General features: G+C 37.5%; 4 protein-coding genes and 1 long non-coding RNA gene across 6 annotated transcripts in view; 4 read left to right on the forward strand and 1 right to left on the reverse strand.

Moving 5' to 3' along the window:
• Positions 1–12,454: 12,454 nt before the first annotated feature.
• LOC149587293 (multidrug resistance-associated protein 1-like) lies at positions 12,455–30,798 on the forward strand. Of its 2 annotated transcripts, XM_089863744.1 has the most exons (21): positions 12,455–13,422; positions 13,798–13,974; positions 14,088–14,201; positions 14,256–14,393; positions 14,453–14,590; positions 15,032–15,090; positions 15,176–15,478; positions 15,820–15,994; positions 16,056–16,310; positions 16,825–17,028; positions 20,479–20,625; positions 20,718–20,808; positions 21,443–21,813; positions 23,313–23,480; positions 25,262–25,446; positions 26,658–26,763; positions 26,865–27,389; positions 27,780–27,979; positions 28,519–28,645; positions 29,749–30,518; positions 30,588–30,798. In XM_089863744.1, the coding sequence occupies exons 1-21, from the start codon at positions 13,378–13,380 to the stop codon at positions 30,697–30,699; spliced, it is 4,410 nt and encodes a 1,469-aa protein (XP_089719870.1). In that variant the 5' UTR covers positions 12,455–13,377; the 3' UTR covers positions 30,700–30,798. The 2 variants fall into 2 exon arrangements, with proteins under 2 accessions (XP_089719870.1, XP_089719871.1); XM_089863745.1 differs by lacking the exons at positions 29,749–30,518; positions 30,588–30,798 and adding an exon at positions 28,733–28,743.
• LOC149587294 (uncharacterized) lies at positions 13,869–16,223 on the reverse strand. Its single transcript, XR_016380388.1, has 3 exons — positions 16,134–16,223; positions 14,073–15,982; positions 13,869–14,008 (listed from the first exon to the last, which is right to left on the reverse strand). It is a non-coding gene; the product is annotated as an uncharacterized LOC149587294 (long non-coding RNA).
• Positions 30,799–44,213: 13,415 nt separating the features above from the next.
• On the forward strand, positions 44,214–55,202 carry LOC149587295 (uncharacterized). Its single transcript, XM_089863691.1, has 2 exons — positions 44,214–45,026; positions 55,127–55,202. The coding sequence occupies exons 1-2, from the start codon at positions 44,403–44,405 to the stop codon at positions 55,154–55,156; spliced, it is 654 nt and encodes a 217-aa protein (XP_089719817.1). The 5' UTR covers positions 44,214–44,402; the 3' UTR covers positions 55,157–55,202.
• A 3-nt stretch (positions 55,203–55,205) lies between these two features.
• LOC149587296 (sodium-dependent nutrient amino acid transporter 1-like) lies at positions 55,206–62,975 on the forward strand. The gene is made up of 13 exons (XM_089863551.1): positions 55,206–55,371; positions 56,779–56,910; positions 56,993–57,270; positions 57,904–58,059; positions 58,127–58,261; positions 58,422–58,525; positions 58,595–58,722; positions 58,791–58,909; positions 61,247–61,375; positions 61,439–61,538; positions 61,668–61,768; positions 61,984–62,148; positions 62,746–62,975. The coding sequence occupies exons 1-13, from the start codon at positions 55,206–55,208 to the stop codon at positions 62,920–62,922; spliced, it is 1,890 nt and encodes a 629-aa protein (XP_089719677.1). The 3' UTR covers positions 62,923–62,975.
• Positions 62,976–64,283: 1,308 nt separating this feature from the next.
• LOC149587297 (DNA damage-regulated autophagy modulator protein 1-like) overlaps positions 64,284–65,330 on the forward strand; it is a 2,285-nt gene continuing 1,238 nt past the window's right edge. The window contains exons 1-2 of the mRNA XM_089863658.1: positions 64,284–64,660; positions 65,161–65,228. Coding sequence (XP_089719784.1) covers positions 64,527–64,660; positions 65,161–65,228 — 202 coding nt within the window. The 5' untranslated portion in view covers positions 64,284–64,526. The remainder of the gene's footprint in view (positions 64,661–65,160; positions 65,229–65,330) is intronic.

The following is a 65,330-nucleotide window of genomic DNA, read 5'->3' on the forward strand; positions in this document are numbered from 1 at the left end:
GATAGCTACCGAACGAGAACGAAACACATGAGGAGCGCGGTAGGAAACGGGGGAAATCGTTATCTATTTAATTAGCACATACATAAAAAGAAAATAAATATAAAACCCCCAAACATACAAATTCATAAGTATCCGACCCCACAGATAAAAATTCCAAAGTATCCGACCCCACAGATTAAGAGGGACCCCACCCCACATCACCCCGACATTTTAGAAATAAAACTAAACGATAAAACCTCACGGTTTCTATCAAGTCTCTATAGCTCAGTGCTAGAATGTCTGTTTATTGCGCCAGCGACCAGGGTTCGATTCCCGGCTGGGTTCTGAAAAAATTTTAATTAAAATTAAATCTCTAACCGAGCCCAGTTACCCGTATGGGTGGGTTGTGGTAATACAAAGTTCCTTTTAAGCTAAAATCTGACGATAACGAAAGCGAAAACTCCGGCCACGACTACTACTACTACTACTACGGCTCGGGTCAAAATAAGAGCCTATCGTATACTACGATATGGCTAAAAAGTAAGTATATTCGTAGTAGTATAACATTTGAAGTTGGGAGAATATTCCATAAGTTGTGTAATTTCGAAATATCCAGTAATATTTAGAATTATCCCATAATATTTGGAAATATCGCGTAATATTTAGAAGTATACAGCATAGTAAAGTGGAAAGAAACCGAACCTCCAGGTTTTAAACGTCTTCAAAACAGTCTCTGTTTTGACGTCGTGTGGTTAACCTGAAAGCCCGACGAAGAATAATTAATATTTTATTCGGGTGAATCGGTTTTAACCCCTTCTCAAGCCGATAGGTTCAGGTTCAGAAATTTGGGAGCCGGGTCCATTCACGCTGGTGCTTGAAGCGTCGAAAGGCAGATTTTCTCACACAAAGCCAGATTTGGACTTCGCCCATATTTAGTAAGTAAATTAAATTTTATTATTATATTAGTAAGGCTTATAATATAACTAGGCTTAAATTTGGGTTCAAACTATAACTACAGACTATATTTCCATATGTTTTGAATTCTAAATTTAGAACAGTGTTGCTCGTTAAACGGTTTGGCTCACGCTAAAATAGCCTTCAAAAGCTGTTTCAGTGTTCTTTTTGGTGTGAACTGTAAGTTTAGAACAGTGGTTGTGTAATTACAACCTATGAAAATATATCATTTGGTATCTTGGTGTACCACCCTAAAACTTCAAAAACGGTTTTTCTATTAAAACTCAATATGATTCCAAACTTGCAAATGAGTGTTTAAAATAGGTTTACACTTTTTATTAAGCCTTTGTAGGCGCTTATAAAATTTAAATGGGACCGGTCAGTTCCCTGTTTTTGCTGAGGGACGACCACGTTGACTGTTTTACCATTACCATTATTTGTATATTGATACACTGTAAAAAATAACTGTTGAAATTACGGTAATTTTACTGGCAGAAAATTACCAGGAAAGTTACCGTTAAATTACAGGGTTTTTTTACCGTTAACATCAACATTAATTTTAACGTGAAACTTACAATTAAAAACGTGATATATGTGCAAGTATAGTATAGTTAGTTTAACAGAAACGTTACTGTGGTGTCAACAGTAAATTGTACCTGATTGCTACTATTATTTTCAAATAAAATGACGGTAAAAAACAACGACGTTATTTTTCACGTAAAGCTTGCAATTAAAAACGTGATATATGTGCAAGTATAGTATAGTTACTTTAACAGAAACGTTACTGTGGTGTCAACAGTAAATTGTACCTGATTTCTACTATTATTTTCAAATAAAATGACGGTAAAAAACATCGACGTTATTTTTCACGTAAAGCTTACAATTAAAAACGTGATATATGTGCAAGTATAGTATAGTTAGTTTAACAGAAACGTTACTGTGGTGTCAACAGTAAATTGTACCTGATTTCTACTATTATTTTCAAATAAAATGACGGTAAAAAACAACGACGTTATTTTTCACGTAAAGCTTGCAATTAAAAACCTGATATATGTGCAAGTATAGTATAGTTAGTTTAACAGAAACGTTACTGTTGTACCCATATTAAACAATCAACATTAGAAATTTAGCTTCAAAACTGATTTATTTTTGCAATGAAATTTTGAAACAAAAAAAGCAGTATTTTGCTATATATCTTCAAAAATTTGAACTATTTCAAATTAAAGTAAAATAATAAGACCAAAAAAAAATAACAACAATAAGTTTGAAGCTGACCAACTAGCCTGAAACATCAGATGTTTGCATAGCTATTTTGTTAACAAGACCCAGAACTCTTCTATTCATGCCACGCCTCTTTCCCTTACTGCCAGTTGACGGATTTATTTTCATTAGACATCTTTGAACATTTAAAGGTAATTTAATTTAAATACTAAATAGCAAATAAATAAACGCACAGCAGTCGCTATACCTTTGAATGTATTCCAGCGTCAGCATACAATTATCTGGGTATTGTATGTTCAAAACATAAAAAGAAGCAAACCAAATTGTAACCGCTGACACGAAGTTACTGATATCTTTGATGACCACCTTTCCATCAATTGCGATCACGAATTCAGCTTCAAGAAATCTCGAAGTCCCTATTAATAATTCAAATAAAATAGCATTAAAAGTTCAAGACCATAGAGATAAAACGACCATAAATAGATAATACAAACCAAAAGCTATGATAACTGGGGTTGAAGGAAGTGTTTTAGATTCTTCTAGACTAGAAATCGTGTCTGTCATCTTTATCGATAAATATAATTTAGTTTTCTCTCAAACCTCCAAAAACAATTGTAACAACTTACAGGTTTTAATTGAAAAAAATACTCTAGCTTCTCGTGGAAATAGTCGGCGAGCATGAAAAATAAGGCTTGAACCTCGGCAGGTTTTGAATCTTCTATAGAAGAAATCTCATCCAACGCTTCTTCCAAAAAACGAGATTTCTTGGCTTGGTTTTTGAAGAAACAGTAGATTCTTGGGGATTCATCTTCCAAACTTGAAACCATTTTTTCTTTCATATTAAAACCCATTAATTCTTCAGCATGAGCCAAGAAGCCTTTCTCATTAAACAACAGGGGAAATTCCACTTGAATTTCCAACACGGTCATTTTCCCTTCATTTATCAAGAGTCTTTGTAAATTGTATGTTTCAAGAAATAAATTCATGGTTTCTGTGTCAAAACGGTCTTCCCTAAAAAGTCTCTTTAGTTGGATTGCTTTGCCTTGCATTTCTAAATGCTGCCTTGGAGTCACTGACGGTGAAAATTTAACACAACCATAGCTATCCTGAATCAGAACTCTAGCTGCTTTTGGTTTCTGGTTATTAGCTGCGTCTAGATTATCGACATTTTCTGAGGTTGAGTTATCAGTATTTTCCGGGCCAGTAATGTTTTTGGGCTTCTTGGGTTTACGCACTCTGATGGGCTGGTTTCTTACTACATTATCAACTTTGGCCACCAACTGGTTCAAAAGAGACGAGTAGCCGTTTCCAACTATCTCACTTCCAATCTTGTCTTGTAAGCTATTTGGATACTGAAGAACAATTTTCCTGGCCAGAATATCCATATCCGCTTTTCGTGGCCTTGTGCTTAATTTGAAAGAATCTGCAACCACTCGTCGAACAAGTTCAATCCTCTGTGGTGGTGTTAGTCTTTTATTTTCTAGCAAGGCATCTTCCACCTCAGCTGGAAGGGTGGAAGTATCAAGGTGATAGGCCATAAAATTGGTCGGTGAAAAGCCAAAATTAGTAGCTGATGTCATGTTCATTAGAGGTTCATTATCGCCAGACGAGTTGGTATTGTGTCTCGGAGTACAGCCAGTAGGTTTATCAGGCACAGCTGGAGCATCAAGTGTTTCAGTTTGAGCTATAATAAATGATATTAATGTTAAAGATAGAAAATAGATTTAAACTTGAGAGTACAAAAGATAAGCGGTGTTGTCTTTCTACCTTTACAAACAATTAGGAATTTGCGTGTCTCAATTGGCTTCATAATATCTTTGACATCATCTTCCAGAATATACTGCAAGTCTGACTGTTGTTTTACACCCAGTGTTTCAAATCGTTCCAAAATCTTAATTTTGGTCTCTTCTCCAAGACCTGGAAATATGGCATCTAGAACTTCGTCCATCTCAGTATTTCTGAGAAAAATTAATTATAGTTTAGCCAATGTAACAAAAACGAAACATTTCCGTAAAACAATTGTCATTAAAAAAAGCATTTCAGAAATAAACATTTATTGAGTTTAATGAAGTGGCTGAATATTTAATACAAGGAAGCTTCATTAATATACGTCCTCAGTTCACAAAAATGTTTATGTAAAATAATAAATAAACCTAAGGAAACGCAATGGAATGTTTTAAATTTAAAACTTTCATGTTTTTCACATTGTAAACGTTTAGAGGGTAGTAGTCTAGTAATGCCGAGTAAGGTACACACTCGGCTATTTTCATATCTTCTGTTATTTCATATACACCTATCTCATTGAAATAAATGCACTTGAAGAGACTAAACAAAAAAAAAACTTGTTCCCTCAAAACGAAAATAAATACTATCTGCCCTATAACCGAGGAATGTTCTTCCTCCCGTAAGAACAGGAACTGATTTTTTTCATATGTGGTTCCCCGCATACATAGCTTTGTAGTACATGTAGTACCAGAAACATGTACAGATAAATCTATTCCAGCACCTGAGATACTCTTTTTAACCTGATCATTAAAAAGTGATAAATCTAACTCAAATGCATTTGTGTGGGGTACATTTGTTTCATCAGAGAGAAGATTACCAGCAGTATAGTAAGCTTGAAGCATCTGATGGTTAATAGCAAGACTTTTCGTGATGTGAATATAGTTCTGTATTTTACGAGCCACTTTTTTGAAATAAAAGTGAAAACTCTCAAATCTGATCGTCCACAGCCAAATTAGAGGTCCAAACTTCAGGATAAGCTCAGGATAATGAGCCATATAATGGTGTTTTGGCCTTAAAGGGGTTTCAGGAAATAACGAGCTTCTGAAGTACAAATATTCTTCAATTTTTTGGTTGAGAATTGCGACTTGATTTTTAGATATTTTTGGCGCAAAAATCAACTCGCAAATTTCCTTCAGAAGTATAATTAAATTCCAGATGTCAGTATCTTTGTCCACAATTAGTTCATGAATCAGAATGGGGAAAAACCTCACGAAACACCAGTTCTGGCTAGCATTTCCAGATAGGGTTTTGGAACTCTCTTTAAGCAAAGCTGGACCACTCGAGAAATCATTGCCAAAAAGCTTAAGACTTTTAATTTCAATGTTAAGTTGCTTAATCGTAAAGAAACCGTCATTTACGAACTTGTCTATATACAGTCTCATATCATAAGAAGCAACTCCTTCCAGTATATCGTGACCGATACAACTGGGTAGGCCCGGATTGCAAACATGAAAAAACTTGAGACTATTAAATACTGACTCTCTCTTAATTCCAAATACATTTTCCGTTTCATTACCCTTCGCTTTATCTAGCCTCAGTTTACCCACTATTTCATCATAAGCTTCAGGTGTGCGGTTTTCAGAAATAGCCCTCAAGTCAGTATTACTTTCCTTTTTTATACAACAGAAGCGACAAATATACCCAGAGCGGAAACTTTCTACAAAGCCACCTATACCATGAGATCCCAAATTGTCACCAGTAATACAAAAGACATAACCTTTCAGAGTATCTGAAAATCCTGGAATAGGTAAATCTTGACCATTTTCTAGTTTTTTTAGATCTTCAATTAATGGTCCATAAACATTTTCATAGCCAAAATATTTTAAGTCTGCTTCTAAAAACAAACAAGCAAGTTGCATATGATCTACAGATGACCGACAATAGTTTTTAAGGTTTCCAATTGTGTAATAAACGCCTACTTGCTTATGCAGAGCCTTTCTAGAACCTAGTGGATTAACTATTTCGAATGCATCTTGAAATAGAATGAGGTGCACAATTTTTTGGGGATTATTAGTTCGGTTTAACTCATGAGACTTGAATAGAGAGCCATCAGAAAAGTCACAAAGTATAGACTCATCTTTCCCATTGTTATTGTACTCGTTTAAATTTTTGATTATCGATGGATGCAAAAGTAATGATTTCAGAGATTCCAAAATAGGAACATACTGCATGTAGCGAGGTTTCCTGTTTTCATCGTGTCCAAGGTTTATAGTTATTGGGCTAACATATCTAAGATTGGTTTTGTAATATTGTTTCCTTAAATAATCAGTTTTTAACTCTGCATCTAAATGTTTCTTTGTAAAAAAACTATTTGTCAGAACGTTTTTTAAATTCTCTTTTTCCACCTCAGAAACATTTAACTCCAAAACTTTAGCTAGAACGACTTTTGACACTGTTTCTCTTTCCAACTCGGAAATATTTATCATTTCTTCAACTATTTCCTGAATAGTGGAAGCTGGAATTAAGTTTTTGGCTTCAAGTTTTAGCAAAAAGAGGGCCATAACTTGAAGACAGTTATCCGATGCTTGTAAAACTTCGGTAGTGTCTGAAAAAACGTCCATATCTACAAATTCATGACTTGTGCAGGCTTCGGCAACACGTGGTTTAGCTAAAATGTCAGAATTTAAAAGCTGTTCCCCACGATAACGATGTTTTCTTGAAACATGTGCAGTAAACGTAGTCTTTTTCGAAAAAGATAATTCACAATCGTGAAAAGGGCATGTAACCTTTTCATTGTTCTTTAAATGGTGGTTATTAGTATGTCTGACCAGTTCCTTGGGACTTTCAAATTGTTTTTGACAGAGATTCACTAAACACTTTAAATCGGTACTATATTTTGAAACTGCACCAACTTCAGGACTAAATTTTGTGGAATGATCCCTTGAAATATGTACTCTTAAAGAGTTTAATGTTTTAAATCTTCTATCACAGGTTAACAAAACGCACTTAAAACAAACATTTGGTACATTTTGGTGAACTGAGTAATGACGCAATGGTTCCCTTTGTGAGGAAAAGTCTTCTGAGCATACACTACAAGTGTATGAAGCACCACTGGCACTCATTTTCCCTAGGAAATATTATATAAAACAAATAATTGTGAATGTTAATTGTAGCTCTAGATCGTCGTTACACATGCTGGTTGCTACAGGTCTGGGAATAGGTGAGAAATGACCAAAAAAATGTCCAGGGAAAAGAATTTTAGAAGTTAGGCGTAGCTCGGGATTCATGGGGGTGAGTAACGGGAAGAAATTTGTCTGTCGTCCGCTACAGTACATATTATTGGCTTTTGTAGCAGACGACAGACGAATTTCGTCCCGTTACTCACCCCCATGAATCCCGAGCTAAGCCTAACTTCCGGCGAAAGGGAATAAGGTGGATTTGAATCTGAAATATATGTGGGAAGCCTGTTAAACTAGCAACAGAAAGGAAACAAGTTTCTAAAATATCTCCACACATTTAACCTAGTCTGTACTTCTCATTGTTTAAGTTAATAAAATCTTTCACTTACCAAATTTAAAAATCCTTATGAAGACGCCAGTAACTTCTCTGAAGCAGTAGAACAAGGGTGGCGGCGGCGGCCGTAGTTTTTACCCAACAATGCAGATTGAAGAGTACCGATTCTATCGAACCAAGAAACCGCGTCTTCTGCTAGTAGCGCGCCAAAAATAGATACGTGGCAGCAGCGTTGCCAGATGAAAATTACCAAATTATTTTACCAAAGCCAAAAAATTATCGATTTTCAAACAAAATTATCGTACGCTCTGAGCGCCTCCAAAATAGCAGTAAAACCTATGCGAGTGTTCTGTTTCACCTTGAATTTATACTAAAATCAGTACAAGGGTCATAAGGAGATAGGATAATAACGTCTCCAAGCGTTTCTCACATCCTGCCTTTGGTCTTAAGTGTATTATTACTATGGGATGAACATGATTCGCTGCCTCCCATTTCGCCTTTTTCTACCCCTAGCGAGACTTTTCAGCCCAGATTAGTTCAATTTCCCGTTGATTTCGAAATTATCGTACAATTATCGTACGCCTAAGCCGAATTATCGAATTTAGCGTACTATATAGTACAGCCTCAAAATTATCGTACGCTTCGAAAAAACTCTTAAAATTATCGCATTGTACTATAATTATCGTACGTCTGGCAACGCTGCGTGGCAGTGATGCCAGGTGGGAAACCTTTCCAATCATTAAAATTTCCCTTTCTGGACCAAAATTTCCCTAGTTCAGGGCTGCCAGATTCCGCGCATAGAAACTGATAGCATGACAAGTGTTTTTAGCGATGTATTTTCGTAACGACCACAATGGGTCAGTTATTTAGCAGACGACTTTCAATAATTCAATGTTTGGATTTGGAAATTACTAAAAACAGTAGCAGGGCTGCCATCTATTGTGAATCCAACGCAATTAATAATAAGTGAATTTGATTGAGTTGTTTAATTTTTTATGTTGACATTATTGGTTTTCAATAAAATATTTCTTATCATGGAATTTCCCTAGATTTAGCCAATTTTTGGTGGAATTTGCCTTTTCCCTTTTTACCGTTTTTAGGAGTAAAAATTTCCCAAGATATGGGAAATTTCCCTCAATCTGGCATAACTGATACGTAGAATATTGCTCGTTAAATAATAAATAAATATTAGTAAATAATATCCTAACTGAGGAAAAAGGTGAAATTATTTGAATATATTTCATTTGGGGTAGTACGAAACCCAATGCAAAGAATACCATTAATGATATGTTATTCCTAACTAACAGCATCCTCCCAGTTGATCACTGATAATTTATTGTTGATGTTACGATATTTCTAAACGACAATGTTTCTACTATTGCTTAGTGTTGATTTTACAGTATTTTTAATCGACAGTATTCTTACTATTACTTTATTGTTGATGGTACGGTATTAGGACTGTTCACGAGCTCGAGCCAGCTCGGGCTCGTGACGAGCGAGCCGAGTTCGAGCCGAGCCGAGCCGCCACTTTTGCGGCTCGATTAATTAACGAGCGAGCTTTTTTATGGTCGAGCCGAGCCGAGCCGACAGGCATCGAGCCGAGCCGACTCGCGAGCCGGCTCGCGAGCTTGGTCACTAATATAGTGCTTTCTTTTTTGTCTTTATTCTCTCCTCCAATAGCTTTCCGATGTATTTTTACATAAAACAAAGCGTGGGAAAAATCTATCGTCTCTAACCTTGAGCATATTTTACCGAGTGGATTTTACTGAACCACTACATTACTAAACATGAGATGGCATTTATAGTCGTTCTCAAGTTTGACGTTGATAGTAGCAATTTTTTTAAACATGCGTATATTAATCGAGCCAGCTCGGCTCGGCTCGATCATTTTCGAGCCGAGCCGAGCTAGAGCCGAGCCAAGACCCAGCTCGGCTCGAGTCGAGCCGAGCCGCCGTTTTTTTGACTCGAGCCGAGCCGAGCTTTTAAAAAGCTCGCTCAGCTCGGCTCGTGAACAGTCCTATACGGTATATTAAGATAACAGTAACTTTCTTGTTATTTATTGAACATTTACTGCTAAATGTACAGTTAATAAAATTATTACATTTTTACTGTTGCTAATCCAACGGTAATGTCTGGTATTGGATATTACTTGTTGAAATTTTACGGTAATTCAACAGGAAGAAACGGTTATTTTTAACAGTGTAAAGGCGAGAAAATTACAGGAAGGAGACGGCTTTTATCAGAAGTTTATAATTATATCAAGAAGTACTTAAATTGGACTAATTGAAGGCTCTTTCCCTGCATTCCTTGAAGGTTCTTAAGCAGAGGAATGACAGTTTAGTAACGACCAATAGAAAGGCAGGAAAAGTACGTAGTTGAAAATAGTGTTTTGAATCTATGACTTCAAATGAAAAAGTAAAATGGCGTCGTTGAGTATAGGAGAATATTAGGTACACAACTGCGTTTTAAATTAAATCTTCTTAATTAATGAACTAATGATACAACTTCAAACGGTATTTTAAAATGTTTCGTCTCCAAGTGCGTGTTGTTAATTGATTAGGAAAGCATAAATTGTTTATAAAAGTTCGTATTATTTCACGTAAATGCTGCAGCTAAGGGGCTAACCCTTGACTGATTTTTGTCAAACAGACAGTAACTTACTTAAGGAAGTTCATATTAAATTTAGCTGCCTTATAAACGGTAAAATATTTGAAATGGCTCATAAGAAAACGCCTACTCAGCTACAGTTGTTACCGAAAAATGAATCCACGCAGTGCAATTTTTTTCTAAAACCTACGTCAACAAAACAAATTCAGAATGATAACTCTGATTTCGTGCTATTTTAATAAACGAAGTGGAAAACAGAAAAATTAAGGAAAATCATAATAATGAAATTTTACCATTTTGGACGTTGGAATCTTGGAACCTTCTACTAGCACGGGAAGCGCCTAGGTAGGACTGTTCACGAGCTCGAGCCAGCTCGGGCTCGTGACGAGCGAGCCGAGTTCGAGCCGAGCCGAGCCGCCACTTTTGCGGCTCGATTAATTAACGAGCGAGCTTTTTTATGGTCGAGCCGAGCCGAGCCGACAGGCATCGAGCCGAGCCGACTCGCGAGCCGGCTCGCGAGCTTGGTCACTAATATAGTGCTTTCTTTTTTGTCTTTATTCTCTCCTCCAATAGCTTTCCGATGTATTTTTACATAAAACAAAGCGTGGGAAAAATCTATCGTCTCTAACCTTGAGCATATTTTACCGAGTGGATTTTACTGAACCACTACATTACTAAACATGAGATGGCATTTATAGTCGTTCTCAAGTTTGACGTTGATAGTAGCAATTTTTTTAAACATGCGTATATTAATCGAGCCAGCTCGGCTCGGCTCGATCATTTTCGAGCCGAGCCGAGCTAGAGCCGAGCCAAGACCCAGCTCGGCTCGAGTCGAGCCGAGCCGCCGTTTTTTTGACTCGAGCCGAGCCGAGCTTTTAAAAAGCTCGCTCAGCTCGGCTCGTGAACAGTCCTACGCCTAGGGCTAAATATCGAGGGCCCTCTAACAACATATTAAAGCAGACGATAGCTTATAACCAATCATCTGGCACGGAAGCTCGGGAACCTGCTTTACGGGGACCTTTTTTCTTGGCGCCATTATAATCTTTCCCTGTGTACCAAGTAAAGTGTCTGGCGATGACGCGTGTCTCTAAGGGCCATATTACCGTAATATTTAACTCCGTGGGTAAGGGGGATGGAGAGAAACTTACCGTGAGCGCGAAAATACGAATTTACGTACTTCTTAATATAATTATAAACTTTTGCTTTTATTTTTTAAATCATTCCTCAACTTCAAAGATATTTTTTAGTTTCACTGTTAATTATTGACGAAAACTGTAAACAGGCAAAAATGAGTAAAGGACGGAGTCTCTCTAATCGATGTTAAATTGACGTAAAACGACCCCAATACTTTGAAAAACTATTTAAACAAGACGGCTCAAGGGCTCGTAATAGTAGCCACATCGTACGAGTGAATAGCCCCTCTATACCCTACCCTAATGAGTGGATAACCCCTCTTTACTTTACCCTAATGAGTGAATAGCGCTATCTTTTTCAATGCTTAAATGATTTACCGTGCATAAAATCAGAGCTAATAGCCCCTCGATGCCCTACTCTAAACAGTGATAAAATTATATCCGTATAAAGCTACCGAACGAGAACGAAACACATGAGGAGCGCGGTAGGAAACGGGAAAAATCGTTATCTATTTAATTAGCACATAAATAAAAAGGAAATAAATATAAAAAACCCCAAACATACAAATTCATAAGTATCCGACCCCACAGATAAAAATTCAAAAGTACCCCACCCCACATCACCCCGACATTTTAGGGATAAAACTAAACGATAAAACCTCGGGGTTTCTATCAAGTCTCTATGGGTAAGTGGTAGAATGTCTGTCTACTGCATGAGCGACCCGGGTTCGATTCCCGTCTGCGATCTGAAAAATTTTCAATTAAAATTAAATCTCTAACCGAGCCCAGTTACCCCTATGGGTGGGTTGTGGTAATACGAAGTTACTTTTAAGCTAAAATCTGACGATAACGAAAGCGAAAACTCCGGCCACGACTACTATTACTACTATTACTACTACGGCTCGGGTCAAACTAAGAGCCTAATCGTATACTACGATGTGGCTAAAAAATGCTGATAATTGTGGTTCTTGAACTAAGGAACCACTAAAAAACCGTTGGACTCTGCCCCTTTTCCAACCTTGCCTGTAGTTTTCTTAATTCCCGGAATCTAAGCAAATGATAAGACAATACCTATGGACACCGGTATATTTGGGGATAATCCTCTAGAAGTATATTTTATTGTACTAAGGATAGCGAGAGTACTTAAACGATGTGGCTTAATTATGTGCTTATCCATCTTGTTTCTTCTAAATTTTATTTTCAAATATCCCAAGGATTGCGTATAATCAGAGAAATAATTTATTATATATATAAACCATCAATGAATAATAATTTTAATCGCAAATAGTTCATATTAAAAATTAACGCGTGCAAAAAATAAGGAATTTTGTTATGACGTAGAGCACTCGCATTTTCCAAGGTCTGCAGTACAGTGGATTGAACTTCCTTCCTCTACGCACAGTCACTATTTTTTTACCGAAAGATAAAAACATCAACTGTTTCGAAAACAGAGAATTTTAAAAAGTGAATGAAATAATCGCGATGGAAATAATTTTTAAACTGAACCATTAGCTTTTGAAGCCTCATCCTCAGGGTTACTTTGTGGCGAGAAAGACTATCTGATCAGTCCTTAATTACCCATTACCCGCAGTAGGCACGTGACAAGGGCCCCCTGATGGACTAACGTAGATGTGGGGTCCCTAAAGGCTCACATGTGACTTATTAGTCACCCCTTCTTAATGCTTATGCTTAAAAGTCTAATTCTGACTATCTTCAATTAAGGTCCACCGTCTTGGATTTGATTTGAGAAGACCTAAGCATTCTTTACAGCCTTGACATGTTTTTCTTTTTTTTTTGTAATTTGAGATTTAAACTAATCGTATCTTTCGTCAAATTGAAACAAATTCTTCTATTCATTTAAGGAATAGACATAATTGTTAAGAGGATAAATTGTCAAAATTTACTTTAAGTTCAACAAATATAGTTTGTAATCAGCTATCCAAAGATTAGCATATAATCTTCCCTAGGAATAAGGACAAAATGTACAGTTCATAAAAGAACGTTTTTATCTCCTGAAGTCTGGCATTTTGTTATTCAGCTCAAATGTACACGAATTTCATTCTGAAATCCACTTGCGTTTTACGATCAAGGTCTGAATGTACAGTTTTGTGCCATCAACATATCGGATTGGAAATGGAAAAGGTTGAAAGTATTAGTTAGTCGCCAGATCACAGCGACAGGCCTGTTAAATAAATGTCTCAAATTATTTGATTTAAGCAAAGATTTTAGTGTTAATCATCTTAAAATGGCTTCCTTCATTTTAGATGACTTTTGTGAATCTCCATTTTGGGTATGTTTTTCTTTTCATTTCTTGCCAACAGTTACAAAATATTGCTAAGTTTCAGGTCCAACAAACTAAGGTTGTATTATTAATATCAATGATTTTGAGCAATAGATTAATAAATTTATAAATATATATGAATCAGTATCGAAAGCCGATTAAATATATTAAATATAAGGCCTTGCTGGTTAAATTAAAAAAGAGGAAATGTAGAAAGTGTTACCTATACATTTAGTTTATCTTGACAGAAGTCACAATGACATTATGACATATTTCGTTCCAATCTCCATAATTCTTACAACTTACATTACTTTACCAGGGCAAAAATGATTTTAATTGATGGCATTTACGTTTAATTTTGAAGTCTGAAACTATTTTCAATAGGACGCCAATTTAACATGGTACACGGATGATCCAGACTTGACTCCTTGTCTTCAAAAGACCATCCTGGTCTGGGTGCCATGCGCGATACTCTGGTTGTTCCTACCATTGGAAGTCGTGTTGATCGCCAAGTCGGAACGGCGAATCGTCAGTTGTTCTTATCTTTGCATTACGAAAAGTGTAAGTTACACTTAACGAGTACAGGGCAAAATTGCTCAAACAATACGCTTTAATTTTACATCTGCCACAGTAATACTTAAAAAGTAGGTGTAGCTTACGCCTTTTGGTTTCAGCTCCTGGTTTTGTTACTGGCCTTAATTAACGTCTTAAATTTTGGTAAACAAATTTATTACGGCGATTTTCAAGTCGTTGACATTTTGGCGGTCGTCCTTCAATTCGGAACTTACGTAAGACTATTTAAAAAATCCATCACCTTTTTGGTCTGAACTCGCATCTTGCAGATCTTGGCGTTATTCCTCATAATTTACGGCAGAGAGGGTGGCACGATGTTGTCCGGGTTCCTGACAATGTTTTGGTTTCTCTTAACACTAACGCAAACTGTCAAACTAAGATCTACAATCAAGAAATACTATTTACAAGTAAGCAAAGGTTTTCTTTCCATTTTATTGCAGAAATATATAAACGTAAAATATTACAGAACGACAATGATGACTATTTCGGGTTGGTAATTGAGTCGGTAATTTACCCATTAGTAGTAGTTACTCTCGTATTACACACTATGAGTGACGCCTCTCCTCACTACGAAAAACATACCTACGCGATCGAGGTTAAAATGGTAATGTTTCATTCATTTTGTTGTTCATGCAATAATAGGTTCAACACTGAAGCTCTAGCTTTCTCGCTTGTTGTTCTCGATTTAGCTCTCAGTTAGGTTTTAGTGTCATACTTATTTACAGAAATTCATATTGCTAATATGAATCATTGTGTCTCCTTATATCCAATGTTAATTTTTAGGCGGTTTTGTTTAGGTCGCTTTATAACTTTCCGTCACGCCTCATGATTCTAACGTATTTCCAACTGTGCTACTTTGGTTAGTAGTAACGCAACGTGTGACGAAATAAAGTAATGACCAGGTAATATTCCCACGAATTCTGCCTGGATACGTTGAGAAAATAGCTACACAATGATTCCTATAAGCTGTTATGAAACATATACATGCAGTTAATTTTTCTCTTAAAACTTCTTAACAAAAAGATGATTATTTTTAAACATTAAGAAATCAAGGGAAGATGACGCGTCGTTTTGTTCACGCGTGATTCATTCATGGCTTACCTGGTAAATCTCATCCTGTTCACGCATTATCTAACTTACTTGAAGAACTTTTTACAGCGCAGCTCATTGTATTGTTTACGAATTGTAGCGCCCTGTGGAAAGGTTGGAAGAAAAGCATAGAGCCATCGGATGTGTACGACTTGAATGAAACGGAGCGAGCGCTGTCTGTCTCGCGCCTTTTCGAAAAGTACTCGAAACCCCAAGCTGAGACCAAGAGTGACGGCGATGAAATGGAAATGAAAAGATTTTCGGGAGAACGAAACAGAAGGAGAGATTTAAGGAAGTCAATCACTTGGCCCTTGTTGAGGACAGTCGGGCCTTGCTTGATAGCTGGAGTGATCCTACAAGTTCTGTCCGACGTAGTGTCTATCGGTCCTGCCCTTTGGACAGGGTAAACAATTTAACTTTTCAGCCATATAGGAATAATCACAACGTCATAAGTGGTATTTATGGGAAATAAAATTGAATAAGAAAAAGGTTGTACATGGTTTTCACTTAAAGCGTAAAATCTAATTCATTTGTTGCTGTCAGCTGGTTCTTATCTCGTTCTTAAGCGTAGAGAAAGGTGCAATCACATTTTCTGTTTCTGTGGGTCACCTGTCTGAATGTTTTTATTCCTCTGAATACTCTTTAAAACCGATTCTAACATTGGTTGAGATTCCAAGTGGTTGGCCACGCAGTAATGAATTAAACTTTGGAACCGATTTAACCAGTTTATTGACATATTTTCAGTTCCATTATTGATTACTCAATGAGCAAAGATCCTTTGTGGAAGGGGATTTTCTACGCTTGCCTTTACGGTTTGGCCGGTCTTGCGCAATCTTTGTTACAAGAAGGCAGCGCCATTTTCCACACCAAACTAGGACTGAGACTCAAATCCGCCACCATGCACGTTCTGTACAAAAAGGTAAGTTAGTGTTTGACGTGATAGTGGGATGCTAGTTCATTAATGAGATTCGTCGAAGCAGGCATTTCGCTTGACGAGCAGCGATCGACGTGACTTAACAATGGGCGAAATACTGAACACGATGTACGTGGATACGAACAGATTCCAAATTCTGTCGCCACAACTGGGCCTCTTGTGGTCGGTCCCGGTACAATTAGTACTTTGCTTCGCCTTCATGTATCAAGAATTGGGCTATTCAGCCTTTGCTGGCATCGTACCTATTGTCGTTCTTCTTCCACTGAACTATCGCTGCACAAAGAAATACAAAGAATTGCAGGTAAATGTTATCCAACTAAAAATTGCTAGATCGTAATCGGAACCATAAGCTTAAATCTCCAGCAGAACGCATCAATGAAATGTTAATAGAGATTTGTAATAAGCCATTTCAAAACATTCCTATTCGAATATATTTACCCGGGGCGGGCGGAAGCAAATGTGGAATCGCGTGTCTGCGCACGCGTCCCTAGTAGAAAGTTATTTATAAAATCGCGTTTTACACTCGGAGCCTGAAAAAAACCAAGATGCTTCAAAATATTATAGAGCACTCGAACACATAAATTGCTGCGGAAAATTTCCCTCCTTTTCTACTCCTTCCTGGTACAGCGGTAGCACGCTTTGATTCTAGTACCCATAATCGTTAATAGCTGATCGTACACCTCAAGGATACCTATGTTCTTGGATTTCGCCCGTTATGCTACAACAGTTCGCCTGATGGGAATATTAGCTTTTACTTCAATATCACGACCGGCGAAGTTTCTGTGTTTGGTTTCTTTAATTATCTCGTTTATTAGATTGAACTGATGAAGCAGAAGGATAAGAGATTAAAAATGATGAGCGAAATTTTGAATGGAATCCGTGTCTTGAAATTGTACGCCTGGGAGAGATCATTCCAGAAAATCGTTCTAGAAATCAGGAAGAAAGAAATTGCACTAATGAAGAAACAAGGCCTCTTCCAAGCAATAAATGTTTTGATAACTGGTCTCGTACCGGTTTTGGTACGAAAGTAAAACTTTAGAAGAATTGTATTATTATTATAGATCCTGGGGGAACATAGAGGTGTAGAGATTTCGGCTCCGTATCTGTTTCTGGCCCAAGCCTTCTCACTCGACTCAAAATGGCGGATATCCCCGAAATCTCTACGCTTTCAACAGGCTCAAGAAAGGCGAGAACGCCACATTTCAGCACACGGGTTAAAGATGGTTTTACTGTTGGCGGCAGTGGCGTCGCTAGGCCTTTTGGGGGGATAGAGCCCCCAAATTTCAATTTTAGCCCCCTCGAAATAGTCCGTAAACGCTACCAGAAAATTGCTCGTAGCCCCCTAAAATTCTGCAGCAATATATAAAACTTATAGAGATGAATTTCAATATCAATCATTACAGTTTTGAAGAAGAAAAAACAAGCAAATGAACGAAAAACAAATAAATAGACGCCATTCAACAGATGGAGACATGTAAAATATTTCCCATTCTTTCGAAGGGAGTCTCAGTAGTGGTGACTAAGAGCATAAGTAACATAATAACCATTATGTTACATATGCTAAAAGCAAACCAAAACTAAAACTAAACTTAAAACGAGTGAAATTACTTCATCCACAATTGTCTCATAGTAGCCCAGGACTTTTAGGGTTTGACCTAGAACATTTGAACATAAAGACGAAAATTGATACACATGTGTTATTTTCGACCCAACAAAAATTATACTAAAAGTCCCCTGCTGTAGAGCGCGAGCTTTCGCCGCCATCTTGGAAAATGGCCGCCGGGAATGCCAGCTACAATGTATTCCACATTCTTCTTCAAAAATTATGAAAATTGGTACACATTATGACTGAGACCACATGAGCATCATACAAAAATTTTACAGCTCTGTGATAATTTGGTCACCATGTTGTTGGAAAATTATGAAAATTGACAGATATTATAATCAGAGCTGTGTGAACCTCATAGTAAAATATGGAAGCCATTCATCAGATAGTTTGGCCGCCATCTAAATGACATTCCCGCCATTCCGGGAATGTCATTTAGATGCAGCATATTATTAAAAAATTATGAAAATTGGTAATAATTATGTTGAAGACCGTCTAAACATCATTATTGAATATTTAAGAAGTGCTACTTATAGTTTGGGCGCCATCTTGGAAAATTACTGCTAGAAATACTAAATATATTTCAAACATATAAATCTTTTCGAAATTCCTAGATTGAGTAGATGATTTTCATTATCGTAATAAACACCAAAAAATAGCCATCTCCAAGTCGATATTATCGACGCCATCTTTAAAAATGGCCACACGAAAATTATTACCCTAAATTCTGAGAGAAAGAAAAGTTATTCAAAGCTGTAATTCTCAACATGTTGATTAGGGTATATAATTTAATATGGGGGTTTATACATTCTCGTGTTGTTAAAGATTAGATTTAAGACAAATCTCTAACAGTTCGTTCATATTCATCTTGTCAGCCTGAATTTTTTTCACAATAATTGCATGTCAGAGGCCTTGATTAGGTGCAACACCTAGCTGGGGCTCATCATATTCCAAAATGAACCTGCGGAAACGCCGTCAAGGCACACGGGATCGGCTAGCGGCCCCGACAAAGGCCCTTTGAGCAGGTGACAGAAGCTAAACACCGTCAGCAGCGAGCCCAGCCAGAAGGAGGTCGGTGACAGGGAAGGATTAAGGCAGCAGGAGGATTTCCCTCCAAGCACATCAGTGCCACACGACCGAAACAATGTATCCGCGACCCTCAGAGGGTTGCCAATAGCGGGTTGAGCCAATTAAGGCAACACCTGGGTGGGGGCGAAGCGGCCGACCAAAACCTTCAGGGAACGAGGCAAGGAACGGTCTGAACCAAGGGCGAACCCAAGCAACTCCCGAACTGGCACACCGAAATCGGGCCCCTCCGCCACAAAAGCACTTTTGCTCTGATCCATCACAGCTAGTACAGCGACAATGTCCACGCAATGCTGAGCAAACTAATTCGGATCGTCTACATCCACAGTTCTTCACACAAGAGGTTCCGCAGTTACAGATAATGAGTATTAAACGTTGGTCTTGAGTGGCGTGAACCCATCCCCATTCTTCGCGGTTTAAATGGTTTCCTAACCATTGTAGTAGCGGAATGCATTGGTACTTTTGCTACACTATCACACCCGAATTGAAAAGTCTTCAGTCTTAAATCTGAAACCAAAACCACACCAAGAAGAGAATCTCAAATCGAGACATTTGAGAAAAAAAGGTTCAGAGAACAATTCTTTCATTTACATGCTGTAACTGGATGTGGTTATGATAAGGTGGGGTTTAAAGTAATGACAGACAATCAACATCTTAAAAATACGTTGAGAGCTTTTGATGAAAATATTAAGTCAACAAGAGCTAGGAAACGATTTAATCCCGAACAGTGGGGATGGGTTCGCTTAGCTAAAGTCAAAGACCCATTCACACCACTCTGATTCATGCATCAGATATAGTTTTGCTATTCTTTGTTTCAGTTTTTAGGATAGAAATCTTTCAGTGACCATTTTTAAAGATGGGGTCGACTTGGAAATAGTTATTTTTATGGTGTTTAATTCGTTCATGAAAATGATCTACTCAGTAAAGAAATATCAAGTATGATGTTTAGACGGTCTTCAACAATAAATTTACCAATTTTTAAAAAGTATACTGTATCTAAATGACATTCCCGGCGGCCATTTTCCAACATGGCGGCCAAACTATCTCATGAATGGCTTCAATATTTTACTATGAGGTTCACACAGCTTTCATTATAATATCTATAAATTTTCATAATTTTCCAACAGCATAATGAAATAAACTGTACCTAGCATTCACGGCGGCCGTTTTCCAGTATGGCGACCAAACTATCAAACACAGAGCTGTGAAATTTTACTATAATGTTCATGTGGTTACATTCATATTATGCACCAATTTTCGAAGATTTTGAAGAAGAACGTGGAATACATTGATGCTGGCATTCCCGGCGGCCATTTTCCAAGATGGCGGTGAAAGCTCGTGCTCTACAGCAGGGGACTTTTAGTATATTTTTTGTTGCGTCAAAAACAACACATTTACCAATTTTCATCTTTATGTTCAAATGTTCTAGGTCAAGCCCTTTTTTAGCCTATCTGTCCTGGCCTATAGTCAATAATTCGGTTCCGGATTTGTCTTTAAAATAAGAATAATTTCACGCTGACACAAATTTTCGGATAGTTATAAAGGTCTACACATATTCCAATGAACCAATTATGCAAAATTTAGATATTAATTTCTTATAATAACATTTAAATAGTAGGCCTAGATTAAGCCCCCCCCCCCAAATTTCAAACCCTAGCGACGCTACTGGTTGGCGGCCGTCACTTCTTTTTGTTAAACTATTCATCTTCAGAGCTTACACACTTTTTAAGTCCATACTGGTTTTAAGTTCCTACAAATATTGTTTCTAAATATTCAGATTACTTCACCGTGTTTTGCCATGTACGTGTTAATTGACGACGATAACGTTCTCACATCGAGGAAAGCTTTCGTCTCCTTTCAGTTGGTTCGATTATTTGCGACGTCAATGCTTACTTTCCCTGATTTAGTAAATACCTTAGTTTTGGTAAGAACAGAGTCAGGGAGAGTCAAAACGAAAATCTGATGTTCGCTTCTTCTACTAAATATATTGATTGTTTACTACGTGATTCTTTAAAGACACACGTCTCGGTAAGAAGAATTGCAAACATGTTGAGTCGTGGGGAAGCCAAGCATTACGTGGAGAGGATGGCTAACGACGCCCAGTTTGGTATGCCAATTTTTCAGGAACTTCGACATGGGTTGCTTGTTTATTCCGGGACCTATTCTTACACACGTAGATAAGTTTAAGTTCCAAATTAATTGTGGTTCACAAATAGAAGCACGTACTTGAGCACAGAGAAAGAGGCAATTAAAAAAATGTCCTCCAATAATAATCAGAGGTTTTCCCAATGTAACTTTATCTCCCGGGTCAAAATTATTCATGCTTAGTACAATAATCAATTATAGAAGGGAACCCCGCCCAGACTCCACTATCTCCTTTAAATATGTTATTTGTAAAAATAAGCCAATCAACATGTCGTTCTTAAAGAGGAAAGCCTGAAGTCTTTTTTAGATTGTATCTGTTCTGTTTTCTTAATTAAGGCACAACATAATAAAATAATTACTGCTAGTTTATTGTCTTGGTTATAAGCTACATGTGGATTACGACCAGAGGATAGCGAGTAGGTTACGAATGATCACGGGTAACATAATCGTGAGTTTATGCACATTTTTTTATCAGTGATAAGAATGGGTCAATAACGGTACTAATAGGTCAACTAGTTTTTTACACACATTTTTCAACTCACAACTGGTCAATTTTGACCAATATTAACATGAATTTATTTCTTTGAAAATTTCAGCGATTGAGATACAGAAGGGAACGTTTCATTGGAACCTGGAAGAGCCGGCAGCGGCGTCTCTTCAGGACATCAATGTGAAAGTGTCTCGTGGCTCGTTGGTGGCCGTGGTGGGTTCGGTGGGTTGTGGCAAGTCTTCTCTCTTGTCTGCTTTGGTGTCCGAGATGCAGAAGGTGGAGGGGGTGGTGAGAGTGGCCGGGAGAGTGGGATACGTCACTCAACAACCCTGGATACAGAACACCTCACTCAAGGAAAATATTCTCTTCGTCAATGACATGGATCGGGAAAGATACGAAAGCGTCATACGCGCATGTGCTCTACAACCGGACCTCGACCAGCTACCCGCTGACGACAAAACGGAGATCGGAGAAAGAGTATGTATTATCGAACCAAAAAATGTTGTGAGAAAACAATTGCATTAAGAACAAAATAACTCCGTATATATATACGAAGTTATTTGAAAATAGTACATTTTACATTGGATAGAGGGCGCAGCATAGTAACTCCCCCAATTTGAGAGTTTAGACTCGCGGTTTAGAATAATAGTTAACAGCAAAATACGTCTCCTTTTCTACTCCTCCCTGATTTATGGCACTGCGGTAAGGATTTTAATCAAAGAAAGGCTGTTATTGTCCCCAGCTTCTTATAGGCGGTAAAAAATAAAGATCAAAAAAGGGGGAAGGAAGGCGGAGGTAAAGAATATGCAATAGTAAATTTCATGGAAAGTATAACTATAGCAGTGTTTCCATCCAGGACGGCTTAACAAGATTGGATTCGCTAATAACCACGAAAGGTGAAGCGCTACTGCGCGCTTAACATAGGACAGGGGATGTTATCGAACATGCCCCATGAACGCTTTCCATTTAATGTCTGTTTCACGGGAAGCTGTGGAAATAGACTGAAAAATATTATGCGCTGTACTCAGAGCTGTGCTAATTAATTAGTTAGCTAATTGAATTTCTAATTAATTAGCAAAATTTACTAATTGAAAATGGTAATTGTATTTTAATTACCTTAGTGCTAATTGAGAAGTAATTCTAATTAATTAGTATGAATCGGAAAGGTAATTATCTAATTAAAATTTAATTAGATTTAGGATTAACTAATTAGCTAATTGAATTTTCAATTAATCTTTTACGCCAATTTGTTGTAAAAAAATCGAGGAATTAACTCTTGATTCATCTATTTGAATATGAAAAAGCCTTATTATATCGATGAGGAAACCTTAGTGCTACTCTAAATTTTTCAGCTCCTCAAACATGAGAGAATACTAGTACTAGTAGAAAATTTCGTAGTTCGCAACTGCCCCATTTCGAAATTTCCACTGTTTTACCTACTGGAATTAATAGCAGTGCGCATGTATTTACTACTCAGGGGTCCATTATAGGAACTGTGGGAAGAAAATGAAGAAATGAGACAAATTTTAACATGACGGAAGGCTCGAGGCTTGTCTCATTTTTCGAGAATAATTCATGGCTTCCGTACCCGTTTTTCAATGACATTAAAACATTAAACTTTGCATTACCAAAGTACTAAATCCATGGGCACTTTTAAACTTTTATGTTTACTTATGGTCTCTTTTTTACCTTAATTAGACAAGTAATTAATTAGAAATTAGTAATTCTAATTAATTAGTTTGATAAATAAATGCCTAATTTCTAATTGAATTGAATTAGTTTCTATGTCTAATTGCTAATTGGCTAATTAATTAGTTCATAAATATTTCCCTAATTGCTAATTCTAATTCAATTAGTTGTCAGCTAATTAGCACAGCTCTGTACTACCATAACTTGTCTTTGCGTGGTTTCATTCAATGTTCCATTGATGGCTTCTTTCGTTATTAATGCGTTCGTTTCCTAATTTTACATGATAGGGTATCAACTTGAGTGGTGGTCAGAAGCAAAGGGTCAACGTGGCCAGAACCATTTATCACGATGCCGATGTTTATCTCTTTGACGACCCGTTGGGGGCGGTTGACTCACACGTGGCCAAACATCTCTTCAACGAAGTCATCGGACCAAAGGGATTACTTCGAAAGAAAGTAAATAACGTTACTCTTATATTTTCTGTGGAAGCGCAAATTGACTATTAATGAGTTTAAATCCCGGTAGGGCTAGGAAAGTAATCAGTTTCTTTACTGAGAAATAAATATCAGCTACATTTTGTATATCGTAAGTTCACAAGATATGTTCCATACGTTTGTCACTGGTTACTGACTCGCTTGCCATGATATGACGTAGGTCATAGATTCTCGTAAAGCGAAACCTGCTGAGGCTCTGACAAAGGCTTAGTACAGACTAAATAGGAAGCCGGACTGCAAAATTAACCGAGTTAGTCAATTCTCGCTTGCCGTTCTCGAACTAACTCTCATTAAGCCTTTATAGTTTGTCAAACGAAAGAAGAGCCCTGAGAAATTTGTCCAAATTGGTGTCGCCACCATCGACCCCATAGTACTTTATCAACTTGTTTTGTTTTGTCATTAGTCCTCTGTAATATAGTCTGCTATAAACAGATAGGCTTAATCGCAATAGAACCAATACATTTTGCAATATATATTTAATATGTTTATGATTCATGGTTTTTTACGATCATCGAGTATTAAAAAATATAAAACAAAATTAACGACAAGACACCAGTTTTATCTTTGTTGAACTAGCATTGCAATATATTTTAATGACATAAGTTAAAGTACTTGTCCATAAGTAATTCAGCATCAAAGCGTCTTCAGTCCACGTCTTCACCAGAGTCTTCGCTGTCTTCTTGCATATTTATTTTAAGAGGTTCAATTGTGGTTTCGATGGTGGGATCTTTTTCCCAATACTCATGCATTATATCCTCGACGAGCTCTATTGCCTTACGCCAATTCTCTGGTGTCACACGTTCAATGGCCCTCAAAGTTGCATCTTTGACCGTCGAGAGTTTGAAACCAGAATTCTGCTTCGCAACGTCGTTCTTCACTTGTGCCCATATTAGTTCAATCGGGTTAAATTGGTAATGGTACGGTGGAATCCTCACTACCGTGTGACCTCTACTTGTACCCACCTCGTCAATTTCGTACTTCAGTGTTCTGGACTTGTGACGCTTTATTATTTCATAAAGTTCACGTCGAAAATATAATGCAAGAGTATTGGGAACAAGATCCCACCATCGAAACCACAATTGAACCTCTTAAAATTAATATGCAAGAAGACAGCGAAGACTCTGATGAAGACGTGGACTGAAGACGCTTTGATGCTGAACTACTTATTTACAAGTACTTTAACTTATGTCATTAAAATATATTGCAATGCTAGATCAACAAAGATAAAACTGGTGTCTTGTCGTTAATTTTGTTTTATATTCTTTAATACTCGATCGTAAAAAACCATGAAACATAAACATATTAAATATATATTACAAAAAATATTGGTTCAATTGCGATTAAGCCTATCTGTTTATAGCAGACTATATTACAGACGACTAATGACAAAACAAAACAAGTTGATAAAGTACTATGGGGTCGATGGTGGCGACACCAATTTGGACAAATTTCTCAGGGCTCTTCTTTCGTTTGACAGACTATAGTATCACGAAGTAAAGAAAGTGTCATACTTATGGAACATATCTTACAAACTTATGGTATATACATTTTTATCCAAGACGTATATATTTTAATTTTAATTCGTGCAATTTCAATAATAGTGCCTCGAATAGTAATAAAAATATATGGATGCCTTAAGTGACAAGCTATCGAAAATTAACCCTTTTCTGTCTTTAGTTTTTGAGAGCTGCTGTTTGGTAAATCCTTTCTCGCTCGACAATTACTATTTCAATTTATTTCAGACGAGAGTTTTGGTGACGCACAACTTGAGCTTCATCCGAGAAGTGGACGAGATCTTGTTCATGAACAACGGACGAATCATCGAGAGGGGAACCTATGACGAAATCATGAGTCGTCAGGGAATGGCCAGAGATTATTTCGGGCAACACATGAGCAACATGAACGACGAGAGTAAAGAAGAACCGTCGTGAGTAAATTTCGAGCTATATCTAAACTTTCTACAGCTAGTTCGAAGTAAGAAAAAGAAAATAAAATTTAAGTAATTAACTGTACAAAAAAAAGTTATTTATTTGTGGACAACCGCCATGTGGCGTGTACTGTTTGTACAGAAAGCCCTTATTTTAAAGTTTTTGAATTGATTCTCTCAAGTTGAACCATGGAGGTTGTGTTGTAAGTGGAGTACAAGTTCTCTCCCCGTCTCCCCATGTCTCGATCTGCTCTAGCGACTGATAGGGAGTAACCCATGGTCGAACCATAAAGTTTCAAATTGCAGAGGTGAAATACCTCCACCTTTTTTGAGAATTTTTTTTTGTCGAGGCTACGAAGCGCGACCACCGACAACGAATTTCAGCCACTAACAAAAGCCTTTTACGCCTTACAAACTGGTTACGGAAGCGCTCACAGAAATACCTCCCGTAAATACTGTAAACAAGAGCCGTTTTTTCGAAATTGACCTTGAAATATAACTCAGACCTAAGACCATTAACAACCCCCGGGACTCGCAACGCAATAAGATCCTAGTATTGAAATTTCCGCCTCTAGGAGTTACGGCTGTTTTCGCGACGAGGGTGCCACCAAGCGGCAACGGATAGAAACTTATAGGGTGTACAGAACTTCCGGTTCGGGATATCGCTTAAAAAGAAGAAATAAGATCGTCTTCTTCTAAATTCGGAGGCCGAGGCTGCAACGGTTTAACTATAATGCCCAAAGTAGTTATGATATAATAATATATCGCTAAATTTCAAAAACTTACACATTAACATTTTCATTCTCATCTTCTTCGTCGTGATCCACCATTTTTTAAATAGCAAAGAGGAACCTGTAAACCGGAAATTCGGTACACCCTAAAAGTTTCCCCAAAAAACCGCAAGGGTCGCTAGGATCGCGCGTAACAGAAAACCACGAAAAGTAGAAAGCTTGCGTTGCGAGTCCCGGGGGTGGTTAATGGTCTTAGATAAGACTGTGATCGGTTCGCGAGGGCTAAAAACTGACTCGATTTCTGCTCCTCTTAAAGGATCTGACCGACCCCTCTAAATATTTTACCCACCCACTATGCTAAGCTCTATGAGGAAGATCGTCGTTTATCCCACGGTTCTTCGGACAGCTCCTTTAAGATACAAACTCCATGGTTGAACACGTTTTGCTAATTTATGAATTTTGGTAATGCAATTTTTGTAGTAAGTTAAATATCGAAGTTGAGAGACCTCATCTTGCATCTCAAGGAAGAGTCTCAGAAGAAGATGAAGCAAAACGCATGACTAAAGAAACGCTCAAAAAAGGAAACGTACGTGCTCTTTAATATACGACAGGAGTATGGACTTTTCTTCTTGCGAAGCAATTTTCTCTACTCATACTCATCGTGATAATGTTATTGCTCATTTTCAGGTATCCGGATCACAATACAAACAATATTTTAAAGCCTATGGTATAACATGGTGTGCGATCTTCCTATTATCTAGCACCTGTTGTGTAGTCCTTAATTTCGCGTTAATGTACTGGCTGTCTCTGTGGTGCGCGGACTCCAAGGAAGATTTTAGAGCGAACCCAGACTTAAAAGCAACCCGTATAGTGGTCTTAGTCATTTTGGGTCTAAGCGAAGCTATTGTGGGATTTATCGGTATAATCATCAACGTCTTTCGCAGTCTACGAGCTACAAACTATCTACATGGGAAAATGCTCGACAGCGTATCTCGTTCTCCCATGTCGTTCTTCGACACGACCCCCGTTGGAAGGATACTCAATCGTTTTTCGCAAGATATCGACGCCCTCGACCAGCAATTACCTTCAATGTTAGATTTAACTAGTTGGGGATTGATATTTTTAGTTGTTTACCCATTAGGGATTGCAATATATTTACCATTATTCATAATCCCCTGCATTGTGATTGTCGTTGGATACCTTTCACTTCAGGTAGGAACTAGATTTTAGTCTCCATTCCCAAATAATTATTCAGTATCAGTCTAAATTGTTAATTGTCGTACCGAATTCCAATCGAATGAGGGGGTCGGACTATTGAAAAATTTAAAACATTGTAATAAACATTTGAAATAGGCAATATTATTTTCGACATTTCCTAAATTTAAGTTGGGAAAGAGGTAGCCCAGACTCCAAGACTGTACTAATTAAGACTTCCACACCCAGAACTTTCCCCACAAATTTAAAACACCTACAAATCATTGCAATATCGATTGTCTTGAAGTGTTTTGACACTACAAAATGTTGTGGAAGGCACGCATGCCATATTCGGGGAGTTATCGCGCCCACTTCTAAAACTGAAGATTAATTCCGTATTCTTTGCAGCGTTTCTTGATGTCCAGCAATCGTCAATTCAAGCGGATAACAAGCTTGAGAAGTTCCTTCTTATTCTCGCATGTTGGAGGATCTGTGGCTGGCAGCACTGTCATTAGGGTGTGTGACGCCGGAGAAAATTTCGAAGGACACTTCCTCAAACTGATCGACGAATGCACGGCCGCTAACTATATGATGAACATGGCGCAAAGGTATCTCATTCACTGAATATTGCTGTTGCGTCATTAAAGCCTGGTTTCAATCGTGTCTTTTTCGTTTTGGAGCGACAGCTTTATCAGCATCTAAACTTCATTTTTGACTTTGGGTTGAAAAGCGCTGGGAATGCCAAGCAAAGCGAGCATTCCAGTCGTTACTTAGTTTTTCAATAGCCCAGGACTTTTAGTGTGATGAAATATACTGTACCTAGCATTCACGGCGGCCATTTTCCAGTATGGCGACCATATTGAACACAGAACTGTAAAATTTTACTATGATATTTATGTGGTTCCAATCATAATTTTTGAAAAAGAATGTGGAATACAATGAAGCTGGCATTCCCGGCGGCCATTTTCCAAGATGGCGGCGAAAGCTCGCGCTTTACAGCAGGGGACTGTTAGTATATTTTTTGTTGGGTCACAAACAACACATGTACAGTACCAATTTTCATCTTTATGTTCAAATGTTCTAGGTCAAGCCCTTTTCTAGTCTATCTGTCCTGGCCTCCGAGTAAATAAATGCAATTTATTTCCAGATGGCTGACAGTGCGCTACAATATCTTGGGCAATTGCTTGATGTTTTGTACCGCAATTTTTATAATTTTTAGCAAAGGGACTCTGTCAGCTGATTTCGTAGGATTGGTCTTGGCTAATGCCGATCGGGTAAGCGCTACCGATGAATATGAAGCGAGTAAATAAATTTTTCCACAAGATAAAATATCTGCTGGTTTTTCGTTTAACTCTTGATAGTAAAGTGAGACAAATAAAAGAGACCATTAGTTACTGAATTAAACAAGATGGCCAAGGTCCTTAATAGTAGCCACATCGTTATCTATTTAATTAGCACATAAATAAAAAGAAAAAAAATTATGACCCTAAAAAAATAAAAAAGTGTCCGACTCAACAGATAAAAATTCAAAAGTATCCGACCCCACAGATAATAATTCAAAAGTATACGACCCCACAGATTAAGTGGTACCCCACCCCACATCACCCCGACATTTTAGAAATAAAACTAAACGATAAAACCTCACGGTTTCTATCAAGTCTCTATGGCGCAGTGGTAGAATGTCTTACTACTGCGTGAGCGACCCGAGTTCGATTCCCGGCTGCGATCTGAAAAAAGTTTAATTAAAATTGAATCTCTAACCGAGCCTAGTTACCTCTGATGGTGGGTTGGGGTACTATCGAGTTCCTTTTAAGCTAAAATCTAACGAAAGCGAAAACCCCGGCCACTACTACTACTACAACTACTACTACTACCACTACTACAGCTACTACGGCTCGGGTCAAACTAAGAGCCTCATCGTATACTACGATGTGGCTATAAAGAGTATCTCGAGATGAAATTATATGCGTGGATTTGAATTGAAGATTTGTTAATAATATCATTGTATCAATTTCGATGAAGCAATTTTAGGTTAAGTACCCATACGGCCACCATTCCTGTATGTTTTCAAGAAAAAGTTTGTCATTTCATGACGTGTCATTGACAAGCTTTCATACCTCTTTGAGTGACGATGACCTACTACACTAGACGTGCAATACCTCCCTGAAAGGGGTATGACCTGACACCCCTTCCTCATCAAAACTTGTATAAATCGTTATCAGGTCTTATCTATCAGAGCTATTATACATTTCAATATAATTAGTTAGTAAGAATTTCTCCTGAATTTTGATATGAATTTGTGCAGTCTTTGCTGTCTCGTGGAACAATTATTCATATTCTACGAATTGAATACTAATCAAATATTTTGAAATCACAGCTCCTGCAAATTCTGAAACTCTTTATCGCGTCCACTACGGGATTGGAGTCAAATGTTGTCTCCATAGAAAGAGTTGACGAATACTGTCGTTTGGAGTCTGAGGCCGAGTGCGAGAAACCAGAATCTCAACCCCCACTCGACTGGCCTCAACGAGGACAAATAATATTCCAGGAGTACAGCACCAGATACCAAGAAGGATTGGAATTGGTCTTGAAGGACATAAATGTCAGGATCGAAGCCGGAGAGAAGGTGGGCGTGGTGGGGCGGACTGGCGCTGGAAAGTCGTCGCTGACGCTGGCTCTCTTTCGACTCATCGAGGGTGTGCGTGGTCAGATCGTCATAGACGGAATGGAGGTGGAGAGATTGGGCTTGTCCGATTTGAGGTCACGATTGACCATCATCCCCCAAGAGCCCGTTCTCTTCTCGGGCACACTCAGACTTAATCTGGATCCTTTAGAACAAAATGATGACCAGCGACTGTGGGCTGCCTTGGAACACTCGCACCTGAAATCCTTCGTGGCGTCACTTGAGCATGGACTGGATCACCCCGTGGCCGAAGGAGGTAACAACCTCAGCGTCGGTCAGCGTCAGTTGGTCTGCTTGACTCGTGCCTTGTTGAGGAACACCAAGATCCTGATCTTGGACGAAGCGACGGCCTCGGTCGACATGGAGACCGACGATCTCATTCAAGAGACCGTCAGGAAAGAATTCGCCAACTCGACCATCATCACCATCGCGCACAGAATTAACACCATCTTGGACTACGACAAGTTAGTATACCTTCCTTTTAAACCGGCTTATAATGACTGGCTAATTTGTCGTCATTTAACTCTTCTTAGGGTGATGGTTCTCGATCAGGGCCGAATTACGGAATTCGACTCTCCAGATGCCCTCTTGAAGAATGAACAATCAATGTTCTACGATTTAGCCAAAGATGCCAATATACTCTAGAGCACTTTTATTTTTATCAAAGTTTCATTATAAGTCTAACCAATAACCTTATCATTCTATATTACCTTTATTATTATTATTAAACACACCATAAAGCTATCTGTTAATTAAAACGAGTCCTTTATAAACATATCGAATCAATAACACTTGCCAAACAAAGCTTATTTCAGAAACAAAGAGATCTGTTGAAGCAATGGCAAATAGAAGTAATAAAAAGTGAGTTGCTACAGGGAATGAAAGCCACTAGAAGTTCAACTCTTTAATCCTGGGCTGATTATCCACTAACTTATTATGGATTCCCAACTAGACAGAAAAAGGAAAAGGAAGGAAGGAGGAAGGAAGCCTGGAATTTTGTTATTGATATGGAACGCTCGCGTTATCCAAGGTTTGCGGTACAGAGGAATTTACCAAACGCGGATTATGCTTCACACATAATGTACGTAAGTCCCACTTTTGCATTGCTTTGGCCATGGATTTCATGACATTTCCGAAGTAAAAACTAAGCAGGCGAACAAAAAAGCTTTTAACCAATCATGACCCCCCCCCCCTTAACCGTAGATAACCTCTTTAATGCCAGACCAATCGGCGACGGCTACAGTACTATTTTTATTTTCTTGCATTGGACCTCGACTCGACCTCGCCGTCGACCTAACCGGGAAGCTCGGAAGGCAAATTGGCGGTATCGTTCGGTAGTCTTTATAATATATTCAACGTTTTAAAGCTCAATTTCCGAGTCACTTAATAAATCTTCAACTAAATATTATAAAAAAATTTTTAATTTCAAGAGAAAAATAGCTCTGCGAATAATAGTAGCAAGCCTTGGCTAGGTATTGACGGTATCCCGATTCCCGAGCGAGAACACAAAATAGTCCTCGTAAAAAAACAAGTTGGGAAAACCAAAATATTACCTCTCCGTGTCGAGAAGATTATATAAACTTAAGTATCCAATGAAAACGTCGACCTTCTTGCCCTCATCCTTTCCCGCGCTTTGCGCTTCCGCATTTCATCCTTACTCTCAACATTATCTTCCTCCATTTTACATACAAAAATCAAATACTCACAAAAAGAAGCAGCAAAAACCTGCTGGCTCTTTACAACCACTTAATTTGACTTAATATCCAACTTCCAAACACAAATATTTACTGGTAGATAAATTGACAACCTACAAGCAAAGAAAAATTCTCAAGAATGGCTCCCGCAAATTTAAAAGGTCTATTTTCAACTAGGTGGGCGTATGTGATTAGATTTAAAATATATATTTTTGAAATTTTTGGTCTGACTGTTATCTATACCTAAATGGTTTTCAGTCAAACAAACAAGGAGCATAAACACAATAGTGGAATCTTCAGACTTATTTAAAACATGTAAAACAATTATCATCTCTGCAAATAGCTTACACATGTCTTTTTTACCAATGCCTAACCGTTTGGATTTTTCTAAAGCAATCTCAGCACCAAAAAATAATTTTTGAAACAAAATAAATTTTTTATTTAAGCCAGTCGACAGACTGGCTGATATATATACGGGTCGTTCGAGTTTCCTGCCTTTCTACGGGCAAATTTTTGGAACCGGAGAGTAGATAATTTTGACGCCAGAAATGGCAGGCCTATGGCTTCAAGCGAATAAACGCCAATTGGTTTTTAACCGTTGTGCTGCAAACAGGACCCCTCCGCGTAAGTTTTTTTGAGGTGCAGAAATGGCAACGCTACGGCTTCACGCGAATAAACGACAATTCGTTTTTAACCCTTATGCTGCTAAAAGCGTAGGTCGCGTAGGTAATTCTCGAGGGTGGGCTCTATCTAGCTCTTATCATGGTGGGGGATCTTTTAAGGGTATCGTTCCTTTCAACCGAATTCCCAATGGACCGAAATCCCATTCGACCGAACATCCCGCAATGATTTTAGATTTCCAGCCGAATGGCTATATTCCCGATGGACCAAAATCCCAACCGTCCGAATATGCCCCAAAAAAATACATGAATATAACTTGAAACACTGTAGCCGTCAGCGATTCGGTGGTGTAGTGGATACGATGTTGGACTGCGAAGCGATAGGTTGTTGGTTCGAATCTCCGAAAGGTATGTTAATAATATTAAAAGTACATGTTTCGTGATACTAATTTAAACGCTCACATTCATTCCTTTCAAGGCAAGAGATATATAGAATTAATAAACAAATTGTGCTTAAAATGAAGTACAGTCTTAATGGTAGTTCCATCAATGTCTTTAAATTTTAAATTAAAATTTTAATATTTTGGTTTCGGGTTAGGTTAGGTTAGGTTAGGTTAGGTTAGGTTAGGTTTGGTTAGGTTTGGTTAGGTTAGGTTAGGTTAGGTTTGGTTTGGTTCCAATAATTCGTTGACACCTTTTCCAAAATATGCTCCTTTTAATTAGCTACCACCTTTTTCCAAAATATTCTCCCTTTAAATAGCTACCACCTTTTCCAAAAGATTTTCCTATTAATTAGCTGCCACCTTTTCCAAAACATTCTCCTACTAATTAGCTGCCACATTTTCCAAAATATTCTCCTTTTAATTAGCTACCACCTTTTCGAAAATATTCTCCTATTAATTAGCTGCAACCTTTTCCAAAACATTCTCCTACTAATTAGGTACCACATTTTCCAAAATATTCTCCTTTTAACTAGCTACCACCTTTTCCAAAATATTCTCCTTTTAATTAGCTACCACCTTTTCCAAAACAATCTCCTTTTAATTAGCTGCCACCTTTTCCAAAATATTCTCCTATTAATTAGCTGCAACCTTTTCCAAAACATTCTCCTACTAATTAGCTGCCACATTTTCCAAAATATTCTCCTTTTAATTAGCTACCACCTTTTCTAAAATATTCTCCTATTAATTAGCTGCCACCTTTTCCAAAAGATTTTCCTATTAATTAGCTGCCACCTTTTCCAAAATATTCTCCTATTAATTAGCTGCCACCTTTTCCAAAATATTCTCCAATTAATTATCTGACATCTTTTCCAAAATATTTCTATTATTGCTAATAAATTGTTCGTGGTAAGAGGCGGGCTTTTAATACTCATATAAATAATCTTTTTACCTCCAAACAAGGTTGGGTTGGGTTAGGTTAGGTTAGGTTAGGTTACGTTTGGTTAGGTTAGGTTAGGTTAGGTTAGGCTAGGGTAGGTGAGGTTCGCCGTAATTAAAACGTAGTTAAAATAAGTGCAGTAATACATTTTCAACTCACATTTATTTTAACAATAATAAGTTGTGAAATTAAAAATATATTTAATGCAAAACCACACAGTATGTCTTCTTCCAGTTCAATAGAATTTCGTTCCAATGGGACTATAATAAAATCGCACCTTTGGCTACGTTCGGTCGAATAAGACCCCAAAAAAAACCCTTTCTGTCGAATGGGAATTCGGTTCAATGGGACCAAAGCCTTTTAACGACGTACTCGAGTTCAAAATTCTCGTAACTCCAAAGCACTGAGGTTAAAATGCACGTATCTCTTTTATCGACATGCTCGAGTTCAAAATTCTCGTAACTCCAAGGCATTGAGGTTAAAATGCACGTATCTCCGATTGGTTTATTGAGACTTGGACTCTCTTTGAGTTAAAATGCACGTATCTCCGTCGATCTCCGATTCGTTTCATTATCAGTAAGACCATGCCTTTCAGGGAAGGGACACATAAATAATTAAATATCCATTTCGTTTGAAATTATTCATTTCATATTTCATTATCAGTAAGGCCAAGCCTTTCAAGGAAGGGACACATATTATAAAAAAAACCGTTTTTACAAAACGGAAAAAACCTGATATATACTACATCGTTGATTTTGGGTCGCCACTCACTGTTCTTTTCACGGCTTCTAAGGAACAGATATTATTTATTCTAACCGTTTCATATAACACCACCATTTATTAAAGCGGTAACATTACCTCATGACAATTAATATCACATGTCATGACAGCATAAACTATTAAAGCGCTAATATTACGTCATGACAATTAATTTCACATGTCACAGCTAAAAACTGCCGATTCTTATCAGGGGCGTCAACTTCATTATCTTAACACATTTTCTTTACTTTTGATAAAAGCTTAACAACAGTACAATGAGTATAAACCCATTAGTGGAAGCAGTATTTTTTCCGAAACAATCTCGCTTATGTTTATCCTCTCTAGACTTCGCTAAAAACGTATTACTCCTACGTAAAATATTAATAGACAGGCAAGGATCCATACCATTAAAGAAGGAGCGCAATATTATCCATATTTTCATTTCATATACAGAGAAAAGAAATTATTATGTTACTGAGAGGAGCTTCCCATTTTTGTTGTTGTTTTGAAAAATATATCGCAATGCACGTGCCTTGATAGATATAGGAGGCAATGAATGAAATATATCACAATACACGGGCCTTGATAGATATAGGAGGCAATGAATGAAATATATCACAATGCACGGGCCTTGATAGATATAGGAGGCAATGAAGGAAATATATCGCATGCATGGGCCTTGGTAGATATAGGAGGCAATGATAATATCTCTCTTTGCACGAGAGGTTTATCTTTAATATTTAAATAAATATAATTATTTTTAATTATTTTAATCTTCAATAATTAACATTAATAATAGTTAAATCGTTTAAAATAAAGTTATACCTATTATCTTCTCAAACTTTGCTAATATTGACGTTTAAATTGAAGCGTACCCCTCTTACCCGATTCTTTTAAAATTTTGGTATATATATATGGAAATCGTTTCCCTTATAATAGTAAGGAAAAAGCGCAAATGCGAAAACCTTTGGTGGCCGATCCCACCTTAGGGAGGCTAGACGTTTCTCGTAACCCTAGCTGATCGCCGCGTATATCCTAAAACCAAACTATAATAATGGAGTAGAAGCCAATGATACAGATTGGTGTCTATGTGGAATAGACGGAAGGTCAGTGGATGATGGTGTTAGAAGCCAGTGTAACTGCAGACTGGTGTCAATGTGGGATTGACAAAGAAGAGAAGATGGTGGTGTTGGAAGCCAGAAAAGTACCAGACTGGTGTTCATGTGGGATGGTCGATGACCAAACATGGTGGTGTGAGAACTCAAGTATAGAGTAGCCAACGGAGAGAAATACAATTTTCCAAATTTCTGTGAACTGTCATTGCGGTCCGGAAATTGGGAACACGTTTGCTCCGATACGCAAACTGCGAACGCGGTCACGTGGGTGTAACAATGGACAGACAGACAGACACACAGACACACAGACAGACAAACACACAGACACAGAGACAGACACACACACACACCGCGACAGACTCACACAGACAGACACACACACACAGACAGACACGGCCGTTACAGAACCTCTCCTGGGCTACGTCACACGGAGAGGTAAAAAAACAGATACCCGGCGTCTTAAATAGTCCTAGCAAAGGCTACCCAGATTGATAAGATCTTCGTTCCTTACTCCCAAATATTCTTTGGTTTTGTTAATAGTTTTACCTAAAGAATATTTTAAACACCCTACTCAGTCTTTATTGTGGTTCCCGAATTTATGTACCTGGTAAATCGGCTCTTAAGGCGGAAGGATCGCAAGGATCCGAAGGAGCCGCGTTAATGAACTATTTTCCTCCGCGTAAGGGGAGGTTCTTTCCTAGGAGCTTAGAGAATATCGTGTAGCTCCCCTAGGCACATGTTACGTACTTCATGTGTAAAGCCTAATCGGCTTCTGCTTATATGTTGCTATCGTATGCTTTACAAATATAATCTGCATTCCTCTGCACACACAAACCTTTTTCTGGTTTACGATTATTTCTTTGTGTTTAGTTAGCTGCGAAAAAGCCTCTTCCAAATTAAAAATTGTTAAAAACAGACCGAGGTCATCACTATGAAAATATTATCTGGAAGCTTTAATGATTATGACTGTAGAAAGAAAAGTATGTGGTAGATTCATCTCAATTAATCTAAACAATGCTCGGTGTTTCCTTTGCACTAATATCGAAACTCAGAATTAACATATATGAGAAATTGGTTTTGCAATTTGGTTTGTCAATCGGGGTTCCGGGAATTGAAAGGCGTTGACAAACGATCAGCCAAACATCCTTGGCTACAGCGCCAATATTGGGGAGAAACTATTTTCCTCCGCGTAAGGGAAGGCTCTTTCATAGGGGCTTAGAGAATATCGTGTGGCTCCCTAAGGCACATGTTACGTACTTCATGTGTAAAGCCTAATCGGCTTCTAATTTTACTTCCTCTACGTCAGTCACTGTTCATTCCATAAAGTTGAAAACATCATCAACTGCTTCGAAAACGGAGAATTGTAAAACCTTTTATGTAAATAATTAATCTTCATGGTTTTAATTTTTAAATTAGACCATTTGGGAACATGCTCAATCCAGAATTACACATTATCAACGGTAGGCGCGTGACAATTAAGAACGTGGAATTCTTTAACAAAGATAAAAGCCCACCCGTAAGATTATACTACCATGAAATAAACAAGATCGCTAGAAGTCTTATGCCCAGAAGCCCAATTGTTTAATTATCTGCCCTAGAAAGGGGATTGCTATCTTGGCTTTTGGTATTCTATACAGACTTATTGTTTAATTCTCCGTTATGTGATACGTAGGCCAGTCATTTCTTCACTCAATTTTAAATTAAGGCTCAGATTCATTTCAGATTAGACTATCTTGAGCAGGATAAATTTTCAAAAATATTTTGATTTTACTCTTTTTAGCCACATCGTTTGATGTACATCTAACGATGAGGGTATTAGTTTGGCTTGGTCTGAAGAAGATGATGAAGGAGAAGTATCGTTCGTCTTATTCAAGGGAGAGTGAAAAAGGAATTTTTGATTTTGAAAGGGTGGGGATTATGATTTTTCTATAACAATGCAATGCGAATGTATAACGCACATGTTAATGAACGCGCTTAGAGGGAAAAGGGATAAATTGTGTTAAGGTAATATTTTTCATTAATTGGTGATTTTAAAGGGGAAAGGATTATTATCTATCTCTAACAGTACAATGCGGATGCACTGTGAAAATATTAATGAACAAACAGTAATATCTGTAGTCTTTTATGAACATACAATTTTATCATATTGCTTACATAAAACGAAAAATTTCATTCTCTCTTTAAAATTTCTCATACTTTAAACCATGACTTTTCTAAGAACCAGAACTTTCTATACAATAAATAAAAGATTCGGGGTTTACACAAAGAAAGAACTCAAGTTGAGTGTTTTACCGAATTCTTTCTCTTTCAAACGCTTCTGAGCATAAGTTCATGCTAGAAATTTATAAGATGCGATGAGTATGCGTTGGCATAAGTTTATGTTGTAAAGTTAAATGAGCGTTATGCGTTTGATCATTTTAGCATTGCTAATCGAGGGGATAATCACTAAAATGGGTAATCACTATAACTAAACTTTCTCTTTCAAAAGGTTCTGGGCGTAAGTCCATGTTAGAAATTTATAAGATGCGATAAGTGTCCATCGGCATAAGTCTATGTTGTAAACTCATCAAGGGGATAATCACTAAAACTATCTGTTCTTCGATTCGCCGGAATATTACAATTGCAGCATAAGTAAATTTATAGAGGTAATAATTTTATCACTGTTTAGGGGCTATTCACTCACATTTTATACACGGTAAATCATTTAATCATTGTAAAAGATGGCGCTATCCACTCATTAGGGTAGGGTATACAGGGGCTATTCACTCGTACGATGTGGCTACTATTACGAGCCCTTGGGCCGTCTTGTTGGTTGTTATAAACGCGGCCGTATCATCGTGAGATAATTATAAGTTCCTACTAACACCAAGGACAGTCTTTTTTTCTAGAAAATGTATAGTTCACAAATGCGCACGACGGAATTTAATGCCTAAAATCTGATATTTCGTTATTCTGTTTTAACGTAGGCGAATTTGTTCTAAAATACACTTGTATTGTGCCAGCGAGCTTCCATCAAGGTCTTTTAATGTAGGGTTTGATACTATCAACGTTACGGTTTGTTGGAAAACATAGAAGTGTTAGTTAGACGCTCCATAACATCACAAGGCTCAGCTAGAAAATGTATAGTTCACAAATGCGCACGACGGAATTTAATGCCTAAAATCTGATATTTCGTTATTCTGTTTTAACGTAGGCGAATTTGTTCTAAAATACACTTGTATTGTGCCAGCGAGCTTCGATTAAGGTCTTTTAATATAGGGTTTGATACTATCAACGTTATGGTTTGTTGGAAAACATAGAAGTATTAGTTAGACGCTCCATAACATCACAAGGCTCAGCTAGTGTATTAAAAAAATTCCTCAAATTTACTTTAGCAAAGATTTTACTATTATTCATCTTGAAATGAATTCATTTATTCTGGATGACTTTTGTGAATCTAAATTTTGGCGTTTTTTGGGTATGTTAATTGCTGTGTATTTACTTTACCTGGACTCTGGTTATGGCATTTGATGACGTAAAAATAAGGTTCAAATTTTCACTTTTGGATTTAATAATTGAGTGTGCACCTTATTCTAAACAGGACGCCAATTTGACATGGTACACGAATGATCCAGACTTGACTCCTGGTTTTCAAAAGACCATCCTGGTCTGGCTGCCATGCGTGATACTCTCGTTCTTCCTTCCCTTGGAAGTCTTGTTGATCGGCAATCGGAGCGGCAAAGTTTTCGCTGTTCTCATCTTTTCATTACGAAAAGTGTAAGTCCTTTCATACCTAACGAATACCGAGCTTAATTGCACATCTGCACGCGATCTAGCCACTGTAATACCTATTATTTATGCATTCTAGGAGAGCGGTGGCTCTCTTGGATAAGACTTGATACTGCCTCTTATGGATGGTTTTTAATTGGCCGTAACGTTTTTCGTATTGTGTTTGCTGCTTTGAAAAAAAAACACTGAACTAAAATTCGGGATTTAAATGTGTGGTTAAAATTTTACAGTGAATCTTGCAATAGTTTTTCTTATAAAAATAAAGTTGCTAAGGGTGGTTTTAGAATCCTTGAAATGAATCCGACATTTGGTGAAAAATACTATATTCTTTCATAGAGATAACATGGGATTTTTTTGAAAAATGACCTTTTGTGGGAAGGCATATAAAGAAAACTATTCACTCATTACGTTTGGGAACCATCTTAAATGAAAGATAACAGTTCATGGATGTGCCTTTCCATAGTTTCAAGTATTGATTTTTATCATTATAAACACATACTTCGACTTACGTTGTTTTGGGTATTGGAGTTAAAGCGTTTTAGCACTGTTAGGGACACGCATTTTAGCCCTTTTTTTTATGTTGGACTTAAGGCGTTTTTTCATGATTCACGCCGTAAGAGGGACTTTAGCTATAGAAGATAATTTTTTATTTTTAGGTTTCAATGCGAATTGGGTCAGAGGACCGCGGCCAGGACGTGATTATTCTGGTTTCAGTATGTGTGTAAGCAGGGGAAGGAGATGTGGTTTACTTGGGAGGTGACGGACGGGGTGTGGGGGTCAAGTCATCTCCGGTGGACACGGGGCAGTCGGCACCTATAGGGTAGGATCGCCGACATGTGTCTTATTCCCTCAAACTTTGCCGCCCAGAAGCTTTGCTTACAGGAGTGCGCCACACTCCCGGCTAGAATATAATTTTAAACCTTTTTTTTTTATTTAAGAGGTTTCAATGTAAATTGGGTCCCTGGAGGGTCCGCGACAAGGATGCGATTAGTCAGGTTTCAGGATGTGACTAATCAGGGAAGGAATTGAGGTTTACTTGGGAGGTGACGGAAGGGGTGTGGGGGTCAAGTCACCTCCGGCGGACACGGGGCAGTCGGCACCTATAGGGGAGGATCGCCGACATGTGTCTTATTCCCTCAAACTTTGCCGCCCAGAAGCTTTGCTTACAGGAGTGCGCCACACTCCCGGCTAGAATATAATTTTAAACCTTATCCCACTAACGAGGCGAATCCAGTCGGAAGCAGACTACGCTTAGAGGCGGCGAACGAGGAGCGACTCCCTTTCCCATAATGCCTTGAGCAGCACTACTTTCCAAAAACACAATATACAACCTCTAGCCTCCTGATTGGCTACATGAAGTTTAAGAGGGGGGGGGGTGAAAACCTAGACGACCCTCAAACGAGGTGGAAAGCAGGACTAAAGCTAAATTTAGACCCAAGTATTATACTCTCTTTTATATTCTCTTGATAAATATCGCGAAAAAACTAGTTTGGAATTTTTTATTTTATTTTCGAAAATTTCAAAATTGCATGTTTTCACCGTAACTCCTGTATACCGTATTCCGCACTCAGTCTTGTAAAAAACGTAATTAATAGCCGGTAATTTGGAAAAGGCGCATTGTTTTGGCTGAAGGAACTAAACTTTAAAACTCATATTTAGGAAAAGAGGCATAATTTTTGGTGAAGGCACTAAATTCAAAAACCGATATCTTGGAAAAGGTGGCAACTAGTTACAGAAGGGGCATAATTTTTGGTGAAGGCACTAAATTTATAAACCGATATCTTGGAAAAGGTGGCAACTAGTTGCAGAATCCATCAAACCTAACCTAGAGCTATAGGGATGCGAAATTTTGGTGATTTCAAATTTTCAAACGAAGTTTTGACCCAGTTCCGGCGGTCGAATATTTTTTTAACTATTTTTTTAAACTCCCCGTGGTCTAATTAGTCAGGTAAGACCGTTATTTCATGTAAATAGATATAATGCAATTGTGCCCGGTATTCGATAGGCCCATTTTCACTATTCGGTACGAATAGCGAATACCGAACTGTCAATTTGGTTAAAGTTCGACTACCATAAATTTAGGTAGGTGGCACTAGAGAGACCCACCTTATTTTAAAAAATATCACCCCAAATTTGTTTATCTCCCATCAAAAACTACCCGAAATTTCCTAGGAAAATTTTAAGAAATACTTGGTAACCAATTTAGGAGCGTCTAAATGTTTTCTCCTTGCTTAGTATTAACTATTCGCGAATATTAAGGTTACCACCCGATTAACTACGAATAGTTAAGCCTATTATTCTCGAGTATTAGGGTTAACTATTCGCGAATACAAGGCTTAACTATTCGTGATTAATCGGTTAGTATAAATTTTACCAAGGCCTAACTATTCGGTATTCGATTTGGAATAAACTATTCGATTAGGTATTTGATAAAAAAATTTCTTGGTATTCGGTAACTGGTTCGATACCCAAAAAGTGGTATTCGCACACTCCTAATATTAATAGATTATAAAAACAAAACATTACTGTAAAGATTTCATAGGTTCTTTTTCCCACTGTCCATTACTCGGTTTAGTCGTGAGGCAGTTTGATTTTTTAAATAAATAGTTCTCAGACCAAAATAGGTGTCTTTATTAATAATATTCACTATTTTTGAATACATCTTTCATATTATTACCCTGAGATAATTTGTTTAACAAATATCGTAATTAGGCATAATAGACTCAACAGAAAAGCGTTTGACATGGAGAAATCACCGCGAGAGGAGCTCATCATATGATGTTCACTCAATCTTGAATGGTTTCTTTCTTCAGCTGCGAATACTTCGTTCAGCGCCATCATCAAAACTAAACGCAAATAGAAACAAGATGCACCAAAGGCATATGAGAGTGTTTTGCAATGTGATACAGTGGCTTCGTTTAAACCAACGCCCCCCCCCCAAAGGGTTCGGATACACTAGGTAGTTATTTTAACATTTTAGCAATTTAAATCGTATAACAATGGTATTTATAATGTCCTCCAGTAACCTTTCCACTAATGAGAATATGAAAAAGTTAATTTAAATTTGAAATGAAATTAAATCACTCTACTTTCTCACACTTAACAATATGAGTTGCAGTATCGAAGACGTTAAATAGCCGAATCCTGCACTGTCAACCTCGGTTCGGATCCCGTTCGATCCACGAATTATTCCAATTTGGTTATGTTTGGTCTAGATACAGCTATACTTGATAATCAAGAATAGGTATCTCGGCTCAATACGGAACTACCATTTTATCTTCATACACGAAAATAAAGGTTAAACAGCCGGCTGGCCTGCCTGCTAGCGAGTCTGTTTGAAGGGGTTTCCTTTTAAAGCTAATTTAGCAATGGAAAAAAAGGTTAAACAATAATCACTAATACTTAAAATTGATCATTTAATTTTTTAAGTATAAATTGCATTCGATTTAAAGACTACTGTGCCGGCTAATCCCTCTCAGATTCGCTGTAAACCGCTTACTTATAACGTGCCTTAATATTTGCTCTGTCAAAAGTAAGGGTTTTGAAAGATTAGCCGTAATTAATATTAATTTATTAAAGATAACGATTATGTTATACGACAATCATTCGACACTGCTGTATGGATTGTGGAGTTAGAAACATGATACTGGTGTATTTATAAGATCTGCGGTAATTCGTAATAGGTGATTCCAGGAGTTCATGATAACCACCCTTCCGGGGAGGGAAGTACGAAACTGGTTAAAAAGCCCATAACAACAAAGTTTCGCCGTAAAGCTCAGCGGATTTATACACCGCTTAGCTCCCAAATAAACAGTTACCCCAATTTTTAGCGCCCACGCGCATTAACTTCCATACTTCCGCTTTAGCACTATTTTTATCGTGTGATTTTGGGAGCGAAAATGGCTCGAGTCTGTGTCTGTCGGCGCGGTGGAAATTAAGACTTGGCTAAGAAGTTGGCTTTTCTATGGTTTCTAGTTTTCTACAAAACATTTAAACGATCGTCATTAAGGTTTTGTTGTGTTATGTGTGAGTGAGAATTCCGTGGTTTAATTAAAACGGTTTGGACAAATTTATTCCCAGTATCTTCAATATAAGAATTCCATCGTGTTTCTACGTCCACAATAGTCACCATTTTTCTTAACGACGGAGATCCTAGCCAACTGAAGTTTTGGAACAAAAACCAAGGAGCATAGATACCACTACAATCTACTGTAAAGTTGTATGTCCATCAACAGGCTAGTCCTTTCTATGCGCAACGACAAAATCTTGTTGTTCGCGATTTTTACTATTAGCTCTATGGCCAGTTTCGTACTTCACCCCTGTAAATTATTGAATTTGTACGCGGAAAAAAAATGTTAAAAACTGTAATGTAAAAATATTCATGTAACTATAATTTGTTTAAAAATATTCACTGTATAATTTGTTTTTCAATATTCATGAAACCATGTAAATGTATTAATTTCACTGTAATGTAAAAAGAAAAAAAAGAGAGAAATATCTCGCAAGTCCATCGGTCTCGCAAAGAGATGAGGAAAGAGGAAAGGCCCCAGAAAATGCCTTCCCCTTCCCTCTACCTCTCCCTTGTAAAATACCTACCAAGGTAAGAGCGACAAAAAGACCCCTTTTTTGCTTTTGGACAAGCAGTCTAAAGAAAACCACCTTTAGAGTAGGCCACATAAACTAGTGGTAACCACAAAAAATAGTGGTAGCTCCGCAAACACAGGAGTAGAAAAAACTTTAGTAAAATTGAGCAAAAAGTTCAGCATGAAAAATAAACAGTTTTTTCTTTAAAACAAACTTAGTTCGTTGATTAATAAATTAAAATTAACCATCGTAAAACAGTGCGATTAGCCTACAATCTGTTTCAGTCCGGATCGTAGGCTTTTTTCCTAGCTCTCCCAAACTGAACCACAGAACGTCAGAAGATACAAAAGGGTCCGCGAACTTGGACAAATAATCTTCATGGTGCCGAAACCCGGGATTTCGTTAATTAACGAAATAAATCGCGAACGATGGCGAACAACAACGAACTCGTAAACCAGAACGTGTCGAGTGGAATCAACGCGGCTCAAGCAACGGGTCCAGCGCCAACCATCCAAGATCTTCTAAAATTAGCAAAAGCCGCCAGGAAAAGCACTAGAGCAGCCGTAACCAGAAAAATTAATGATCTAAATAAATTGATCAAATCGACTGCCGTTCCTGACGTTGAAGAACTTGAAGATGGATTAGCGATCTTAATCCAAAAGGAGGAAGATCTGATGCAAGCGGAAAACAAAGTTGAACCCCTAATAACTGACGAAGCCGACTTGGAAAAGGACCAAGATGAAGCTATAAAATACAAGGAAGACATCATTGGTATAAAACTCAAATTAAATCGGATGATCATCAAATTAGGTGGAACCGCCCCTTCGTCAACGTCATCCTTAACCGCAGGATCAACGGGCAACGCTGGAGGAAACGTACTCTTGCCCGGAGTAAACCAAAGTCAACTTCAAAGCAACTCTTCAACCTCGCAAAAAGTGGAAGTGAAATTACCTGCATTGACAATCGTCAAATTTAACGGAGATTACTCAAAATGGAACAGTTTTTGGGGACGATTTAAAGTAACAGTGCACGATAGTACGAGGCTTGACAAGGTAGATAAATTTGTTTATTTAATGTCTTATTTGGAAGGGGAAGCTTTCGAAGCTGTAGACGGGTTAATTGATTCAGAAGAAGCTTATGATGAAGCTATAGCATTGTTAAAAGAAAAATTTGATAAATCATACATCGCCTCACATTCATACATGCAAAAATTAAGGGATATTCAGCCGGTGACAAGTTCTAAAAACCTGCCCGCCCTTGGACGTTTATTAAATACATGCGAAATAAGCTTACGTAGTTTAAAATCCCTAGGTGAAAATACCACGGAAAATACCTCTTTCTTATGCCCAACCTTGTTAAGATGCCTTCCTGATGATATCAGGACCGAGTTTTGCCTACGTAAAAATTCAATTACTACTAATTTCAGTAAGTTGGATGTAAATGAATTGTTACAATTTATAAAAGAGCAGATAGAAAGTAGGGAGATGGCTCAGATTTTAGGTTCATCCTCGGGGCAAAATGGCGGGAAACTTGAATCCCATGTTAAAACAGAACATAAGCCTAAGATCAAAGTAGAAAACAAGTACTTTGCTAGCGCAGCTACCCTTACAGCGGGATCTAGGGGGAGAAACAACCAAACTGAAGGCGTCTATTGTATTTTTTGTAACAATACAAACCATAAATCAACAGAATGCCGGAATTTTACCCTAGAGCTGAAACAAGATATTTAAGGGATAGTCATAGGTGCTACATTTGTCTTAGATTTGGCCATGACGCAAAAACTTGTAGATCAAAATTTCGAACATGTAAAAAATGCCGTAAGAAACACAATTTCGTAATTTGTGAAGAAAATGAATCACATTTAAAACCAGGCCCAAGCGAAACCCTTGAGGCTAACGAAAATCAGTCGGTAGTAACAAATTTAGCTCCAATTAGAACAGTAGAAGAATTAGTCCTTCTGCAAACAGCTTTAGCTATTGTTAAAAATCCTAAATGGTACGGTCATGCTAATAAACTCTAGCGAAAGGGGCGTCGATCAAACTCTTAGAAAGTTCTTTGACCTAGAATCTATTGTAATAGATAGTAGGGAAAATTTGGACATCAGGGACGACGACACCGTAAACTTGTTTTTCAAAGACATTAGATTCAATGGGGAAAGGTATAAAGTGAAGCTTCCATGGAAAAATACCAAGGAATCACTCCCCGATAACAAAATGGTAGCGTTAAAAAGAATGTCTGGATTAGTTAAACAGTTTCAAAAGGACCCCACGTACTACCAAGAATATAAAAGGTGTTTAAACGAACAGGTAGAATCAGGGGTTGCGGAAAAAGTTCCCCAAAACCGAAATAGATAATAGAGTCCCAGATACCTATTATATCCCTCATAGGGGAGTGGTCAGAAACCACGTGTCAACCACGAAACTTCGCGTAGTCATGGATGCATCCTCTCACGTTAAAGGGAGCCCCTCCTTAAATGAATGCCTTTCTTCGGGACCCAACTTGAACCCGGACCTCCTGCTGTTACTTATAAGATTTCGAACATACAAAATAGCTGTGGTCGCCGATATTGAGAAGGCGTTCCTGCAGGTGGCTATAAATGAAAACGACAGAGATTCCACAAGGTTCTTTTGGGTCAAAGAAAATAAAGGGGTATTATTAGAAAATGAATTTGAAACCTATAGGATGACTAGAGTGCCTTTCGGGGTTACTTCTAGTCCCTTTCTCCTTGCATGCACTATTAAATATCATTTGGAACAAGCTAAAAACGCTGACCCAATTGTTAAACAAAAATTGAACAATGATATTTATGTGGATGATTTGACAAGTGGAGTAGATAGCGTGGATCAGGCTTACAAACTGTCTGAGGATGCAGCAAAATTAATGTTAGAGGCCAACATGCGTTTTAGAAGGTGGGTGACTAATAGTGTTGAATTAAGAAAACTTTGGGGAGAAAAAACAAGTCCAGGAGAAGTTAATCTCTTTGAATCAGAAATAGGCAAATCAGAATCAAAAATCTTGGGTTTAAAATGGGCCCCAGACTCTGACGCATTCTCGTTCAATTTAAGGGTGCTAATGGAAATTTTAAAGGACGCTAAAAAGACAAAACGTTGCGCTTTAAGCGCTGTGTCCCAAATTTTTGATCCAATCGGATTGTTGGCTCCGTTCACTATTAGAGCGAAATTTATCATCCAGAAAGTATGGGTAGAAAAACTAGAATGGGATAAAGAACTTCCTGAACCGTTGGCAACTGAATTTGAAACTTGGGTATTTGAATTGCCAGCTTTAAGCAAAATTAGTGTAAACAGATATTATTTTTGGGAAAATGAGGGTGACATAGTAAAATTAGAGCTCCACTGCTTTTGCGACGCTAGCCTTAAGGCGTACGCTGCGACGGTGTATGTCAGGTATGAGACTAGCGCGGGAAAAATAGGGACATCCCTAGTAGCTGCAAAGGCTAGAGTGGCTCCGCTCAAGGACCTTAAACGAAACAAAGAAGGTAAAGAGGACCTAAGCCTCCCAAGACTAGATCTGACAGGGTGTCTCATCGGGGCGCGCCTCACTAATTATGTTAAGAACACACTTGGTTCCAAATTGGAAAGAATTATTTGGTGGACAGATTCCACAGTAGCCAAAGCCTGGGTTCAAGGAAATCCCTTAAACTGGAAGCCATACGTAGTGAATCGCGTAAAAGAAATCCAACAATTGTCTGATCCAAACTTATGGTTTCATTGCCCGGGGATTCAAAATCCGGCAGATCTGCTAACTAGTGGTACACGGGCTGGAAAATTAATAAATTCAGATTTGTGGTGGAAAGGGCCCACGTGGTTGATGGAACCAGAAGTTAATTGGCCAAAGCACGATCTAGAGGAAATAGATTCGGATTTAGTGGGAAAATAAAGACGTAAGATCACGTTGTCGGTGCAAGTTGCAGATAAAAAGGGTCTCCAAAATATTATGGATCTTAACACCCACGAATCCCTAGATAAACTTCTGAGAATCACGGCTTACGTAATCAGATTCGTAAAAATAAAAACAAACCAAAATTCCGAAAATTTAGCTGGACCTATTACAGCTGAAGAAATGAAATTAGCGGAAATTAAATGGGTAAATTCTATTCAAAGCCAAATTTATACGCCTGAGCTTCGGAATTTAAAATTAGGACAGCAAGTTGAAATGAGCTCGAAATATGCCTCTCTCAGGCCTATTCTTAACAGGGTTGGCACGCTGGTATCCAGTCCGGTTTTATCCACCTGGATTAAACCGGTTTAAACCACGATGAAAAATCCAGTGGATTTTTCAAAACATATAATAAAAGAGTACAGCGCAGGCACCATAAAGTGAGATGGAAGGAAACGTTTGACCCACATGTCTTTACCTCTTTATTTCATCGAAATGGTCGATTCCCATATGTTGTGGGTTAGTTTGACGCGTCCTCCTCCCACTGCCCACCCGAAACTCGTGAGACTGAGTTGAATTTTTCGCAACGCTATATTGTTGGGTCGGACCGCGCATTTACAAAAAACTTTATCAGACCCTGTCCTATTGAGGATCACAAAAAGCCTACCCGGGCCCGACCCTAGCTGCCCTATTGAAGATCACAAAAAAGCCTACCCGGGCCCGACCCTAGCTGCCCTATTGAAGATCACAAAAAAGCCTACCCGGGACCAACCCTGCCCTATTGAAGATAATAAAAATATCTACCCGGGTAGACGGAATGATAACCCTACCCGACCCGACCAGCAAAACATTTTAAGTAATTTTCTCACCCAACCCGACCTAGGATTTTCCGACCCGATATGGGTCGGGTTGGATTGAAAAATCCTGATTATATCAGGGGCCCTACTCTAAGGAAATGTCTATAGTTTTATCAACTTTTATGTACAATTAAAATTATTCTCAATTAGACGGCCTAGCAGAAGACAACTAGCGCGCTAAATGTAAAAAGAAGTGCTAAAATTGAGCACTAGAGAGTAGTTTAAAAAAAGCCAGAAAAATCCAATAAAATCCGGTTTAAACCAGCAAAAAACCATACCAGTGGCTTTTTCAAGAAAAATCCGGATTTTTGCCAACCCTGATTCTTAATGAACACGGGATAATATGTTTGGGGGGTCGATTACAAGAATCAGATATGCCCTATACAGAAAAACACCCCATTCTAATGGACAACGGAGAAAGATTTGGAAAATTCCTCATGTTAAGAAGTCATAGACAGGTTAAGCATGCAGGTGTAAATGATACCATCACCCGCTTCGAGAGAAATACTGGATCCCAGCTGGCAGACAGTTGGCTAAAACCATAGTTAAAAATTGCTTAATTTGCAGAAGGCTTAGCGTAAAACCAGGTGACACTCCAATAGCGCCTTTACCCCACGACAGGTTAGACCAGTGCGCCCCATTTACTATTATTGGGATTGATTTTGCTGGCCCTATGTTAGTTAAGGATGGAAAAACGACAATGAAGGTTTACATCTGTTTGATAACATGTGCCGTGTCCCGAGCGATACACCTGGAATTGGTGCCATCTTTGACCACGGAGGATTTTTTATTAGCATTCAAAAGAATGATAGCCAGAAGGGGGTGCCTAGTGTCGTCTACAGCGACAATGCCAAAACATTTAAAAGGGCAGACTCGGACCTGGCATTTATCTGGAAGAATATCAAATTGGAGCAATTGAAGGAATTTTTTGGTACCCGTGGTATTGTATGGAAATTTATTGTTGAAAGAGCGGCTTGTTATGGCGGGTGGTGGGAGATCCTCGTTAAGTCAACTAAAACGTCTTTGAAAAGGAACTTGGGGCTCTCCTGCCTCTCCTATACAAAGCTAGAAACTGCGCTCATAGAAACTGAGGCAATAATTAACTCAAGACCCTTGACCTACATATATACCGATTTACAAGAACCTATTCCCTTGTCACCTGCTGAAATCCTAATAGGGCGCAGAATAACAACCCTGCCGCCGTTTAATCTAAATACGAAAAATGTACCTAATTCGAGAAAAGATTTAACTAAACGAATGAAACATCGGGAATTAATAATAAACAAATTTTGGAATCGTTTCCGTTGCGAATATTTAAGAGAATTGCGATCCGCTCACCACGGCAATCCCGCAAAAACCTTAGCCAAATAAAAACAGATGACATAGTCATTATTCAAGATGACAAATTGAAACGTCATATGTGGAAACTAGGGCGGGTGGTAGAGATAGTTAAAGGTCGTAACGGAAACATTCGTTCATGTGTCGTAAAAACATCTAATGGTACAAATATTAGGCGATCGTTAAAACATTTATGTAACTTGGAAATAAACAATTAATTAATTAATTACGCGTTAATTCTTAGGTGATACCTTAAGTATCACCGGGGGGAGCCCCCGAAGGGGGGTTATTATGAACTCCTGGTGATTCGTAAAGCTCTTCAAGGAATTTCTTCTGTTCCTTAATTATTGATACTGGCAAAAAGCCATGTTTCCCGAAATTTAACGATAACTAGACTAAATCTCAAAAATAATCAATAAATTAAAACTGAAGCAATGAAGTTTTTTTCTTTGGTAAAAAAAAGTCTAAGAATTGAATGATGGCACCCAATTGTAGATTTGAGCACCAGCAGTATCCTACTTTGTAAATTACATTAGTAGTACTTACGAATTGCGAGAAATACAACTAGAGAACAGAAATTCGTCATTTTAAGATTCCAGTTTTTTTTTCAGTTTGCCACGTTCGAACTTCTACCGAGGAAAATTTTCATAAGATAAACAGTGACGTGATCATTTATTATTCGCTAGTGTAGGCGATTTATTTGAACAATAAAGCAGCTGTCATAGCATCGGCTTAAATGCGAAATTCACTTGTGCCAGCGTTATCTCATGTCTACCCTGGTTTAAAAAGAAAGGTCATATGATACATAAGTTTGACACTGCTTACTGAGAGCTTGTCATAAGGTGACGTAGGTGAAACGTTATAGATTCTTGTAATGCGATGCCTGAAGAGGTGCTGTTAAAGGTTTAGTGAAGACTAAATAGGAAGATCGATTTCAAAAACGAGTGTAGTCAATTCTCGCGTCGTTCTCGAACTAGCTCATAGTAAGTCTTAAGCATTACGAAGCATAGAAGTGTCATACTTATCTTTTGGTATCGAGATCTTGAGGTGGTCTACATTCGGTCTGTACCTAGAGTAGTGGTTTCCTTTGAAGAAGTACGTAAAACCAGTGTTTTCCCAGACTAGAACTGCATCTATATTGTTAGGAATTCCATGGAAAACTTCAAATATTTTTGGGGTATCCCGTTTTAGGAAAAATTTTGTAAAATTTCCAATGTTGATCTCCCTACATAATTATATAGAACTAGCTGTTACCCGCGGCGTCGGTCGCGTGAAATAAGAACTTCCATCAAAATATATAAAGAATGGATTAATTTTACTGATGACTAATATTTTTGTAGCACTTCAGGAGCTAAGGCACTCGGCGTTGCCCGTCAGCCCGTTGGCAATTTTTTTATTACTTTTCATGCGGACATTATTCCATAGAGAAGAGTTTTTAAGGTTTGGCCACCATTTGAGTCATAACTGGCCATACTGAGTCAAATCCCGGAAAAAGCTAGCGCCATCTAGACAAAGTAAGACGTTAGCCGCATCCCTCTTTAGAACGTTGATTCTCCCATATCCGGTTTGCTACTATCTGCCGCTAGAAGGCGAATTAACAAGTATTTTTCAACTTTCTCCCTCTGCCATTCGTCCTTCAGTATTGCTTTTGTCCATGCATACACAGAGACATTCCGACACACAAGTAGGGTGTAGTATATACTCTCCATGACGTCATCGTTGTTGTAGGACTCGCGGGGTTTTTGAAGGTACGGTCATTGAGTGCATGGGTTCACAAAGACATCTATTGAGAATCTTTGTGCATTAACCTTCCTGAAAGTAACAAACGAATTTTCATGCAGTTTCTACTATCGCATATTGTTAGACGTAAAATACTTCGTAAACTTTTTAAATTTAAAACCTCATTATAGACGAGAAATAAGGTTCATCGGCTGATTGGATCTACTACACATTGCTTGCTTTCTACGTGTTCATACTTGAACTTACAGAAGAAGGTGACCATGGATTTTTAATTCCACCTGAAGAAAACGAAAAATATTTCTACTGAAACGTGGCAAGGACTGAAGATCGAAATAAAGGCTCTACCATTGTTATAATGGAATATTTATCGAGGAACTAGTCACTCTTTAATTCCCTGTACCCACATAAATTTCAAATTAGTCGTATCTTTCTAGGGTTGGGCTTTTAAAGATTACGCTCACTTTCTTTAATGGAGAGATACTGACCCCTAGATAATCAGCAAATACTCCCTATAATACATGGACCTTGAAATATAAATGATGCCGAACAACTGCGAAATTGAACAAGTTTCCATCGCTGATTCCTTGGTTTTATCATAGAGTGCTGTATAGTAACAAAGCCAAAAATAATGATAAAAAAAAAACATTTTTGGAGCATTAATTTAGTTTGAAAAAGCCTAGCTATTATTACGAAACCAAACTTATATTAACCTCAAATAGAATTTTTGATTAAAAAAAATCATTTCCATACGAATTTAGATTGTCTTCAAAGCAGGCAATGTTTGGTTCCATTCCTAAAAATAGTTACGCAACAATTCAAAAAGACCTCGTTTTTCAGACGTAGTCAATGTTGAGTATAGAGGTAAATGTATTTTTTCATTTTTCCCCATCACTTTGAAGAAACAACTCAGTAGGTTATGATGCATTAAAAACAGATATAAAAGCCAATGCACCCTCCTAAATATTAATTTTAAACCCCAAATAAATATTTAGTTTTCACTAACAAATCTTCTCCTAGTTATTCTCTTTATAGAGTAGATCGATGTAATGACTTTGAATGTCTCCCAAATTGGAAACTACTTTTTTTAGGAATGCAGATATTAAGTCTATATTATTGATGTTGAGAGATTGCCAAAACTTATAGATGTGCGTTTAAGTAGCGATTCATTATGTGTTGCATTCTTTTAGCTACAAGTAGACTGATGACTAAAATTATCAATGATTCAGCTAGTAATTTGTAACCCTGCTGATTTTGTATAGGTTCGTTTTGTCATAGCATTGTGTATATTCACCAATACTGCTTTTTTCATTCGAAAATGCATCTTTGTGACTCTTAAGTGCCTCCGACACGTTTAGGTCCAAATTAAAAAACCAAGTCATTTTTCAAACTGACTTGAAAATTAATATTTCGCTATAAACCCTTTTCATACTTGAGCCAGACTGCCACTGCTTGTTTTGAAAGGTGCAACCCGACGATTAGTATTATCTCACACCGCGAACATGCTCGAGCTGACCACCCTTTTTTTTATTGGATATTAGAGTCTCACCACTGGCAACCCCAGAAAAGGGGATTTTGAAAGCTGATCATTTGAGTCAAAACCACGAAAAAATGTACCGTTTCTTACAACATGATCTTGAGATAGATTTATTTCCACAAGCCTGAAATAAAACCTACTTACTTAGATACTCTAAGTCACGGATTCGAGAGCAGCCTTTTAGGCTAGGAAAGAATTATCCTTGAATAAATGGAATTTACGACGAATTGTCTGGAAATCGAATTAATATTAAATTCTTTCTATATAAAGGGTGTTAAAATTTAGCGGTCACATATGCGAACTCGCAGTGTGTTCGTTTAAACTAGAATTTCTCAAACCACAATCATTGAGCCAAAACTGGATCTTCGTAAAATAACTTTACATAGGGACATGCTTGAAAATTTTGTTTTACTAAGCACGATAATATTTTCCATTTGAAAATGATTTGCCGAGCTTTACCTCCAGCCTACTTTTGAGTAGGGAGAAATCCTCAGAATCTGGATTATAAATTAAAGGTATGTTACTTCAACATCTTGAAGCTGTAGATACGAAAGTTATATCTCGCGGATTTGTATCGGGTTGAACTAATTTTGGTCAGCTTCAGATTTCAGCAATTTTATGTCAGTGTTTAAAAGAAAACAGAGAAATCCTTCGTTTTGCTTCTCAAAAATTTTGCTTCATAAAAAATTTTGCATCTAATTACCCAAGGTGTGATAAATGACCACGAACCTTACTATTTCCCTAAAGAATGTAAATTTTTATTAAAAAGGTTAATTTTCTGTTTCTTTATGGCACTTTTATGAGATAAGTATAAATGGCTTTGATGTTCAAAATATTTGAGACACGTTAATGTTAAAGGGAATGAGAAGCTTCGTTTGAAAAACCTCTGATCTATATAGCAAAAGATAGAATTAATTTCTGTGAATTCAAAAATATCAAGCTTTTAATTCTCCGATTTCTGGTTATTTGGCAAAATGCATTTGAAAATGCTTCATATGAAATTATTTGAAATCCTCTTTTTAAGAAAGGCTAAAACGTTTCCTATAGTCCGACGTCACAGATATATGGTGCCACTCGCTCCGCTATCAGACCCACAGTTTAGACTGGCGAGAATTTCGGGACGCGTATACCTCGCGCCATAAGTTTATCATGCCTCATGATAAACTTATGCTCGCGCGTATAGGATTCCCGCGCTTTTTTTCCTCACGTCATAGTGATGTCATAAAACAGGCAAACAAACTCGACAAGACAAAATTGTTGATATATCGAAACTGAGTTTCCGTGGTTTTTCAATGGATTTTAAAAACAGAAAATTTGGTTCAATTATATTAAAAACTTGATCTTTTAAAGTAGAGACTTGAAAGTGTAACATAATACCACTTTCGTGGTGAAATATGATATTAAAGTTCAACTAGCTAATTGGACCAAGTCATCTTGCGACTTATTGCCACTTATCTAACGCCTTTACAATGCATAGAGGGTGGTGGCTAGCCCCTATGCCACAGCTAACCGACAGCGCCCTATCCTAACTATTAACCTCTGCAAGTTTTGATGGAAAGGAGAAACCGGGTTAGACCGCGGAGGAAAACTCCTTTTTTTTGTAAATTCCCATACCCTTTAAAATGAGAGCGTACAGTAAAATCATTAAAGAGATTAACAACCGTAAGAACTAGCAATTTTTAATCTAGTTGGATTCCCTAACACGTATAAAACAAAGTTACTAAACTCTACTTCCATTTTCCATTGGAAGAAGTTCGTTCTGAAGAGACTTGTTTCTTTATAATAGACACTTGCCGAACACATCCTGAAGTACTGAAAATATACAAGCCATTTCGACGCATCAAGACGTTGCTAAGCTGAAAATTATGACCAAAACAGTCGACTTGGAAGGGGAAGATGTCCCTCTGGCCGACGAGAACAAAAGAGGAGCTTGGGGAAGAAAGGTTGAATTCCTTTTGTCATGCATGTCAGTGTCCGTTGGGCTCGGTAATGTCTGGAGGTTCCCTAATGTCGCTTACAACAATGGCGGTGGTGAGCTTTATTTTTTTTTCATGTGTTTCTATACCATGGGATTGTTTATCTCATTAAATAGCACTTAATGGGCGTTCTGTCAAAATTTGGTTAGCCAAAAAAATACAGCTTTGATTTAAATGAATGATACAAGCTATAAAATTCATGGGCTCTAATCGTTTACTGCTGCTAAAAATTTAAGAATCGATTAGTTTTAATTCTCAAATTTGCATATTCATTTAACTATTAACAAACCCTTGGCGCAGACATTACCATTGAAAGATTACATCCATGTTAAGATACCAAGGCTCACATTTTTGTGGGCAGACGCAGTGAAAAGTTAAATGAACAAGTTGACCCAAGAGCTGGGCCATAGTATAAGCCACATCGTTATCTATTTAATTAGTACATAAATAAGAAGAAAATAAACATAAAGACCCTAAAGATAAAAATTCAGAAGTGTCTGACCCCACAGATAAAAATGTAGAAGTATCCGACCCCACAAATAAAGAGGGTTTCACCCCCTTCTCCTCCCCTTTAGAGATAAACTAAACGATAAAAACTCATAACTTTATCAAATCTCTATGGCTCCGTGGTTGCGTGTCTTTTACTTCTGCGCGAGCAACCCGGGTTCGATTCACGGTTGCAACCTGGAAAAGTTTTAATGGCAATTAAATATCTTACCGAGCTTAATTAACCCTATGAGGGGTTTGCGGTAATATCGAATTCCTTTTAAGCTAAAAAATAACTATAACAAAAGCGAAAACTCGGGCCACAACTATATACTACAACGGCTCGGGTCAAACTAAGAGCCTATCGTATACTATGATGTGGTTAAAATAAACTCGGCTTCCAGTGGAAGAAATTATTTGGGGATCAATGATAGGACAAGTAAATTACTAGTTGAAAGACAGCCTTGCTTCCTTAGCAGGGTCGGAATCTTCCAGGGGTAATGTCTGCGCCCAGGGTTTGTAAAATAAAAGTCCAGTGGATCCCCTACAAGTTGACTTTCCCTACGAACTCCAGTTTTGGCTTGGCAAAGGCAGGAGGCATTTGTGACCGGGATTTATAAGTGTACTTATAAATCCCGCCCACTAGCCTTCGCCAAGCTAAACCCGGAGTTCAGGAGGAAAGTCAACTTGTAGGGGATCCGCTGGACCCGCTCTTTGCTTTAATTGTAAATTCGAGAATTGTTCATTTTCGAATTTAAAATTTTTAGCAGTGATGCATTATTAAGCACTAAAAGATTTTCATTAAATTACTCATATAATTTGCAAGGTCTATGAACATATCGTGTTTGCCCTTCTTAGTACAAATAAATAATGCTTCCTTGTTTTCGCCGATCATAACGTTAAAGCTTGGAATAGGAAAGTTTGTATTTCACTGTGAGTTCCTTTAATCTTATACTGATTATATATGATTTTGAAGGAGCATTTTTAATTCCGTACCTAATCGTACTGGTAATAATTGGGCGTCCTCTATACTACATGGAGCTCGTGCTGGGCCAGTTTAGTGGTGCTGGACCAATAAAAGTTTGGAGCGTTGTACCTGCGCTTAAAGGTGGTCATTTTTCTTTCCGTGTTGAAAACATGAAAACCATATGAACAAGATCATTAACTATCATGTTTCAACGAATTTTCAGGCATAGGATACGCCCAAATGGTGTCGAATCTCTATTTAATGATATTTTATAACTACTTGATGGCTTTAACAATCTTCTACTTCTTCGCATCCATGACAAGTATTCTTCCATGGACTGTTTGCGACCCGGAGTGGGCTGGAAATTTAACATGCATTGATGTAATACTTCAATTCCCGCAATTACGATTTAGACGGCTGAATAGCGATATTTCTTATGAAAGTTTTATTTATATTACAGTCGAATATATCTTCTTCGGGATTAACAGAAATGTATTTCAAGTAAGTCTTTTAAAAGCAAATAATGTATTCAGAATTCCTCACGGGAAACTAAAACTTTCATAGAAGTACTTTTATTAATAAGCCTTTGGAGCTTGGAAAGTATGAAGTCCATAAGTAGTTTGAGCATCGATTTTCGGGAATTTTAATTTTCGAGTTTGGACTTCATTTTCAATTAATAAGATTTAATAATTATAATTATTGTTCTAGAAAACATTAATTATACCCAGCGTGCCCAAGTGGTTACATAAGGCAAATTCGTCACTATATATAGTTCTCGGATTAGCCAATTCCTCTAGTCTGACAATTGCAGAATGTTTTTACAAAAATAAATAAACCTTCTGACATTTAGAAAAAAACTCGCTGAAAGGTTTTAGTGCTCTTTTATGTTACCTCCTCCATTTTTTTCCATGGTGCCCAAGTGGTTACATAAGGCAAATTCGTTACTACATATAGTTCTCGGATTAGCCCATTCCTCTATTCTGACAATTGCAGAATGTTTTTACAAAAATAAATAAACCTTCTGACATTTAGAAAAAAAAACTCGGTGAAAGGTTTTAGTGCTCTTTTATGTTATCCCTTCAATTTTTTCCATGGAATGTGGTGTAGTTTGACTTTATTATCTAAATACTAATCTTTATGTCTGATATTTTGGAAAGTAATCGAGTTCTAAATAAGTCTTCGAGTTTGGAAGAAGTGAACAGCATGGATTGGCCTTTACCACTATGTCTTCTTCTTGCGTGGGTTGTGGTTTTTCTTGCCATAATAAAGGGAATTGAATCCCTAGGAAAAGTAAAGTAACACAAATTTTCGTCTAAAATTCTATGGTAAATATTTATTTAGTTAAAATTTTTAACAGGTTTCCTATTTTACCGCATTTTTTCCTTACACGGTTTTGTTCTCATTGTTGATCGTGGCCCTTCTTAACGAGGGAGCAACGAATGGACTGGCTTACTTCTTCACCCCTAAATGGGAAGATCTTTTGCGACCAGAGGTATTTGTAAATGGTCAAACGACAAGCTTGTAGATGGAATTGTTAATTTTAATTAAAATACGTCAATGGTACATTCGGTCGAATGGGGTCTGCTTAAAGGCTTAATTTTCTTTCGGGGATTTTGTACACAATAGTGGTCAAATTTTCAATTTCTTTGCAGGTGTGGTACCATGCTTGCGAACAGTCTTTCTTTTCTCTCGCTGTAGGGTATGGGTCATTAGTCATGTATTCTAGCTACAATGAGTTTAAGCATAATATCTCTAGGTAATTTTAAGAATTGAAAAAAAAAGGAGTCGGTTTTTCGCTTGACCAAAATAAAAACTATATTTTCAGAGACGCTTTAATAGTCAGTTTCACGGACACTTTCACGAGTCTTCTCGCTGCATCTGTGATATTTTCGGTTTTGGGTACTTTAGCTCTCAAACTCGGTGAAGAAGTTGACACTGTTGTCAGTAAAAAGGGTACGAAAGGTTTCTATTCTGTACATCAGATCCTGGATGTTCAACTTAAAACGAGAGTATAATTTTAGAGGGTATGTCTCTGGCGTTCATTGCTTACCCAGAAGCACTTGGAAATATTGGCTTTGTTCCTCAATTGTGGTCAGTTCTGTTCTTCATAATGCTGTTTACACTTGGAATTGGCAGCGCTGTAAGTTATAAAGATATACAGGGTGTTTCTGGAAAGTCTGGCACAAATTAACAGGCATGTTCCTTGGGTCAAAAGGAGACCGAAAGGTCCTATGACGTTTTGGGGTAAAGCGCTCCGTTGCGACGTTATGGGCTCTCAAAAGTAAGCCGAAAAACAAGGAGATTTTTGCAGAATTATAGCACTAGAACTGTGGTTTTGACCCAATTGTTTTCGATTATTGAGCATAAGGCAATGATCGAAATAAGTTCAAACCTAGTGGAAGACAATGAACGTGTTAAACGGCCAAAAGCGTTAATCCCTTTGTTTTTATTAATGATTGTAATTAAAGGTAAGGAAAGTAGCTCAGATATCGGTTACTTGTTTGTTCAGATGTACTGGTAACTGACCAGTCTTTTATTCTTTATTTCAATTAGACACATTACTTTTAAAATAATTTGAATGAACCCCATTACTTTTACAATCCCTTAACCTTTACAATAATTCGAATGAACCCCTTAAATTTTACAATAAATCGAATCGAACCCATTAATTTTACAATAATTTTAATCGAACCCATTAATTTTACAATAATTCGAATCGAACCCATTACATTTACAATAATTCGAATCGAACCCATTACACTTACAATAATTCGAATCGAACCCATTACATTTACAATAATTCGAATTGAACCCATTTCATTTACAATAATTCGAATCGAACCCATTACATTTACAATAATTCGAATTGAACCCATTACATTTACAATAATTCGAATTTAACCCATTACGTTTACAATAATTCGAATTGAACCCATTACATTTACAATAATTCGAATTGAACCCATTACATTTACAATAATTCGAATCGAACCCATTACATTTACAATAATTCGAATCGAACCCATTACATTTACAATAATTCGAATCGAACCCATTACATTTACAATAATTCGAATCGAACCCATTACATTTACAATAATTCGTATTGAACCCATTACATTTACAATAATTCGAATTGAACCCATTACATTTACAATAATTCGAATTGAACCCATTACATTTACAATAATTCGAATGAACCCCATTACTTTTACAATAATTCGAATGAACCCCATTACTTTTACAATAATTCGAATGAACCCCATTACTTTTACAATAATTCGAATGAAACCCAATTACACTGTTCTACAATAATTCGAATGAAACCCAATTACATTGTTCTACAATAATTCGAATGAAACCCAATTACATTGTTCTACAATAATTCGAATGAAACCCAATTACATTGTTCTACAATAATTCGAATGAAACCCAATTACATTGTTCTACAATAATTCGAATGAAACCCAATTACATTGTTCTACAAAAATTGTTCAAAATGGGCACCATCAACGTTTAAGCAAAGTTGCGCGCGTACGCCATGAAGCACGTTAAGGTACACACATTTAAGCCGTCTGCAAAAAACCTGACGTTGAAAACTACCCTAATGTTTAGACCAACACAACAGGGGGGAAATTCGAATTATTGTAAATGTAATGGGTTCAATTCGAATTACTGTAAGTGTAATGGGTTCGATTCGAATTATTGTAAATGTAATGGGTTCGATTCGAATAATTGTAAATGTAATGGGTTCGATTCGAATTATTGTAAAATTAATGGGTTCGATTAAAATTATTGTAAAATTAATGGGTTCGATTCGATTTATTGTAAAATTTAAGGGGTTCATTCGAATTATTGTAAAACTTAAGGGGTTCATTCGAATTATTGTAAAGGTTAAGGGATTGTAAAAGTAATGGGGTTCATTCAAATTATTTTAAAAGTAATGTGTCTAATTGAAATAAAGAATAAAAGACTGGTCAGTTACAGTACATCTGAACAAACAAGTAACCGATATCTGAGCTACTTTCCATACCTTTAATTACAATCATTAATAAAAACCAAGAGATTAACGCTTTTGGCCGTTTAACACGTTCACGGTCTTCCACTAGGTTTGAACTTATTTCGATCATTGCCTTATGCTCAATAATCGAAAACAATTGGGTCAAAACCACAATACTAGTGCTATAATTCTGCAAACCCTCCTTGTTTTTCGGCCTACTTTTGAGAGCCCATAACGTCGCAACGGAGCGCTTTACCCCAAAACGTCATAGGACCTTTCGGACTCCTTTTGACCCAAGGAACATGCCTGTTAATTTGTGCCAGACTTTCCAGAAAAACCCTGTATTTTCATGTAATACTACTTTTGAAATAATATACACATCTGAGCGTCTCCGGTGCGAGACTATCTAGCAGATAAAAGCGGGGCTTTTTTACAATTTGTCTTCGATTTTTAAAGGTTATAAAATTCGTTTTTTAGGTTGCTCAGATTGAGACCATCTTAACAGCGGTTCGTGATCGGTTCCCAGCACTCAGGCACAAGAAGTGGAGACTGGCTTTAGCCATGACGATATTTTCATTTCTATGTGGACTGCCACTAACTACCAATGTAAGATATCTCACGAATAGCAAAAGAGCAGACTACCTATTATTTCACAACTGTTTTTATTAGGGTGGGTCTTACATCATGCTTCTTCTCGATAATTATTGTGTAGGAACAGCGGTATTTTTCTACGGAATATGTGAAGTTGTTGGCATCATGTGGATCTATGGTAAACTTTCAATTAAATTAACAGCATAATGAAACGAATAGCTCGCAAATACTGTTGAATATATAGTTGCCGAATCATTAATCTAAGTATTTTTAAAAGATGTTTGTTTTCTGTTGCGCTATACTACAGGTACCAAACGACTTTGCAACGATGTGCATTATATGCTTGGAAGCCAACCAAACTGGTTCTGGAAAATTACTTGGGGTGGAATAACTCCTGTATCCCTTATAGTACGTAAGCATATCTTAAATTTGAAATGGTACGTTGACGGAATTCAAGGATATGCATAGTGGCTTAGATATTTGAGTGCTGTGGCTTGTATATTCTAGTGAAGTTTAGAAACTTCTCTAGAAAGGAGAGAGTACTTTGACTAGTCTCATTTCTAAATTTTAGTTTCTCAGTTTTGTTATTTAAAACTTTTATTAATAAATAATGAAAAATGTAGGTCATCTTTGTTTATGGAAATATTGTGGTTGCCAACGAGGATAAAGCTGGAATCCCTTGGTGGGGCAACATTATGGGTTGGGGTCTGGCCTCCATTGCCATGCTACAAATTCCATTCTGGATTCTAGTTGAAATACATAAACACAGAGGAAAAGGTTTTTTTTCGGTAATGTCACAATTAAGTTTTAAAATAATTAAGTATTCGAGTAATTTTATCGCAAAACCATAAGCATGTGCCCAATTTTAAAATAGATTAGCCTTAAGATTTTTTCAGTGGTAGTATCGATGTTTTATTGTGCAACTTTTACCTACAAATGGTGAGCCGCTTTCCATCAAAACTTGATGAAGTTAATGGTAATAGTTAGTATTGGGCGCTGTCGGTTAGCTGTGGCATATTGGCCAGCCATCACCCTTCTATGCATTGTAAAGGGACCCACTTGTAAATGAGCGGCAGGCTCAGTGTGGACATCCCTACGTAGATTAAAGGTAGAATTCATAAACGTCGGGCGCAACGCAATTTAGTACAGGCGAAGGCAGGGCGTCGTGCGTAATGGCAGGAAGTTTGCGCACGACGCCCTGCCTTCGCCTGTACGAAATTGCGTTGCGCCCGACGTTTAAGAATTCCACCATAAGCCGAGAATATTATTGTTAGATTCTTTGATGTGAAAGGAAAAACGCACACTCCCTGTGTTTCTCATCGGCCAGTAGATAGATCAATTACCAAAATATGAACTTAGGTTGAGATATTTATTGTGTATTACAGGCAGTTTCAACAGCCTTTAAGCCAAACGTAAACTGGGGACCAAAAAACACTCAATTGCACGCAGACTGGGTACGATTCACAGACGATTTGATGAACGTGCAACGTTCAAACGAGAAAGATCTACCACAACCATACGATAATCCGTCACTCACGTCTTTCGAGAGTGGCCAGTATTAAAAATATAAACCTACACAAACAAATATTTCTTAAATAGGAACCATAAACATTCATAATTGTTAGCTTTACTTGAAAAGAATTAAAAGTCTGTATTAATAGTTTATGAATAATATAATGGTGTAAGGCAAGGGTTCGATTTTAACTTATTTGGTAGACCAAGACTCGGGTATTATTTTGCCTGGCAATGCATTTTAAATGTATGTTTATGACCGTGCATGTTGCCACACTGAATAGTTCTGGATAGCATGCAGAGTTTAAGATTGAATACAATTGCCAAATCGAAGGCTTTATTGAGAGTGAAATTTTAATCAAATTATACGAATTGTATGTATAGTCAATAAATTAACAACCGATTTAAATAGAAAAATAACAATTTCACTTTCAATTCATTGGAGAGGAAAATGGACTAGGATTAATTCTAACAAGATCTTTGACGTTCAGACTGCAACCATCAAACGTTGAGCTGCATACAATTAACCACAACGTAAACCGGCGAAAAAAGCCCTGTTGCAGATATAGCCGGCAGAGTATTTCATGATCTGTCTTTCTTGTATCACGTCTTCAGTAATTGGGGTCAGCTTGACATCATTTTAGACAATACTAGCTAATTTTGAGAAATTAGTATGATTCTTGGCTGGCAGCAACACTTCGATGTACGATGGGTTTGATTCTGCCAAATTTAGTGGCACTGAACGGGGGTAGGTATCCGTACGAACTTAGACCGGGATAGCAAGTTCGACGGGAAGACTCCTTGAAAACTCAGTAACATTCCACTCAGCATCAGTTTATAAGTTATTTCCGGAGATAACTTTTGAATTTATGATTCGGGTAATGAAACTAGAGCCCCCTCTATCGGCAAAAAACTTTCCTTCCCCTAGAATTTCCCCTAGCTCTAGAATAACGCGCATCGGCTTTGTATTATCTAGGTAGCTTTGATTTCACCATCACCACTAATTTCTTTTGTTTTATATATACCTTACACCAACAAAGTTACAATGGAATGGAAGACAAAGCGTTAGAGACTCGCGTTAACTCGTCGTTAGCAACTTCTGTTATATCCTGCATTCTAATCAATTACTTCTACCCGATTTACGGATTTTAGTTTATGACTGCATGCCTTACTACCCTTTCGAGCGACGTTAATGTCGTGGAGAGGTATTACGCCGGACGTTTCTGAGTGAGAGTGTGTCTGTCACCCCGTTCGCAGTTGAAAAATAGGAGCAAACGAGTTCTCATTTTCCGAAATGCGTTCGCAGTAATTCGAAAAATTGTACTTTAATACTCTATCTACATACACCATGCACTAGTCTTTCGTATATACCACATACACGCCAAATTTGTGCTATTCATTTCGGGTTTTATGATTCATTGGCTGATTGACCTTTGTAAAAGTATAATTTTTGGGTGAAAATGTTAGCCCTCGACTTGGAGAGCTAAATTTTGGTTTCCCAACTTGTTACTTCTTTATATCAAGCACACGTTATCCCGTTATCTACGTGTAAATGTACACCTTTTTATCAGAGAGGTGGATGAAACAGTTTTAAGTCGAATTTCTTTCAGCTCGTTCTCCAACAAGGTAATAAAATAAATAACCACATTTCAAAATGGAACGAATCAAATGGTCAAGTTCTGGATGGCTACCGGTTCTTCTTGGAGCCATGCTTTTCATGGGAGTCATTGTGTCCTACATTTGGGCCGTAGTTAGGAAAGACGTACCGGCGTTTCTGCCCTTCATCAGGTGAATTAAGCAATATATTTGGTTTTATTTATTGAAAGAAATCACGAATAAACAGATTTCATAAATCATATAGACCCTTACAAAGTAAATTATATATACTATGTTACAAATTCCTCTTAATTTTTTATGTTTTAAATCGAAAAGGTAACTGTCCACTTAAATTGTACTACTAACACGCCCTTTATCCATCTGAAGTAGCTACAAACAGTAATAGGTATAATTTTTCACCATACGATATACTGAAGGAGATTATTTTTCTTTGCAACATTTTTGGATGAACATTCAGGTGTAAAAAGAGAATTACTACAAGCTTTCGACCTGAACTAATTTAAATTGCAAATAACACTTGTTGTGAACTAGTGATAGGACTGCAATAAAGTTAAACCTGAGGGAAATATGAGCAATATTCTCTAACCGTTGTACTATATCATTACACATTTATTAGTGTGACTTTTCTAAAGACAGTCTATGACGTGTTTCGCTTAAATTCTTTTCCCCAGTGATGCAGGTGGATATCCTCCACAAAGTGGAGTTTTTGCAATTTTTCTTTTCCTTTCGGCATCATTTGGTAAGTAAAACGGTAACTGATACAATGACATACGTTTTGAAATACAGAAGGGACCATTTGAAACGAACTGTTTTATTCATTGTCAGATATTTGGCAGCTTTA

The sequence above is a fragment of the Phalangium opilio genome, unplaced genomic scaffold (genome assembly GCF_054372755.1).
Source record: "Phalangium opilio isolate 3A_F unplaced genomic scaffold, DU_Popi_V2 ptg001170l_1, whole genome shotgun sequence".
NCBI lineage: Eukaryota > Metazoa > Arthropoda > Arachnida > Opiliones > Phalangiidae > Phalangium > Phalangium opilio.

Excerpts from the sequence above, each read along its gene's own strand:
- LOC149587293 (XM_089863744.1), top strand. The coding sequence starts at position 13,378 with ATGGCTTCCTTCATTTTAGATGACTTTTGTGAATCTCCATTTTGG. Across the intron at positions 13,975-14,087 it reads ATCTTTGCATTACGAAAAGT|CTCCTGGTTTTGTTACTGGC; the intron begins GTAAGTTACACT and ends TTTTGGTTTCAG. Across the intron at positions 23,481-25,261 it reads AGGGATTACTTCGAAAGAAA|ACGAGAGTTTTGGTGACGCA; the intron begins GTAAATAACGTT and ends AATTTATTTCAG.
- LOC149587295 (XM_089863691.1), top strand. The coding sequence starts at position 44,403 with ATGGCGAACAACAACGAACTCGTAAACCAGAACGTGTCGAGTGGAATC. Across the intron at positions 45,027-55,126 it reads ATAGTACGAGGCTTGACAAG|ACACTTGCCGAACACATCCT; the intron begins GTAGATAAATTT and ends TCTTTATAATAG.
- LOC149587296 (XM_089863551.1), top strand. The coding sequence starts at position 55,206 with ATGACCAAAACAGTCGACTTGGAAGGGGAAGATGTCCCTCTGGCCGAC. Across the intron at positions 57,271-57,903 it reads TTAACAGAAATGTATTTCAA|TTTATGTCTGATATTTTGGA; the intron begins GTAAGTCTTTTA and ends TAAATACTAATC. Across the intron at positions 58,526-58,594 it reads TTTAAGCATAATATCTCTAG|AGACGCTTTAATAGTCAGTT; the intron begins GTAATTTTAAGA and ends CTATATTTTCAG.